We start from the raw sequence: 72,089 nt of genomic DNA on the forward strand, positions 1-72,089 counted from the left end.
TTGCCAATCCACGCGGGGAGGTCACTGGAAAACTTCCCGCCGAAGAATCTATTCCGGCGATTCTGAACTGATCGTAGCATATGTTGACACACAAAGATGTCTACCTCGTGCAATTGATTCGTTTCTTTGACATTTCCATTGCAAACGTGGTCGCGATATTCTGATCAATTCGAAATCAAGTGCCGAAACACTTCGTTCGAGTCGGTGAAAGAGCGCCGTCGCTCTATATCTATGGCTGGCATCTGCGGTACTGAGATACGGGTACGCGGACACAGGTCAGTTAGTTATACAGCAGCGGCGCCTTTCTGAAGAGATTCGTATGAGGAAAGTCAACTTGTTCCAAATGCCAGGTTGGATATTCGAGTTGGCTTCGCTCCGTCCTTTTCAAAGACTTAGAATTTCGGCATGTGTTTGAGCACGATTCGGTGATCAATCGGTGCTTTATACGGTCAGGGATCGAGCGTTCGGGATTTATTTCGCGGAAGGATTTTTCTAGTGACCTTGGATTGGAGCAACATGCTTCAACACCCTGAGGACATAATGGATCTTTAGTTTCATATCGTCCGAAAGTAACATGCTCCTACGGTCCTCGATTAGGTTCGATCACGCCTAAATTCGATAGCGATAAGCCTGTGTGAAAAGCTACTTGAGGCGTTTTTATATGTTAATGAGGCAAACCACTGGCAAGGTTGGCAGCTTGGAACCGTTTATCTAACGATGGGGTCTCACTGAATGGGATCGTATTGGGCGAATCAAAGTTTATCGGCGATTTGTCCTCCCACAGCTGAGTTTAGAGATTAGCATGCTCGCGAGAAAGAAAAAAATTGAACCCAATCTTCTAACAAATCATATTTTTATGCTTCATGATTCTTGTTGATACCTTTACGTTTTTCATTTCACATTGAAATTTCTGGAAAGTGCTATTGGTTGTGAATTATCATTCTAACTAATGGCGAACGTCATTGGTTCATCGATTATGAACTGCATCATTTTTCATTTCAATTCGCGAAAAAATATATTGATGAAGATGGTTTATTCTTCATTATCTTCATTGTTAATGCACATACCATATTTCAACATATCAATTTGTCTGACTAGCCGGTGTGCGTTGCGCTATACAAATCAACGTGAACAACAATGATAAGCTTGTCTAAAGCTCTGTTCCAGTCATGAGGAAACGTCTGGACTAGTCGTGTCTAATCTGCGTGAGCCCAGCTCCGCTAACCTGAGAAGGATTAGATCAATTGTGCCAAATACCGCTGCAGCTATGGAGAGATCGGTAACAAGCTACATTACGCAACCTCATGCCAGGAAGCTGGCATCTTTCCTCTTTGTGGAGACAATGTCTTAGAACACCTGCCGTCAAATTTTGATCGTAATGCACAGGCCCAGATGGAAGTGCTGTTTCAGATTCTTTCACAAAATATATTGAAATGACGAGGAACCAATCAGTAGGACAAAACACATCCGTAACAAGAAGAAAGAAGGAGTTTGATGTTGAGCCAGGTAAAAGTAATTTAAGCAGCAGATATTGCAAAACTTTGCCGTCTACTTCTCAAGTTGCAATTTCCTCAAATAAAAAACGAAAATTCCTCGCAAGGCGAAGCCTTGAGAAAGTTCTAGCGAAGGAGATGAAGATTAGAATCCAATTCCTTGCCTTCACATACTTCATTGAACTTGTCGAACACTGATGGGCCTTTGAGGACCCAAGAAACCATGAGATGGTGAGGGATGGTTGTATACCTGCAAATGATGAATTCGTATAATTGTAAATTCTGAAATAATACTGACCTGGTCAAGTTGTGACAGTGGATGCATTAGAACATGCATTTCTTGAACTGCCATCCCGAACTGAAACTGCCGAGGGGAACAATGTGGCAACAAAGAGGCGCGAACTCATGCAAATCGGTAATGCTGACGTAATATTCACATCGTGTATATAAACACGTAACGAATATTGTAACTCGCGCTATTTTTCCCTTTTCAGCTACCGTGTTCTCATGGTTATTTTTGTTCTTTTGTTGTTGTTGCAATAAATATGAAATTGAGTTTCTCTTGAGAGTCTTCATTGCTGGGAGGGCCGCCTCAAATCACTAATTCCAAAATGACTTTTCGCTTGCAAACATATTAATCTGACTTCTTTTTTTTTCAATTTTGAAAAATTTCTACACAATTTCGAAATCGGGTGATTCTTTCTAAGCCGCCATGTCCGAGTATTACCTTGATATATTGATTATAAGTAGAATTGGATGAAGTGTTACATTATATGATACATGGTAAGTACCGTAAAACCCTTCAACGGATACGCCTCAGATTCGGTCATCCCTCTTTTACGACCAAATAAAAATTTCCCCTTGTATAATAAGAGTATACATTTCAAATCCCTGATTAACTGTCGCCCCTCTTTTACGGACGAATTTTTTGTCCCTTTGGTGTACGCAAACGGGAGGTTTATTAATGTAGTTCAGTTGAGTAAAGGTATTTTTGGTTTTGACACTTTCTTTTTCCGTTGCAAAAAATTAAAACAAATTTCTTATTTGGACTTTCTTCATTTCGGATAATCTCTCGCGACATTCCCCTCAAGTTCATTCCCGCTGTCCCCCGTGGGCTCGAGACCCACAATTTGGGATCTACTGGTCTGAAGCAGCGTTTCTGTACCTATGGTTCACGGCGATGGCATAGGTGGTCTGCAGGCACGCTTGATAAAATTGTTCACCCGTTGTAACTAATATTAGTGATATGCATATGGGTTCAAATAAAATTTCACCTTCATACTAGGTTCACCATCATCGAAGAACATGCAGTATATTGCTATCTTAAATATGGATATCACTCAATTTTACCACAAATTATGTTATTGTTATCAATGCAATTCGCTAATTACTGCTAAAATTGCTGAAGGGTGTGGGAATAAAGGGGTGCTACAAATCGCAGTTAACAAAAATGTACAGCATTTCACGGAAAAAAAAAATCAAAACATCGAATTACCATATTTTCATTGACGAAAGTACTATAAACTAGGATCTTAAATGATAATCCATAAAATACGGGCATTGCTAATTGTCATCGAGAAACATTGCCAAAAGTAGGCACCGAGCGTAATTAAAATTGTTGAAATATTGCAAAAAAAAAACAAAAGAAAAAACGTTGAACCCCTGATGAAATATGAGATGAATATTTATAATTTTTGCCATAATTATCATAATATAATTGATACTATTATGAAAACGTTGTGTATTACGTATTCATCAAATGTTTCAGACATTCTACTGGTCTCTGTTTTCAGAAAGGGTTGAGAAACTCTGGTTTGAAGCAACCAGAGCAGAAGAGGCGAACTTGAAAGATAGTCCCCATTACGTCTGTCCTAAATTTAGCTGTTCCTGCTCAGATAATTTTATCTGCGTTTGTTGCCAGCAATGACGTTCTTACGCTTCATTGTCTATAGTTCGTTTCAGGTTAACTTTGCAGTGAAGAGAAAGGTAGAGAGTGTATTCCTCCGCCGCAAAATATAGTTCTCATACATCGGAGGTTTACGGTGATCCTTCATGCAGAATATTTCAATTTTTTCTATGGTTTCGAAAAAAATACTGAAAAAAATATCGTTTTGAACCGATGTTTAATCGTTTAAAATTTTTAAATTAGAAAAAATATTGGTTACCATTATCGAAAATCCATAGCAACGGCAACAACATTCTGGCGCGATATCCTAGAAGTTTTCTCCGCCAATATCATCACTGTCGTGCTTTTTTCGTTACACCAAATTACAATTTTACACTCATTACACACACGTTACACGTAAAAAAAAAGATTTTTCTCAGTGAGATTGGCGAGAATCGGCCATACCTTACCAAGGCCGCGCATCGATACATTGGTTAAGAGGCTTTCGTTCCCATAGCAACGAGTGATGCGGTTCCCTAGTAGCTTCCCCTTCACTGCAAAGTTAACCTGAAACGGACTACAGTGATGCAAACTACAAATTATACGATAATAATACAATGTCATTTGCGATTTGAGTTTAATGTCGGTATTCAAATATTTTATCATAACCTTATTGACCAAAGATATCAACATTTTAGAGAATTGAAATATACAATTGAATTGAATTATTATTATACAGGGCGGGCTCCGTAGAAATTTTAAAAATGAATAAAAACCGGAAAAATTATCCAAATAAAAAACGGTTTGCAGGGTTAGCATCACTAGGTCACGGAAATTATTTTAAGACAGGAAAAAAATAGAATAGGTGGCGCTGATACGAGCGACTTCGGTGGAAACATGCAAATGAGATAGTTAAAAGAATTTGCGCTCCTAATCCACAGCCAGTTCACCGTTGCAAACCGTGTACGTGGACCTGCTGCACTTCGCCGTTGCTGGATTTGTGACTCACCTGCAATGTGTTATCCACCTTTGGTGGTGGTCATGTGGAACACACAGTGCTGTAATAAACGGTTTGGAGGCATTCTGTTCGTTATTTAAGTATATTTTGTTTGACTTGTGTACGTCAGCGCCACCTATCGGCTGTTTGTGAGGGGTTTTTTTTTACTGTCTTAAAAAAATTCCCGTGACCTAGGGATGCTAACCCTGCAAACCGTTTTTTTATTTTTGTTATTTTTCCGGTTTTCATGAATTTTTGAAGTCCTACAGACGTTTTGCCCACCCTGTGCAATTAAATTTCACTCTTTACTAGCTTTTAGCTACTTCTCCCTTCCCTGTCCCAGCTTTCTTCATCACATTATGAATTAACTATTCTACAGCGTCCACTCAAATGTAATTTTTTCTTTCTCTTTGTATTTTCTTTCAAATATTGTAAAGTATGTCATTTAATTGTAAACTCTAGTTTGTACAGTTTTATCGTAATTGACTGGGGACAAATAAATTATGTTATGTTATGAATTCAGAGACCCGTTTGATTCTATGTTCAAGATTATTGAATATGATGGCGACTCGGGGCCATCTTGAGAGCATCCTGGGCCCTCGGGCCAAGTGGATTTTTGAACGTTTCAAAAATCCACTTCTCGTGTATCTGAGGCCCTTCGTCTCTTGAGGCCCTCGAACCGTGCCTGGATGGGCCCATGCGTTAAGACGGCACTGTGACGACTGTTCGATATCTCGCGTGCCACAAGCCTATCATAGTTTTATGGATTGTTATTTTATTCTTTGAACGACTGTTATTTGTTACCTGTTATTAGTCGAAGTGCACGATCGATTTCTCTGCGACCGATGAGTGAAAGTGCATGCAAACGTGTTGTCAAAATAAATAAATTGAAGCTCATGTTTACCGATTATGTGTGAGATAGCCTATACATGTGAAAATCGCTATCTTTGTGTGTTTGTGTCTGTCTCGTGTCTGCCGCGTCCGTATCTACACAAATCTTCATTTTAGATCGATTGTCGCCAAATTGTGCATGTGTACCGAATAGAATCCGACTAAAACAATAGACTAGCTACTTAATTAAGAAACGCTGGTCTGAAACATTCGGAGCAAAAGAAAGGTCAACTTGAAAGATAAGCCCGATTGCGTCTTGCGTCCGTCATAAAAATACCGCCGAGTGTTATAGCTAGTAAGATATGATATATAGATAATGCAGATTTACTTCTTTTTGTTACCACAAAGGAAACAAATGGCCTAATTTTTAAGGTGTCGAAGTAATTGTCAAATATTGCGATCGCTATTTATTGTGATTAAAAAAATAAAATGGTTCAGTTTTCGTTCCTTTTACGCTCAGTCCATGAAATTTTCAACTTTTGAACCAATGTAAACGTGCCCCAATAGTAATAAGTTGCCAAAATAAAGTGATTTTATATATTTAATAACTCGATAAATATTACATTTGAAAATATGCCATTTTCTTTGCAATAAAAAGAAATTTCCCTCCTGTTCGGAGAGGAATCTGCATTTTCATAATTGGAAGCTATATCGCACGTACGTATCTTATGTATCTTATGTATTTTATGTACTTGTATGTATTATGTATTCTCCGTTTTCCCTACTTTTTTTAATTTATTTTTGCCTTCCTTTTCTTTCCTCTTCCTTCTTCTAACGTGTGGATAGGTCAGAAAAAGGTCATCAGATTTATCGCCGATTAGTCCAAAAAAGATCGTCTCAGTTTGTTGCCAAAAGGTTGCAAGCGAGGGGTTAAACTTGACGATTCATTTGTTCTGAAGGGCACAAATGATGTTTCACCCTTACAGTGACGGGTACGGGTAAATATTCTAAAAGTCGATAGATCGCAATATTTTCTTTACAAAGTCAAAGGAATGATCGAACTCTACATACAGAAATATTGTTTGTCACTATTCAATATAAGGACACAGCATCAATCGATATCGTGACATGATCATACATGGTAATCATTTCTGAGAAAAAACCGGATCATTTTCATCAAAATGCAAGTTGTTTCCAAGATATTCGTTCGATGGTTGTTCACAAAATATCGGCAGTTTAATAAAAAGTTGTGGAGGAATCGACATCCCAATTTTTTTCTTTGAAATAAGGAAGAAATAATTTTTAAATAATAAATGTGAAGTGAAAAATAATATTTTTCACTTCTAAATTGGAGAGTATAGAAACAGACATGAATAGAATGTACTCATTTTTAGGGATATTTTCCTGGAATAAAAATAACTGAATACAGAGTATAGTGATGAATATGGTTTTAGTCTAAAAACTTGGTATTCGCCAGTATTCAAAATTAATAGCCTATTCGAGACTTCTACCAATTGGTTGGTATATTTGAAGCAGGCATATTTAAACTTCGAAACATTTTTGAGCTACGTTGTAAATTTGCGGTAAAATTCACGTTACCATGAGAGCATCAAACGAGAACAGGGACTTGCGTCCCAAAATAGCATTCTTCGCGATTAGTCTTATAGACTTCGGGAGTGGCAACATGCGTAAAAGTCATCGTCTCTGTCGTGTGATGCTGATGATTTTCAGTTTCACCACCTATAACATATCGTATATTCTAATGTTGGCAATCGCAACATGTACCAAGTCAAAATTCGTTACTCTAGCTGTATCTGTACAGACAATCATTCACTTCTCGTTTTGGTTTAGCCTTTTCTACAATACCAAGAAGATGCGACCTGTATTGGAGAATATTACTCGTGCTCGAAGACTCATCGACACTTCAACGACACCGACCAAGAGAAACAGATTGATCCTGTCGGTGCAGTTATTTCTACTTATAGTGCCCAGTGCTCACCCATTATCTAAAGTTGTTTATGCGTACATTAACGATGAACTAGACGTATTTTTGAATGCTTACGGTATTTACAAATTTGAAAAATCCGACGGAGTGTGGTTGCTTGTATGCGTATCGATTCTGAGAGCGTTCCTCAGTTACGTGACACACATTATGCTGCTGACTGCATTCAGTATATATTTCATCCAAACATGTCACGAATCCGCAAAGCTGCTGCGCGTTTTTCATTTAAAGCTGTGTATTCGAGACATTTCTGACACTCGGCAGCTTTTCCGTGAATTCTATACCATGTGCAACGCCCTCGATGTGGCTGAGAAAGCATTGAACGTACCAGCAATGTTACTTACGATGAAATTGTTCGATGGAATATTCTTCGGTTTATGGCTCATTGATAGCAGTACCGATTTGTGCTCTGTTTATTTCATGTGCGCCATGTATTACGGCTATCTTTTATTTGTAGTCTTATCCTATTTGTTAACGATGGTCGCCGCGGCGGAATTTCACGAAGAAGGATTGCGCTTGAAATCCGTGATCCGTGCGCAATTCACCCAGAATGGCTTGAGAAATGTCAACTCCACCGAAAACTTCTTCGTAGAGACGTTGGAAAGAAAGGATTTTTTTTACAGTGGCTGTAATGTGTTTAGCTTCACAAGAAGGTTCATGCTAGCCTTCATCGGGACCATGTTGACTTATTCTTTGCTACTATTACAACTGAGGCCGGTACCGACTAATCTGAGCAATGGGACCTACTATTCGTAATTGAATGTGATTTTGCCGGGTGAGGACAATAAAATATTTGTAAACAGAAAAAAAAAGAGAACAATTGAAGGGTTGACAATGCAAATCACTTACTTTTCAGGACAAAGGAATTGGCATTTGAGTTTTCTAGTGATTCTTGTGTCAGGAAAATTATATTATTTTGCTTTGTTTCACGTTTTACTTTTATGTAAGCGTCCTAAATATTAGTTTGAAACGCCTCATGTTATAAGCGAAAAACATGCGATGAAAATTGAAATTTTTATATATTAGAAGCATTTATTTCTTGTTTAAATATACATGTTATTTCACGAAAATGTGTGGACACAAGGATTGCGCAAAGCAAAACCCCTCTTACTGGACACCTCCTCATATTCGGTCACCCCTCTTTTACGACCAAATAATTTCCCCTTGTATAATAAGAATATGCATTTATATCCCTGATTAATTGTCACCCCTCTTTTACGGACGAATTTTTTTCCCTTCGGTGTCCACAAAACGGAGGTTTTTAGTGTAGTTCAGTTGAGTAAAGGTACTTTTTGTTTTGGCTCTTTCTCCGTTGCGAAAAATGAAAACAAATTTCTTATTTAGGCTTTTTATGTTGGATAATCTCTCGCGACATCCCCCCCCCAACAACTTCATTCCCGCTATCCCCCGTGGGCTTACAGTTTGGGAACTACTGGTCTGAAGCAGCGTTTGGTATGATTGCATAGGTGGTCCGCAGGCACACTTGGTAAAGTTATTCACCCGTTGTAACTGATATTATCGATATGCATATATTTGGGTTCAAATAAAATTTCACCTTCATACTAGGTTCACCATCATCGAGGAGCATGCAGGAAATTGCTATCTTAAATATGGATATCACTAAATTTTGCCAGAAAAATTGTATGTTATTATTTTAAATACAATTCGCTAATAACCGCGAAAATTGCTGAAGATTGCGGAAATAAAGGGCTGCTACAAATCCAAGTTAACAAAAACGTACAGGTTTTCAATTAAAAAAATATTCAAAAGATCATATTACCACATATTGCATTGACGACAATACGATAAACAAGGATCTTATATAATAATCCATGAAATTCACGTCATCGCTAACATTGCCAAAAGTATGCACCGATCGTAATTAAAAATTATTGAAAAATTGCAAATATGAGATGAATATTTATATTTTTTGCCGTAATTATATCATAATTTATACTATTATGAAAACGCTGTGTATTACGACTTTATTAATTATTACTAATTTTAATAAGTATCGCTGAATGTCCCGTTCTTTTCCCGATACTTTATTGGACAAATGTATAAAAATAGTCGGAACGGTAATTACAGTTATGACTGTAATACGGGCACAAGCCGTCCGTCAGATGTTTCTGGCATTTTACTGGTCCCTGTTTTCAGAAAGGTTGAGAAACACTTGTCTGAAGCAACCAGAGCAAAAGAGTCAAACATTTTCTCTGCGTTTGTTGCCAGAAATGTCATTTATACGCTTCATTGTCTAGTGATGCAAACTGAAAATTATACGATAATAATAGAATGTCATTTGTGATTTGACTAAGTATTCAAGTATTTATTTCCATAACCTTATTGACCCCACAGATCATATCATTTTTTGAGAATTGAATTATTGTGCAATGTGGGCAAAAAGTCCGTATGTGTGGAAGCTTTAAAAATTCATAAAAGCCGGAACAATAACCGAAATGAAAAACCGGTTTGCTGAGTTAGCATCACTAAGTCACGGAAATTATTTTAAGACAGGAAACAAAAATAACTAAAAAACAGCCGATAGGTAGCAGCGCTAGTACGAGCGACTTCGGTGGAAATATGCAAATTAGATGGTCATTAGAACTTGATCTCCTAATCCACAACTGGTTCACCGTTGTAAACCGTGTACGGGGACCTGCTGCTCTGCCGTTGCTGAATTTGTGGCTCGCCTGCAATGTGTTATCCCCTTTGGTGGTGGTCATGTGGGACACATAATGCTGTAATAAACGATTTGGAGGCATTTTGTTCGTTATTTGTGTATCTTTTCTTTGACATCAGCGCCACCTATCGATTGTTTTTTTTTCAAAAAATTCCCGTGACCTAGCGATGACCCTGCAAACCATTTTTTACTTCGGTTATTTTTCCGATTTTTATGAATTTTTAAAACTTCTACAGATTTTTTGCCCACCCTGTACAATGACATTTTCACTCTTTACTAGCTTTTAGCTACTGCTCTCTTCCCTGTCCCGGCTTTCTTCATCACATTATGAATTAACTTTTCTATATAGTGTCCATTCAAATATAATTTTTTCTTTCTCTGCATTTTCTTTCAAATATTGTAAAATATGTAATTTAATTGTAAACTCTAATTTGTATAGTTTGATCGTAATCGACTGCAAATAATAAATTATGTTATGAATTCAGAGACCCGCTTGATTGCATGTTCAGGTTATTGAATGTGATGACGACTCAGGACCATCTTAAGACTATCATGGGCTCCCGGGCCAAGTGGATTTTTGAAGACCCACCTGGAAAATTCTCAAAAAAATTCAACTACTTCTCGTTTATCTGAGGCCCTCGGGCCGTGCCTGGGTGGGTCCATGCGTTTAGACGGCATTGTGACGACTATTCGATATATCGTGTGCCACAAACCTATCAGAGTGTTTTATAGATTTTTCTTTTATTCCTTCAACGACTGTTATTCGCTACCTGTTACTAGTCGAAGTGCGTGATCGATTTCTCTGCGTTCAATGGTGAACCGATTAGGTGTGAGATAATCTATACATGTAAAAATGATTCTCTTTGTGTGGTTTGTGTCTGTCTCGTGCCTGCCGTCTGTATGTTCTCTATACAAATCTACAATGTAGATCGATTGTCGTCAAATTGTGCATGTGTACCGAATAGAATCCGATTGAAACGATAGGCTGACTACTTAAGAAACACTGGTCTGAATCATTCAGAGCAAAAGAGCGGTGAACTTGAAAGATAATCATGATTGTGTCTCGCGTCCGTCATAAAAACACCTCCGATTGTTATGAGAAATGATTTTGAATAATGGGATTAAATCTTTCTTCTCATCAGGCTTTATTGTTACACTATGAACGGAATTTGTTTTTCCCCCTACGTTTTTTCTATTGTCCAGTTAGTGATTTTTCCCCCACATATAGAGGATAATATGCTTTTTATGTATACCCTGCGTACTGAAATTTCATAAGTAAAATGTAAATGCGGCTTTTAGAAGTCGTTTACAAAAGAATTTCATACTTTTTAATGCAATGTCAACGGAGATATATTCGACTTTGAGGAATTTTCAGCATTTATGAGGGAAGGTGTGGCTCGCAAATTGCGAAACGTAAATTAAATCCGAAGTTATAAAAATTCTATAAGGTGTCAAAGCAATTGTCAAATAATGCAATTGCTATTTCTTGTGATTAAAAAAATAAAACGGAGTTTTCGTTCCTTTTACGCTCAGTCCATGAAATATACAACTTTTGAGACAATGGAAACTTGCCCCAACACAGCGATAAGTTCCCAAAATATAGTGATTTTATATATTTAATATCTCGATAAATATTGCATTTAAAAATATGGCATTTTCTTTGCAATAAAAAAAAAATTTTTGCTGTTCAAAGAGGAATCTGCATTTTAATAATTGGAAGTTTTAGCACACGTATAAGAATTACACGGAAATCTTGCACGTGTAAGAGTAGAAGGGAACAAATAGGGTGAGGATGAAAATAGAAATCTACTGTATACTTCTCTTATGATATATTTCTGTGTTTTCCTTTTATTTTTCTTTCATTTTTCTTTCTCCTTTTCTTTCTTTTTCTAACGTACGGTTAACTTAGGAAAAAGTTATCAGATTTATCGCCGATTCGTCAAAAAAAGATCAGCTGAATTTGTTGCCAAAAGCTTGCAATAGAAGGGTTAAACTGGACGATTCACTTGTTCTGAAGGGTACAAATGATGTTTCACCCTTAAGGCCCCTTTACACGTACAATCTTCCCCGCACGCCCGGAGCGGGACGTTCTTGCGCGAAGGATTGGAGGGCGGTTAGGAACGCGGCGTTCAAGAGCGTGTTGTTAAAAAGAGACACATTCTTGCGCGCGCTCTCTCCTGCACGAAAGAAGGCCCCCGTTCAGAATTGTGTGTGTAAAGGGAAGCGTGTGGCGAAATTCATACGATTTTGCGTGGCGCGTGGACTTTCAGGGAAGCACAAAACTCCACGTTCCTAACAAAGTTTTTTTCCCCCTGTTGGCAGATCGAAATCGGCTGACGTTTACGCAGAAAAAATATAGATTTCAAAAGGTGGATTCAAGATTCAATTCAATAGATTTCATAAAGCCAAAAAAAGCCAAAAAAACTGGTACAGGCATGCGTATGCAAATAAAGAGATATGGAACCAATCAGAGTACGGCGCTGCGGTCGGCAACGCCTATATGACACAACAAGTGTCTGGCATAGTTGTTAGATCGGTTACTGCTGCTACAATAGCAGGTTATCGAGATTTAAGTGAGTTTGAACGTGGTGTTATAGTCGACGCACGAGAGATGGGACATAGCATCTCCGAGGTAGCGATGAAATTTGGATTTTCACGTACGACCATTTCACGAGTGTACCGTTAATATCGGAAATCCGGTAAAAAATTAAATCTACGACATCGCTGCGGCCGGAAAAAGATCATGCAAGAACGTGACCAACGGCGACTGACGAGAATCATTAAACGTGACAGACGTGCAACCCTTCCGCAAATTGCTGCAGATTTCAATGCTGGGCCATCAACAAGTGTCAGCGTGCGAACCATTCAACGGAAACATCATCGATATGGGCTTTCGGAGCCGAAGGCCCACTCGTGTACCCTTGATGACTGCACGACACAAAGCTTTACGCCTCGCCTGGGCCCTACAACACCGACATTGGACTGTTGAGGACTGGAAACACGTTGCCTGGTCTGACGAGTCTCGGTTCCAATTGCTTCGAGCTGATGGACGCGTACGGGTATGGAGACAACCTCATGAATCCATGGACCCTACATGTCAACAGGAGACTGTTCAAGCTGGTGGAGGCTCTGTGATGGTATGGGGCGTGTGCAGTTGGCGTGATATGGGACCCCTGATACGTCTAGATACGACTCTGACAGGTGACAGGTACGTTAGCATCCTGTCTGATCACCTGCACCCATTCATGTCCATTGTGCATTCCGACGGACTTGGACAATTTCAGCAGGACAATGCTACACCCCACACGTCCAGAATTGCTACAAAGTGGCTCCAGGAACACTCTTCTGACTCTAGACACTTCCGCTGGCCACCAAAATCCCCAGACATGAACATTATTGAACATATCCGGGATGCCTTGCAACGTGCTGTTCAGAAGAGATCTCCACCCCCTCCTACTCCTACGGATTTATGGACAGCCCTGCAGGATTCATGGTGTCAATTACATGGAGCACTACTTCAGACATTAGTCGAGTCCATGACACGTCGTGTTGCGTCACTTCTGCGTGCTCGCGGGGGGCCCTACACGATATTAGGCAGGTGCACCAGTTTTTTTGGCTCTTCTTCTATGGCGGAGCTCGGTAGAGGCCAATTTTTTAATTATTCATCAAAGTTGCTAATTTATTTTTACTACTTAAAAATATTTATAATTATTTTTTTTAATTTTACTGTTTTTTTATTTTCCTCGAGGGGCCGTGGAGCCCCTGGAGAGTGCATAAGGATCCCCAAGGGCTCCGCGGAGCACCGGTTGAGAACCGCTGTTCTAGATTATAAAATGGGGTTTTTTTTTCGAAATTTTCTGTAGCAAGTGGTAGGCGTCTTAACGAGTGAGTGAACGGAAATGGAACGAGTGCCAAATCAAAAGGGAGTCCCCAAATTATTGAAAGGCTTACATCTATTCTGAAATCATTTCTTTTTTCACTTCTAAATTTTTATTAATTTTGGAATAATTTCTTTCATCAATTCCCGCATTATTTTGCATTAATTATGGATTTATGTACATACTTCTATCGTTAACTTCAAATTTTGAAACTGATCTTTCTTAAAATATTTATTTTCTATTAAAAAAAGCAATTATTTTCTTAAAAAAGAAAAAATAGGACTTATGAGTTAAAAGAGCCCCTAATGAAACTATTTTAAATTTTTCCCACACCCTGAGGGTAAACGAAAGCTTGTGAAGTTATAAAAATAATAAAAGTAATTTAACATATCTATAAATCTGATATAATAATGTTTGTAGATAAAGGAACCAAATCAAAGTACGAAAATTATTGCAATTACCTAATGAATGTAATTACGGCACTTGTGAAACTAATTTATCATTAACAACAATTCGTTGGAAAAAGGAAGAAAAATCGTCGAAAAGACTGAAAAAAAGTTGCAATTAATATTACAGCTGAAAAAAATTATTTATATTGTATACATCGAGGGTGTGCGTTTAGACGTACGATTTATAGTTCGCGATTGAACGCTGGAATGACCAGTTCCTGCGCGCACTCCTAACTGCACACTTTTTTCGCCTTTACACGCGCACTCTTGAAGGCGGTTCTGAAGTTGTTTACAGCTATCGCACGTGCGCGCAAAAGCGTACGTATAAAGGGGCCTTTACAGTGACTTGTACGGGTGAATATTCTAAAAGTGGATAGGCACAAGTTTTCTTTACAAAGTCAAATGATTGATGAATGATAGAACTCTACATACAGAAATATCGTTTGTCACGTCAATATAAGGACCCAGCAATCATCGATATCGTGGCATGATCATACATGGTAATCATTTCGAAAAAAAAAACCAGATCTTTTTGTCAAAATTCTAGTTTCCAAGATATTCGTTCGATAGATGGTCACAAAATATCGGCAATTCAATATATAGTTGCGGGAGGGAGGGGGGGGGGGAAGAATCGTCATGGAAATTTTTGTTCTTTGAAGTAAGGAAGAAATAAAAGGAATATTTCACTTCTAAATTGGAGAGTATAGAAACAGACATGAATAGAAAGTACTCATTTTTTAGGGATATTTTCTTGGCATAAATAACTGAATACAGAGTATAGTGAAGAATATGGTTTAGTCGAGAAACTCGCGGTATTCGCCAGTATTCAAAACTAGAAGCCTTTTCGAGACTTCTACGAATTGGTAGGTATATTTTCAGCAGGCATATTCAACCTTCGAAACACTTTTGGGGTACATTGTGAGTTTGAGGTAAAATTAGCGTTACCATGAGAGCATCAAACGAGAACAGGGACTTGCGTCCCAAAATAGCATTCTTCGCGATTAGTCTTATAGACTTCGGGAGTGGCAACATGCGTAAAAGCCATCGTCTCTGTCGTGTGATGCTGATGATTTTCAGTTTCACCATCTATAACTTATCGTATATTCTACGGTTGGCAATCGCAACTTGTACCAAGTCAAAAAACATTACGCTAACTGTATTTGTAGAGGCAATCATTCACTTCTCGTTTTGGTTAAGCATTTTCTGCAATACAAAGAAGATGCGACCTGTATTGGAGAATATTACTCGTGCTCAAAGACTCATCGGCACTTCAACGACACCGACCAAGAGAAACAGATTGATCCTGTCGGTGCAGTTATTTCTACTTATAGTGCCCAGTGCTCACCCATTATTTAAAGTCCTTTATGCGTACATTAACGATAAAATAGACGTATTCTTGAATGCTTACGATATTTACAAATTTGAAAAATCCGACGGAGTGTGGTTGCTTGTATGCGTATCGATTCTGAGAGCGTTCCTCAGTTACGTGACACACATTATGCTGCTGACTGCATTCAGTATATATTTCATCCAAACATGTCACGAATCCGCGAAGCTGCTGCGCGTTTTTCATTTAAAGCTGTGTATTCGAGACATTGCTGACACTCGGCAGCTTTTCCGTGAATTCTATACCATGTGCAACGCCCTCGATGTGGCTGAGAAAGCACTGAACGTACCAGCAATGTTACTTACGGTGAAATTGTTCAATGGCATATTCTTCGGTTTATGGCTCATTGATAGCAGTGCCGATTTGTGCTCTGTTTATTTCAAGTGCGCCATGCATTACGGCTATCTTTTATTTGTAGTCTTATCCTATTTCTTAACGATGGTCGTCGCGGCAGAGTTTCACGAAGAAGGATTGCGCTTGAAATCCGTGATCCGTGCGCGATTCGCCCAGAATGGCTTGAGAAATGTCAACTCCACAGAAAACTTCTTCGTAGAGACGTTGGAAAAAAGGGACTTTTCTTACGGTGGCTGCAATGTGTTTAGCTTCACAAGGAGATTCATGCTAGCCTTCATCGGGACAATGTTGACTTATTCTTTGCTGCTATTACAACTGAGGCCGGTACCGTCTAATCTGTGAAATGGGACCCACCATTCGTAATTGAATGTGATTTTGCCGGGTAAGGACACTAAAATATTTGTAAACAGAAAAAAAAAGAGAACAATTTTAAAGGGTTGAGAATGCAAGTCACTTTCTTTTCAGGACAAAGGAATTGGCATTTGAGTTTTCTAGTGATTCTTGTGTCAGGAAAATTATATTATTTTGCTTTGTTTCACGTTTTATTTTTCTGCAAGCGTCATGAATATTGGTTTGAAACGCCTCCTGTTATAAGCGAAAAACATGCGATGAAAATTGAAATTTTTATAAAAAGCATCTATTTCTTCTCTAAATATACATATTATTTCACGAAAATGGACACAAGCATTGCGTAAAGCAAGTACGATATTGTGCGAAAGTTACAAATCATTTGCAGCTTTAATTTCATTATTTTCGTTGCCTAAAAGCATTCGGGATCGAATCTGCACTGGAAAGTGTGAGTTCAGGTAATATGTTTACATGGCCGAGAGCTTAAAGAGCAGTATGACGTCAAAACGCATTTGCTTTAAACTGCCAGGGGATCGTAATAAAATATTTATTCAATATTGGTTGGCCGATGCCTATACAAGGGAATGCGGTGGTGAAGTTTCACAGAGACGATTGATGTTGCAAAGGAAATCAGAAACTGTTGTAAAATCAATATTGTTTGACGGGAGGTTGTTGCAGTCGGTTATTGTTCGAGAAAAGAAAATAAATTTGAAACAATCTGTGGAGTCAAAGATGGGTTTCAATATCTGAGAATGATTAATTCTTTTTGAAAAGTATGAAGCTGGAGCTAGAAAATTCGATACGTCGATATGAAAATGGCCGTGAACAATTTTGAAAAAGAAAGATAATCGAGAGATATATATGCGGGTAAAAAGTGGTTGCATATTGAGTTGGCGCTTGAGTTCAGTGACGGAGGCAGAGGATGACCTACAGTTAAGAATGAAGCGGGCGGATTTATTTTGAATACATTCTAATTTGTCTATAATGCGAGTAATTTTTATATAAACTGTTTTTGAAGAATTCAGGGGTAATTGCCAGGACGAAAGCGCCATTCCGATGCAATGGTGAAATTATTTTGGAGAGATGCTTGGTCGGATTCGTTGAGCACTGTTTGGTAGATGACGCAATCATCTGCGACGAGTCTAATATGATAATTGATGGAATTTGGGAGATCGTAATATAAATCAAAAACAATAATGGAGAGAGGACCAAATCTTGGGGCGTGCCAGACTCAACTTAGAGAAATGGGGAGTTCTGGCCTTTGAAGGAGACAAACTAGTAAAGGAGGCTTCCACTCATTTAAGCAGTTGAATACATGGGCAAAGGTTTTGGAGCTTATGTAGAAGTTTATTGTGGGGCACTCTGTCAAAAGCTTTAGAGAAATCCAAGAATGTTACGTCAGTTTGGACGTTTTTGTCGATACTGCTCGATAAATCATGTGTGAAAAGAGCTAATTGGGTAATTACAGATAAAGATGGTTGAAAGCCGTGTTGATTTGAGAAAAAGAAGTTTATTGAATCAAGGAGTTTGAGTGGATTTCCTTTGCAATAGAAATTAGTAGAAAAATAGCCACTCAGTGTACCGTAAAATGGAGGGGGGGGGGGACTTGGGTGCATATTTTGGGCATTTTTCTGTATAATCTCCCTTATGATTTAACAATATTTTTCTAAAAGTTGCACCACTAGAGAGAGAGAAAAAAATGACTTTTTCCCTATGTTTTTATGCAAGGATAATTGTTTTCCAACTTATCAAGGAGAATAACAAGAAAAACAATTTGCAAAATATCTTTATGCTTTTTTGCTCCAAGGTTATGCAATAAGTTTAATGGTTATCGAAAGACAACAGCTTTCATTTAATGTTTAGAAAAACTATAATAAATTTTTTAATGTATTTGAAATAACGGATATAGAACAGTTCATTTTATTTGATAATCAACTAATCGCTGTACTTTGAGAGACAGGGGGTAACATTTAAACATTTAAGTAATATTCTTCCGAAAAAAGAAGTCAATTTGGATATTAAGTATTGTTGTTTAATTTGTTCTTATTATCGAGCATTGTTGTGTTTTTTTTGTACACTTTCAAGGTTGTCGGGAAAAATATGTTACTGTTTATGGCCCATGGAAGGATTATATCCATTTGGGTCAAATTGTGTTTGTTTTGTAGTTTTCCTTCTGTCTCTTGTAGTTTTATCTTTTCTTAGTTTTCAGTAGTTTATATCTTTTGTATTTTTCTTTTTGTCTTTCTGCCTTGTATGTTTTTGTGATGTTTTGTCTCTAAAATAAATAAAATAAAAATAAATAATGGAGAAAAATGAATTCAAAGTCACACCCAAAAGTCACCTTTTTCAGTTGGGGGGACTTGGGAACACTACCCTATTATTTTGATGATATTTTTCACCATGTTTTCTCCTGATCCCACTGGAAATAATCAGGAACAAATAAAAAAGGATAGATGTATGTTTCGTTTTTTTTTCAGAATTAATCTTTTAATTCAAAATTTAAATTTGGGAATTATACTTTTATGCCCTCAATGTAAACCTGCCTAGTCGAAGACGTCCGTTTTGGGGGTGAATTTATAATTGTGGTGTTAATGTCCTAACCTTTAAGTGGCGTGTTGCTGTCTCCTGGACCCCATACATTGTCGGTATCTCATAAACGGTCCATCGTAAAGGTATAGTTTCAATTTAAAAAATGCTCAAAAAGCAATCAGAAATTACCCTGTATTCGTTTCGAGTGTGAAAATACAGTGTGTAACAAAATAAGAAATCTTAACTTTTATACAGTTCCCCCGTCGTTGACTTCCTCATATTTCGAATCAAATCCGCAAGTTCTAACATGCTCACCAAACTGTCTGCCCCCTTGGTAAGGTTCGAGGAACTGTTCTTGTGATTTAACCCAATATAGTCCCATTTCCAATATAGTCGCAAACCAAATTAATGTAGAATCAATATTTTCAGGTTGGGGAGGGGTCGCAATCCTAAACCAGGATTTGTTCGTCTATGACTACCATCAAGAATCTATGCTGGTCAGCAATAGTCCAATGTTTGATAGAATATCAATAACAGTCCAAAACCCAGCTAGAGCAAAATAAAATACTATGTAGAAGATTGTGATATTCAGCCAGCTGGCACAATTCCTCCCACAAAACTCTCTGGTACTCGGATTCTACAAGAATCGTAGAAACCCTCCATCTTCTTCATTACTTTTCGAATAGGAATATCATCCATCATTCTCAGCCATCTTTCCGACAATCTATCCTCCACCTTCGATTATTCCAGTTAGAAAGTTGTTGCTCTGTCTTCCAAGTTTCCAAGTGCATTATTCGTTGAGATATTCAAATTCAAAAAAAAAAACGAAACAAAGAGAAGTTGGGAAAAGGGAGCATAAGAGAAGGGAAGGAATATTGTCCGTTAGTTTTTGCTGTTCTTTCACATTTTCAGTTTGTTTCTAAATGCAACGAATATTGCATTTAGAAACGGAATTTTTTCTCTTAGCTCAAGAGGTCTTTTGAGTCTCGGCTCAGGAGATGCAAGGCGATAACTTTTTAATTGGAAGTTAGAGTACAAGGAGACCGTATAAAAAAATTTAATTTTTTTTATATTTTGTTACACACTGTATTTTCACTCCGAAAACTGGTACAGGGTAATTTTTGAACGCCTTCTGAAAATTTTTTAAATTGAAACCATACCCTTACGATGGACGGTTGATGAAATAAAGGCCGCATTAGTACTTACAGAACACCCTGTATTTCTCTTATACGATATTTTTCCCCCCTTCAAAATTCGAATTATAAATCAACAATATAGTTAATTTCTATAGTTAACGTACTGTTAATTAGGGGAAATTAACAAATTAAATTCACACGATCAGATTTTGATAGAAAAATGAGGGAATTGCGGATTAAAAATGTTAAAAAAAAAATTTTCTACGTATAAGTTTTGTCTATCACCAAAAATCAATAAAAATTCTTATTGTTTTAATTTTCCTATAGAACAGCGATACTAAAAACAAAGTGCGAGTTAGCGGAAAAGAGTAAAGGTATTTCAATCAATATTGGTATTGCGTCCAGATATGCTATGAATATAATTTGCAGCCTTTCTTTTCCTTGAGTAACAATGTCTGCCAAGTACTTTCATGTTTTCGAGCAACAATGTGAAAAATGCAATCAGAAGTCCAATTAAGAGTAACATAAAGACGCCTTGTAGATCGCTTGCACCGAGTGGTCGAATATCCGAAACTTTATCCGCAATGCATTTGTCGTAATTTCTGCATTCTTGCTTGAGGCGATTCTCGAACCACCCGAAATCTCGCATTCGTGAAAGCCTGAAAATAATACAATGTGCTTACAATCAGAAAAAAAAAATTGCATTTAAAACACTTTTTTGTTTACCAGGGGATGCACAACCTCCACCCCGTGAACCCATGAAATGTGTTCCAGTAGTAAAGTCAATGGCATCAACGTGGGTATCAAAAGTAATCACATCGTGGATGCAAACACCACGATACAATTACACCCAGGCTGACCATATTCTTATTATGAACATACCAGGATCGATAAGGGGCATCATCGGAAAAACTGTCAAAGGAAAGTTAAGCTGTCATCTATCGCTACGATTCCAAAAATGTCTAATAGTGGAAAGGTCACAATAAATAGTTCTCTAATGGGAAATAGTGAGCTACTCAATGTAGAAAGGGATTGAAATGTTATTCCCAGAAATAGCACGTAGATGTAATCTCATGTATATGAAAATTAGTTTTAGTTATCATAATATAAATTACAAAATAAATCTCAATCTATGATTTCGGTACAGAATAAAAGTAAGTAAGCTTGGTTGAAAATACGGAAATAAATGGTACATTTCTCTCTGTGCTCGGATGGCAAAATGCCATGTCACTTTTCCTACAAAATTGAATTGTTCCCATTCGTCAAAATGTTGTCTTTCTCTCTTCAGTTTATGCATCAAGTCAAAAGGACACAGTGTCACATTTTGGAAAAATATTGTTTACGAATTTGCCATCGTGAAATTTTAGAAAGTGGCTAACATTTTGCCATCTGAGCACAGATTTTATAAAAAAAAGAGTCGCGACGGCCAAAATTACGGTAATGTCCCAGAATATGCGGGTCATATGGTCATTCTATGATAGCTGTCTCAAATTGTGTGTGTATAGCAGGTTCTCTTTAGAGAGAAAAATGTACTTGAAGGTACAAAAAGCTTTGAAATGACTTGCAGTAGCTCAAAATATGAGAATTCGTTTGAGGGACTTTATAGATAGAAAAATAAAGGAATTAACTTTTTCATATACAAGTCCTCGTGTGCTTCCAATTCTTAAAATGCAGATTCAGCTCTGAAGAGCAAGAAAACTTTTTTTATTGCAAAGAAAAATGATATATTTTTAAATGCAATATTTATCGAGCTATTAAGTATATAAAATCACTATGTTTTGGCAACTTACCACTGTGTTGGGGCAAGTTTACATTGGCTCAAACTAGCAATTGCATTATTTGATAATTGCTTTGACACATAATTTTTATAACTTCGAACTTAATTTACGTTTCGCAATTTGTGAGCCACACCCTCCTTCATAAATGCTGAAAATTTCAAAGTCAAATATCTCCGTTGACATTGCATCAAAAAGTATGAAACTCTTTGTAAACGACTTCTAAAAGCCGCATTTACATTTTACTAATTGGAAATTTAAGTACCCAGGGTATACATAAAAATTACATTTTGCTATTTTTTTAAGAAATATGCAACCGCACATCATGCCAAAACGTTTTTTCAATTGAAAGTATGTTTCTTAAGTCAACGTGGTTGCAGAGATATCTGATTTGCAAACAATTTGGGACAGCCTACAGCCTTGGTATATACTAGTTTTTGGCCAGCGAGCTGCAGAAATACCGCATATCTGACCAGCCATAGGTCTAAAAAGGCTGTACACACCCCTGTAAAGTACTGCGCACTGAAAAGTAAAGAATTGAAATAATTGTAATTTAAACTTGCATCTTGTTGATGGCTTTGAGCTGCTTTTCAGGAAAAGTCTGACTGAAAGCTATGACTTTCCATAGAGACCTTATCTGGAAACTGGCCAGAATGAATCCGCACTCCAGCCCGTCTGAGTACCTTCGAGCCAGAAGTCCCTTCAGGATAGAGTTGTCCTTTATCATGATGAAACGACCTGAAAGAGTCTTATCGATACCATATTCTTCCATTTCATCCAGGTTCATAAGGGATTCGTTTTCGTTGGCGATCGCTCTACGAAAGATCTCCTTGTAGCTGCCGATCGTCGTGTCCTGCAAGGATTGAGTTGTCCGTTTGAAATTCATGCATAAACAATACAAAAGGATTCAAGTATCCGCGAATTTTAAAACTAAACATATAGACTTGACACTCGTTATAACGACCGTGTGTTATTTTGAACGTTCCGTTATAATGACCGGAAGGATAGGTCCCAATTGTTTCCCTCATCCATGCCCTCCCCCCCTTCCGTCTAATATGACGTCCAACAGAGACAGTTTTATCCAATACAACGACAAAACTCAGATCTCATAACTTTTTTTTTGCAAACAAATGAACAGAATTTGTCTTTAAGCGTGATTGAAATTAACATTGATGAATTCAGTATAATATGCGTGTAATGCGAGTGAAAAATGACATGTCTGATGTGTGACGGATCTCCTCAATTTCTTGAGTTCAGAGTTTTTCTGAATCCGGATTGAGAAGAATGAAAAAGTGAATGAAAAGTTTTCACACAATAAGAATATGTCGCCTAACAGTGTCATTCCCAAAGAACCACTTTCATTCAGGTGAGGGAACAACTTGCAAAGACAAGCAGACTTATGTATTATGCTATCAAAATGACTTTTTTCACATTGATTCAACAGGGCTATCTCGAACGAGCGCAACGGTATGTATGCCCTTAAACCAGTGTTTCTCAAAGTGTTCGTCGCAGCTCTTGGGGAGAGCGGCAACCTTCGTCGTGTGCTTAGTGATTAATTGGAAACATTTATTTGTGAACCTATTTATGCTTTGATGTGATTCTAGGTCGAAATATCTGCTAAACACTGCCTTAGACCTTGAAAATTGTATGTACAGTGTATATAAGTACGTATCTCCTATAAAACTTCCGTTTTTCGTAGTATAGTGGGGGTCGTTATAACGAGCGTCCACTGTATAAAGACTTCACCCTGAAGAAAGTGAATGTCGACGAGCCTTTCTCGATGATAGGTAAGAGAGAAGCATCGTGGACTACATCGTCGATGGTCTGTATCGAGTCCACTTGGCGAACGCAGATCATGGACAAGAAAGACGAAGCGAAGACCTGCGTCAGAATAAATATCGGTAGAGACCAGAATATCTTCAGAACTGACTGGGCTGGATATTTTGCCCACTTCAGTCTCCCTGCAAGAGACAAGTGTAATGAAGCTCATTCATATTCAGTTCATATCGTATTATTCAGGGTGCATTGGGAAGTTCCTTTATCCTAGAATAACTCGCGGACCGTTGATCCGAGAAGCAAACTTCGAATTTGGAAAAAGTATCCAACTAACGCGCAAATATCAGATACGTCAGTCATATTGCAAAGGATATATGCAATATGATATTATTATTAAAATAAACATAGTTAATGATAATCACAACAGTACTGACGGGGAATTACCCACCTCTGACTTGGATGGCTTCTCGATTGACAACAAACCACCGGGCAAATTAAAATGTGTGTTAATAAATGCCAGGAGCTTGGGTAACAAGAAAGATTTTTTAGAAACTATGATAGTTGTGGAGGACTTGGATCTTATAGCCATTACAGAATCTTGGGCAAACGATGGGGATGAATCTTTCTTACACATCTCCGGATACGATACTTTTTTGAGAAATAGATCTGATAGGAAAGGGGGTGGAGTGTTGATATACGTGAAATCATGTTTGAAGGCTAGAGAGTGTAACGTGCAGAGAAGTGATATTGAAACCATATGGGTTGAACTTGAGAACAAAAGACGTCATAAGCTTATTGTTGGGGTTTGTTACAACCCACCGAATAGGGATCAAAATTATATCGCCAAAATGCATGATGAAATTTCCTACATGTGTAAGCGAAAGAGGGTTCTCATACTAGGGGATTTCAATTACCCGGGTATTGATTGGGAGAACCTTTCATCTGGAAATCAGTATGAAAGAGACTTTCTTAAGTTGGTGCTCGAAAATTTTTTGTATCAGCATGTATCAGAAGCCACTAGGGGTACTGCTATTTTGGATTTAGTTCTTACTAGTTCTGAGGATCTAGTTGAACATGTTTCGGGGGGGGAAGAGTTTTCTTCCAGTGATCATCGTATCGTCAGATTTCTCTGTAACTTTTCCTCGGGTAAGGTTGATAACAAAAGACTGGTTCCTTGTTTTCGGAGAACTAACTTTGATGTTTTGCGAAGAAGGTTAGCGGAAGTTTTCAAAGACCGGTTGGAATCAGTAGGGGTGGTAAGTCAATGGGAAGAATTTAGTACGAAGCTGTCCTCTGTTTTGCACGACGTCATACCCTTTGTTCGAAAAAAGCGTGTTTGTACATCACACCCTCTATGGTTCACGGATAGCGTGCGGAACCTTTATCTTGAAAAGAAAAGAGCATTCAGAGAGTATAAAAGTGGACGAGGTGACCTATCATTGTTTACTGATAAAAGAAGACTGTTGAAGAAAGCGATAAGGGATAGTAAAAAGCAAGTTGAATCTAGGTTGGCAGATAACATTGGCTCTGACCCAAAATCATTTTTTCGATACGTCAATAATGGATGTAAGGGGACAGTTGGCCCCCTCTCGATAGGAGGCTCAAAAGTAGAGAGCAATGTAGGCATGTGTAGTGCTTTCAATGACTTTTTCGCGTCGGTTTTTAATGGAGATAATGATATTCGATATACGGGTGTTGCATGGGGTAATAAAACGCTCAACGATATTCAAGTGGAAGACGTGGAGGTCCTAAATCTTCTAAGAAATGTATGTGCAAGCAAAGCACCAGGACCAGATGATATCTATCCCAGGGTTCTCAGGGAAGGTGCTAATGAATTGTTGGGGCCAGTCGCACAGATATACAGGAGTAGTGTTGCTGAGGGTATCGTCCCGAGAGATTGGAAACTGGCTAACGTTGTTCCGATATTTAAGAAGGGTAGTAGAGAAGTGGTGTCTAATTATCGTCCAGTGAGTTTGGCGAGCTCCCTCTCGAAAATTTTGGAAATTATCATCAAAAGGCAGTTTGTGAAGTGGATAGACGAGAATAATGTATTGTCGGATAATCAGCATGGGTTCAGGAAGGGGAAGTCATGTGTAACTAACCTCCTTTGCTTCTATGATTACGTGACTAAGGCTTTGGGTAAGAGCAAAAATGTCGACGTGGTTTACCTTGATTTCCAGAAGGCATTCGATCGGGTCCAACATGGCAAACTCTTGAAGCGTTTACACGAGATTGGAATAGGGGGCAACTTGCTGAATTGGATAGAATCGTGGTTAAGAGATAGATCGCAACGAGTTATGTTGAACGGGGAATTCTCTGGTTGGACAGACGTCACAAGTGGAGTTCCTCAGGGAAGTGTCCTTGGCCCCATACTTTTTTCACTTTTTATCGATAAACTCGATCAGGGTATCGATGGAATTACTAGCAAATTCGCAGATGCTGTGAAGCTGATGGGGGTAATCGGGAATGAAAGCGATAGGGAGTTGCTCCAGACCAACTTAAACAAGATTGCAGCATGGGCAAATGAATGGAGCATGACGTTTAGCGTAGATAAGTGCATGGTCGCTCATTTTGGTTCGAACAACCCACGGTTCTCTTACGAGTTGAATGGTGTCACTATCCCGGATGCAACTAGAGTCACCGATTTGGGAATTCTCATTGACGAGCGACTTAAGTTTTCTGAACATTGTTCAGCGGTTGTCAAAAAATCGAATAGAATGCTTGGTCTCATTTTCAAAAAGGTCTCTTCGCGTTCTCCTAAAGTCATTCTTCCGCTTTTTCGAGGCTTAGTTCGTCCTGGACTGGAGTATGCTGTAAGGTTTTGGAGACCATACCTACAGAGGGACATAGACTTGGTTGAAGGGGTGCAGAGAAGAGCTACGCGTGTCCTTATTGGCACACAGGGCTTGAGTTATGAAGAAAGACTTCATTTTTTGAATATGTTTACATTGGATGAACGCAGGTGTCGAGGAGATATGATCGAAGTGTTCAAAATTTTCAATGGGATGGATAGGATGGACCATGAACTTTTAGTACACCGCCAATCGACTGCTTTTACAAGGGGACACCAGTATCGATTGGTGAGGGACAATGCAAGGTTATGGTGTCGCAGGGAATTTTTCTCCAATAGGGTTGTTAATAAATGGAATAGCTTACCCCCGGAGGTAGTAAATTGTAACACAATTTACACGTTTAAAAAGAAATACGATAAACATGTTGGGGTAAATCGAGAAGCTATCCATTCTTAGAATAAGACAACCATAAGTATTCTTTATGGGCATTGTATAATATTTTATCATGTGTATATATTGTTTGTAATTTGTGTTAATTGCATTTTTAATTGGGTTGCTGTATTTTTGAAACATATGACAACCATATTTTTATGGGCATCTTTTTATCAGCCACCTCGTTGGGCATTTTGCCTGTTGTGGTGTTGTATTTGTATTTGTAAACAAAGTGACTTCTTATTTGTTGTCATTGTGAAATGAAAATTTCCATTTCTTATGCATTTTATGGGGCGATTTTTTTTTTTTGAGTCCTGTTTTTTGGATTCCATTCTTTTTTTTTGTCTTTTGTACCGTTTTGTTCGTCATATTTTCGTCCAACTAAAAAAATGTTTAGAGTTCAATATTTGCTTAGGGGTCATTCAAGTATTACGTAATCATCGATGAAGGGGGTTTCCGATTTGCTACTGCTACTACTACTAAACCACATACGCACCTCGTCCTCTTCGGAACCTCTAACGAATTGGTACGTGCGGGAATGTGTGTGTACGTGTAGTGAAACCTGACGTGAAGTTTGTTTCTGTGTAATGCTTGTTATGTGTAGTGCTGCCATCTGCCACCAGTTTTTCTAATTATGAGTGAAATGTAATGATTGAATAATTAATCGTTGTAGGCCTGTTGCTCTCTGTGGCGACACTTTTTAATGGGGAGATCGGCTCGTATTTGCGCCTCGAAGTTGGGAACCACGGGAAACCAACTTCAGCCGACCACCACTATGGCGACGGTGGGGTTTGCTGTCATTTGATGACAAGGGGGGGGGGGAACGGAAATTTGGATGATGCTTACGTCATCAACAACCCTTTATGAAAATATGAAATATTCTTAATGGCATCTTACTCGGTGCGCCAAAAACGAGAAAAATCTTTCGCTAGTTTGTGGGCTCCTGAACTAACATTCTCCGTAATGATGAATCCCTTACAGAGCCGATCCCTTACTTCAGCGATCTCTAAATGTTTCACGGATCCTGCAAGTGCTCAGGAAATTGGTTCGGGCTGCTTAAGTGCTATAGAAATGTTTCCGGGCCGTTTAAGTTCTCTGCAAAAGCGTAACGCATCACTCAAGTGATCCGTAATTATGCCACGGATCACACGTAAGTAATCTGGGAATGTTCCGCGGGTAACTTAAGTGATGTATAACCGCACTGGGGGCCGCTTAAATGCTCTAAAATTGTGCCACATGTCACTCAAGGCATCTCTAAATGTGCCACGGATCGTTTAAGTGTTCTGGGCTTGTGCCACGGGTCATTTAAGCGATCTGTGCCGCTTAGTTCATTTTTACAAAATTGGATGTGAGGGGGCAAGCCACATCAGATAGCTTTCAGGACCACATTTGGTCCGTGGGGCAAGGGTATACATATATGGCTTAAAGGGCGGGTCGCAATGAATTCCTTCAGAAGAATTTGAATTTGAAGAGAAATTATGAGTTATCCTTCAAATAGCATTGAAATTAACAGAAATCGATTATAACATAACAAAATTTCGAAAGAATTCTCTACTAACGAATAAAACTTCTCTACAGAGAGTAATCGGCCTTAATATATTCAAAATTCACATTAATACGATCAGGCAAAAAATCCCACACACATTTTTAGGAAAAATCGGTCAACCGATCTTTTTAAGAAAACTTTTCCGTAATTTTCGTAATTTTTTAAGTAAAAACCTAAAATCGTTTACCTTTTCCATGACTATTCCTGAAACTGCAACCCATTTTGTCATTTTCAATATTTCTTTCTTCTTGTACCAAATATTACTTGTAAGTAACAATGAATTGAAAAAAAAGACAAGTAAAACCCCAAAGGTGTCTGTTGTTAAAGCCATAACAATAATGTGCAGCTATATTTTATCCTTGCAACAATGAAAAAAATTCCATCTCTTGTAAAACAATTGTTACTATAAAAGGAGCAACTCCATGATAAACTGGTCAAAAGAAGAATCCAATAATAGCTACATGATGTTAAGCATTGTTTTCTAAGAGTTGAACTCTCTTCCACAGCTCAAGCTGAGGAAGATATCGGCACCGTATCCGAAAATCATTTGTGGTACGGTGAACTAAATTAATTTAATGCTAATTACAAATATAAATTACAAATATAAATTACAAATATAAATTACAAATATAAATTACAAATATAAATTACAAATATAAATTACAAATATAAATTACAAATATAAATTACAAATATAAATTACAAATATAAATTACAAATATAAATTAAATACTTAAAGGTCTGAAAGATAATGGGTGCAAAGAACTCTTTTCTGTTGAGAATATAATTGACAGGACGAAGTAATGTACAGTAAAACCTCGTTAATGAGTCACTCTTGGGAGAGCAAAAATATGACTTGGTAAGCGGAGTGACTCGTTAAACGGAGTAATCCATTGCTGTGTCAATTCCTGCCTGAGGATACTTGGGACTCCCAAAAAGTGACCCGGTAAACGGAGTGACGTGTTAATCGGGTGACGCACTAACGAGGTTTGACTGTATATACTTACCCAAAACGTTTAAGAGTTTCGGGGCTACATGCCCCCTTGGGCCTAATCTCTGATCAGGCTTCCCCCCACCCAGTAAGCGATTAAAACCATAAGAAAACAAGACCAAACGATCGAGAAATTAAAAAGTTTTGTAAAAAATTATTTTAAAATGAAATAGACACACGTTTAACATAATTTCTGGGTGTGCAAGCAGCTCTTCTCTGTAGAGGGACGACTAGATGTACAGGGTAGAGTTGTGAGGCATCGCGTCTGAGTTGTAGAATATCCGAGGAAGCCTCCACACTCAATTAACTAGTTTCTAGTGGGGAGGGGGGAAACAAAGACCAACTCGAACAATGATTAGGAAAATTAAAACTAAGAAATGCAAACGTGTTTAGCATTATTTTTCGGTGCAAAAGCTGTTCTGTGTAGAGTCTACAGAGAAGAGCTGTGTAGGCAATTTTGGGTTAGATTTTAGTGCTTCATCGACACCCAAATATTTAAGGCATCGATCAAGCATAAAATATTAAACTTATCTTATCTGCATCTTCACTCTGAATTCGATAACTATCCCATATTACCAAGTGTCTATCGAGAAATTGATTTTCTGTATGGGCGGATTATTCCGTTGTCGGTGATTAGGGGGTTCAGTCAGAATTAATTAATTTCTCATTAAGGAGATGCGGGGAACATGCCACTTCCGAATGCAAATGGATTATGCATTGAACAATTTTAAGTGATATGGTGAGCCAAAAACCAGTGCTTGCGAGTAACTAGTTAAAGATGTTTTCAAAGGGTCATATCTGAAAATCTTCAACAGTTTGAGAAAAGTTTGTTCTTTTAATGTTTTTTCAAAGTTATTCCTCATAATAATTCTAGAAATGGTTAAATCAATATAAAGGTAATCTCTTATCCAACCATACCTTGGTAGACGAACGATCTCGAAAGTTCCCACACATAATGTAGCCAAGGGAATGAGAAATTTTGTCTGTCGTAACATCTCTGATAATCGCTCAGGGCTGCGCACCAGGAACACACCAAGCATGAGAACAGATACGTCAACCATACCTAAAGAAATTAATTTGTCACGTGATTTCTATGTTCAAAGATACGATTGATGCTGATAAACATAAAACAAACATGATGGAGAGCATATCTTACATATCTGACAACTGAACCACACATGCACCTCGTCAATATTCCTCTGCGGAACTTCTAACGAATTGTACGCGTTAGAATGTGCGTGTATTTGTAGCGAACGTGACGCGAGGTTTGTTCAAGTGTAATGCTTGTTATGTGTAGTGCTGCCATAATTTTTTCTAACTACGAGTGAAGTAAAATGATTGAATTATTGTATTGTTGTAGGCATGTCTCTCTCTAGGTCAAGACTTTTTAACGGGAAGATCGGCTCACATTCGCGGCTCGAAGTTAGGAACTACAGAAAACCAACTTCAGCCGACCACCACCATGGCGACGGCGGGATTCGAATTTCAAACTTTTCGTCTTGGTGCTATTGCCTCTGGCTTTGTAGGTAAAAATATAGTCCCTTTACTAAAGCAGACTTTTTAAATGTTTCATATCAAAATGCGTGAGAGGATGAGCACTCGGAATGTGACAAAAGGAAAGCTTAAATTGGTGATCTCACCTTCCATGTGAAAACTCTCCATAATTGAAATACAGACATTTCCCAGTCCGGTAGGTTCTTATGTATAAAAGTCACGTGATCAGCGGTGAAAGGAATCGACGTCTTGACAGCTTCATAACGGTCAACATTTAAGGTAAATGGTCCCAGAGCCATATCCGCTTCCTGTAAGATACAAACAAAAATCTGAACATCAAATAAAATAAAACATGATTTAAAGTTTATGAGGAACAAATGATAATGAAACTAGTCATATACAGTCAAACTGGGTTAATTCGTTGTCTAAAGTCATTGGAAGTCTTAATCTCGCTCTGAAAAAAGTTATCGAATTCCCTGGCTGTAATTTTCTTATTTGCAGTGATTCTCTCTCTCTCTCCTCTTCTTGCTCTTCAAGACATAACCAATAGTGAAAAATTAACTGTCGATGTTCAGTGCCTTTTAAAAAGCTGTCTCAATAACAAAATAGTTATAGATTTTTCATTTGTGAGAAGTCACTGCGGCACAGTCGGAAACGATAGAGCAGATGAACTCGCCAAATCCTCCACTGCTCTCCGAAGAGTTAATAAAGTATGCAAGCATCGGTATTCGTTCTGGAAACGCCTCTATCGAGAAGAAGTTGACAGAAGTTGGAACACCGAGTTTTTAAAATCCAGTACGGCAAAATGGACAAAACGCTTTTTTCCATTTTTCCAACAGTGCATCATCGGTTAAAGCAACCTTACTTTTTTCCGGATTTCCTTCTCACCCAGTTTTTAACTGGACACGGAAATTTCAAATCTTATCTCAAAAGATTTAACTTAGCAGAGAGTGGCATATGCAGTTGCGGAAAGGGAAAGGAGGATCCCGAACAACTGATCTTTGAGTGTTCAAAGGTGACAATTCAGAGAACTGTATTTGAACGTGATCTATACGGAAGCTATCAATCCAATGGCCACCAATACCATCGAAATTGGTGCACTCAGAAGAGAGTGTGCCCTTCGAAGATTTGTACATGGCATTAAGAACTGAGGCTTCTGTTTTCTTTCTTTCGTGTTGTTTGTATTATATGTGTATATATTTTTTTTTATTCGTTTTCTTCTTTTACGTATTTTTATTATATTTGTAAGTATTTTCATAAAGCAACAAAAAGCAAATGAGATTCATCAAGTACCCCCAGAAAACTTCCCCCATGGGGGTCCCCAGATTCAATTCGCTGAATTTTAGTGGGGCTGCACACTGGATATATCTTGGGCTACCGATGTGTTGCGAATTTTACAATGTTAAAGAACAAAAATCAATGAGATAACATCCAGGGGCACGAATTAGAACCTGTCAACGTTTCCATGGAGCCCTGACCTGGAAGCTTGTCGGACACCCCCCTGTAAGGGGCCACGAAAATTTTTCATTTTTATCAATTTTACAACGAATAAAATCCAGGGCCCCATATCCAGTAGCGGGGACACAATACGCAGATTTTTAGTAGGGCCCCAGACTGGCTTTATCTCGGGCTTCCGCTGTTGCAAATTCTACAACAGAAAAGAATGAGATTCATCCAGGACCCCCGAAATGAAACCTGTAAACATGGGGCCCCGATATATATATTATATATCGGGATTAATCACATTTCTATTATTTTTATTTCTATTCTTTTATTTATATATATTTTTTTTTTGTTTTCCACGGTAAATATGCTGATTGTACCATTTTATATGGCCCTATGTTATACTGTGTAGTGCATAGGGGGATGTCTTTGTGACACAAAATTAAAAAAAAAAATTTGGAGTTATCCAAAATTTGAAAATTACCCAATTATTCCATCTTTTATAAGGAAAATAGCAACAAATTGCGACTTCATCGTCATATTCACATAGGATAATAATTATCAAAAAAATTGTTATATCATCAGTTACGAAACTGTTTTCCAAATTTTGATAATTTATAACTATAATACAATTTATCATAGCTGTTCTGAAATCCGCATCACTGCAGAATTTCTTGACCAAAGCCTGATTTACTGAAACAGCTCATGATCATCCGTTGTTAAACTGTTTCCCATATTTTGCTTATCTTTCAATGCTATATATACTTTCATTGACGTAATACACAATCTGAAATTTCCGGTACTTTCGCTACTCTTAATGACGACAAACAGATTCAGATTTTGAATGTTACACCTTGATCTTATATGTTGAAATGCACAATCGGTATTGAGTGTTCCACAGTCTCGATGCACTTCAGCGGAACAATGTTAAAATGGGCATTGAATTATCAAAGAAAAAGAGTAGAGAAAAACAAAACTAGCAAATTCGCAGATGATGTGAAGCTAATGGGCGTAATCGGGAATCAAAGCGATAGGGAGTTGCTCCAGACCAACTTAAACAGGATTGCAGCATGGGCAAATGAATGGAGCATGACGTTTAGCTTTGGTAAGTGCATGGTCGCTCATTTTGGTTCGAACAACCCACGGTTCTCTTACGAGTTGAATGGTGTCATTATCCCGGATGCAACTAGGGTCATTTGGGAATTCTCATTGACGAGCGGCTTAGGTTTTCTGAACATTGTTCAGCGGTTGTCAAAAAAGCGAATAGAATGCTTGGTCTCATTTTCAAAAAGGTCTCTTCGCGTTCTCCTAAAGCCATTCTTCCGCTTTTCCGAGGCTTAGTTCCTCCTGGACTGGAGTATGCTGTAAGGTTTTGGAGACCATACCTACAGAGGGACATAGACTTGGTTGAAGGGTTGCAGAGAAGAGCTACGCGTGTCCTTATTGGCACACGGGACTTGAGTTATGAAGAGAGACGTCATTTTTTTGAATATGTTCACATTGGATGAACGCAAGTGTCGAGGAGATAGAGGAGATATGATTGAAGTGTTCAAAATTTTCAATGAGATGGATAGGATGGATCATGAACTTTTAGTACACCGCTAATCGACTGCTTTTACAAGGGGACACCAGTATCGATTGGTGAGGGACAATGCAAGGCTATGGTGTCGCAGAGAATTTTTCTCTAATAGGGTTGTTAATAAATGGAATAGCTTACCCCCGGAGGTAGTAAATTGTAACACAATTGACACATTTAAAAAGAATTACGATAAACATGCTGGGGTAGATCGAGAAGCTGTCCATTCTTAGAATAAGACAACCATAAGTATTCTTTATGGGCGTTGTATAATATTTTATCATGTGTATATGTTGTTTATAATTTGTGTTAATTGCATTTTTAATTGGGTTGCTGTATTTTTGAAATATATGACATCCATATTTGTTATGGGCATCTTTTTCTCAGCCACCTCGTTGGGCATTTTGCCTGTTGTGGCGTTGTATTTGTATTTGTATAAAAAAATATTAGTCTTTAGAAATTTGTTGTTGAACAACGTGATCGAAAAAAAGCAAAGTCTTGTTTCTTGTAGAATTTTCCCGAATCGAATTTGCTCATACAAAAACCATGATGTTTTTCCTCCAAGTTCGAATTATCTAAATAATTTGAAAATAATTCGAATTACACAAAAAAATTTGACATTAAATTAGGTGAGCTTACGAACAGGCGAGTTCGTGAAAGTCCAAATTATCCAAAGTTCAAATTATCCAAAATTCGTTTTAACCAAGTTCTATTGCAATACATAAATTTGGATAAAAATTGCAAAATAGAAAAGAACCATTTGAAGAAAACTCGTAAAAATGCATAATTAAGGTTTCAAAGTAATCAGAATTGCGGGCATTGGTTCATACAAAGTTTCCAAAAAAACACATATTCGATTTTTTCAATTTTCAAATACTATGAAACTTTCTGCGTCTAAGCGTGTTCAGGTTTTTGTTCTACCTGTATCAAAAATATTTGAATATAAACTGCAGGCACTTGCTAATGTTTTCCACTAAAATGCTCTTATCTCGAAACTTGAGTTTTTTTTGTTCGATAAGGAACTTTTTTTCAAACACCACTCGTTAAAATGTCTTGAAACTTTGTGCGTGTCTGTCAACACTATGGTGTTACATACTTTAACACGAGGATTTCTTGTTAAAAGCATTCAAAAAATTTTCCTGGCACAAAATATGGGTAAATTTTGGTGAATTTTGAAAAAAACTGCATATTGTTGAAGTTAAAATTCAACAAAAAACAAACCAACAATTAAAATCCTAAATGCTCGTGTTAAATTGTATAAAAATATTCATAATATTTGAAAAAAAAATTGAGTGCTTAAAGTGAATAGAAATGTTTTGTAAATGTTCCGTAAATGAAGGGGATTTTTTCCCATAGGAAAGCATGGGAAACCGAGATCGTACACCAACACACTTAAGAGAAGAGAAGAGCGTACAGATAAGTTTCTTAAATAAAAGTTGCCAATTTAGACAATTTCTAATGCTTATAAAAATTTACAAAATAAATTTCCAGACTAATTAAAGTTAAGATATCAGACTACGTTAAAAATGTTATTTTGGAAGCAAATGGCGATTTTTATTTCTTATGAAAGCCCAAAAGGAGAAATAGCGAGGTTGATAATTCCGGGATTCGAACCCGGGTCATCGGGATGAGAGTCAGATATCTTCACCAGTCTGGACTACGCAGCACGTCTTCAAACTGAGTTTAGGAAGAAATTATTGATATTTGGTATATTTGGAACTTTGATCGGAATCTTGTCTGATTTCCGTAATACTGAAGTTGAGAAGTAGCGAGGTTGCTTGTGATCCCAAAACAGGCATTGTTTTATTTATATTATGCTCAGAACCGAGGTTACGTCTACGCTAGGGTTGTCTTTTTACATACAATTAATACGTAAATAAAAATTTTTAAACGTGTTTTACGAAGAATGATATTTTTGACATTTTACTTGAGATTTCCAAAAATCTATTTATTGTATCATTACGAAATTTCAGTATGATATTTTGCTATATAATACTTTAAATTTTGGTTCATAACCTGCAACATCACTAGCGGAAATCACAATCCATTTCATTGACAAAATGTTTTTTGCAATCGTGTTTTGAATATTTCGTGGATTTCGGCTGAAATTTCACATAATAAAAATTACTTTTTCATATAAATTAACGTAAGTAGAGCAAAATTTGTTACTGTTTTCATCATTTAGAGGAAAAAGAAATAGATCACTAACATGTCTCGTGAGCATGCCGATCATGCCCAGCCAGGTCTGGTTTTTCAAACGATGTCCCCAAAGACCATCCTCTGGTTGCATCAACGTGTATCTGCAAAACCAATGCAACGAAGTATAAATAAAAATACATTAAACACAAGAGTACCAAGTAGACGTTTCGATGTAAGTGCCAACCTGCCATTCACAAATCCAGTAAAACCCCCTTTTAACGTACACGCCTCAAATGCGGTCAATCCTCCCCCCTCTTCTACGGACAAATAATAATTTCCCCGTGTATAATGAAAATACCCAAGCGTCGTTGGTAAACATGATAAATCGTACTAAATTCATCATATTTACTGGTTATTATGCATAATCATCATCTCGTATTGATAAATTGGTCCCACTGTTGTGATTAGATTTATTAGTTAGATGACCGCAATTGTGGGCCAGAGGCTGAACCCGATATAATGAACTCTGATTTAATGAATTTTTCTGAATATTCCCGAAATAACTCCTATAATTAATTCCTGTTCGACGAATGACGATAACTGCGAATTATGCATAATCACAGGTAAAATTGATAATTTTTATTTATAAAATTTACAAACGACACATGGGTGCTATACATAATCGCCGGTAATGCTGATAAATTTATCAATCAGGAATTGTAAAATACAGTGAAAGGCAAGAAATTTGGTCTTATAGATGTAACACGTCAGTTCGGTGTATTTGAAAATACTTTTCTATTGTCTGTTTTTTTTTTATAATTTCGTTTAGACTGCCACGTAGCAGGGCTGGACGAGATCTTGACAACGGCATGTTTTCTGTGTCATTCTACGCCAAAACACCAACTTGCCGAGCCATATTGTCCAATGCAGAGGACCCCGATTCTCTAAATGTGTAATCAATGCAAATAAAGTGTTGCTGGAAGTTAGTTGAAGATGCCCTGTTGAATAAATAATACAATAGACGCCGCTCATTGGAATCACGATCGATTGGGGTTACCATTCGAGTACGTTATGACTTTTTCAAAGTATCAAACAGGCCGATATGATAACATGGAAAAAAATTATTTTATACATATCGGGATTTCGGTTTGTATTATCAATTTTTTTCCGTCAAAAGGTTTTTTATTTTGTGTATTTTGACGATGAGGTTGAACCAAACCTTCTTTCTCTATAAATTATCGTCTTCTTTCTCTATAAATTATCGTTATTAATCTACAATATTATGTCGGAGGTCAGAAGGTGTACCTTTTCCTTGTCGACAATCGCTTCCATACTCGGTCCACAATGCCCAATTTGGGCAGTAGTACACGTACGCATGAAGTTACTTTTGCAATGGCCTGCCAGTAGTGAAGAAGAATGTAATGTAAAAAAAAACCCCTTCCATCCGTTCTTGGTCAGTTTCTTTCAGTTTTGCAGTTACTCGGCCGAAAAACTTTCTCACGGGGTCTATGGAACGTACCGCACAATAAAAAAAAATTTATCATAATTCGTATAAAACACATTAAGATGATTCAACTCGAACTCCTCATAACGGCTGAATGAAAATAATAAAAGTAGGATTTTAGCTTAAAGCAAAAATATACTGTTTTAGATTAATACGGAGAAAGAAAACGGCAGGATTGAGCATTTCGCAACCAGTTGTGTATTGTCTCTTTCATTAATGCTGAAATTGTCTGTCATTAATGCTGAAATTGTCTGTCATTAATGCTGAAATTTTCTCTCATTAATGCTGAAATTGTCTCTTCCATTAATTTTGAAATTATGTCATATATGTGCTGAAAATATTTTTTTCCTTTATTGTTTTAAACTCCTCTTTATGACATAAGAAAATAACCGACGTGTTATCTTGTTTTAATACGTTCCGTTCGAATAAACTGGAGGTATGGTCTTCGTGATTGCTTTTGGATTACTTTCGAATATAGTTATCAATTGGTTATTGTTATCAGAAACTCCGAGTCCGGGTGTGTTCACATTCCAGTGGCTTACACCACCACTGTATAAACTTCTGCTCATAGATATGCAGTGACATGTTTTCCTCTTCTATGCTTTAAAACAAAATGGTCGCTAAATGGCCGCTAGATTAACTGGACGGGATGGATTATCGAGAGTCTATTGCAGTCAGTGGTTCCCAAACCTTTTCCTTCCCTCAACCCTTGGATAATACGTTTTTCATCTGTTATATTAAAAACAAATCTTTTTTTCTGTAATTTATTGCATTAATCATCCAATAATTAATTTCCATGAATTCTTTTACTTATTGTTTAATGTCATTTGGTCTATGGCTAATATCAAATTTTGGCTTCATTTTCTTTTTTCTTCTGAAAATTAATTCAAAAACGAAACTAAAAAAAAAAACTTACTGTTTTTTCAAATTTTTGGAGATTTGGAAAAAATAGATTCGTTGTGAATATAGTTCTTCACTTATTAACTCTAGCAGCAACCACTGTAAACTAATCTTTCTTCCACACTCGACTGAATTTTTTGACGTTTTTCCTGAGTCCTGTGTATGTTCATTACAGTATCAAATCTAAGCACAACGTGCTAATAACACGAGGTACCAATGCAAGCAAACCATGTTGTCCGCAACATCATTCGTCGGAAGATCACGTGATTCGGTGAAAACACACACAATCCCCCGTTATTTTCTTATGTCATAAAGAGGAGTTTAAAACAATAAAGGAAAAAAATAATTTCAGCACATAGATGAGATAATTTCAAAATTAATGAAAGAGGCAATTTCAGCATTAATGAAAGATAATTCCAGCATTAATGAAAGATAATTCCAGCATTAATGAAAGATAATTCCAGCATTTATGAAAGATAATTCCAGCATAATTTCAATTAAGGAAAGATATAATTTCAATCAAGGAAAAATATAATTTCAATTAAGGAAAGATATAATTTCAATTAAGGAAAGATATAATTTCAATTAAGGAAAGATATAATTTCAATTAAGGAAAGATATAATTTCAATTAAGGAAAGATATAATTCCAAGATTAATGAAAAGGATAATTCCAGCATTAATGAAAGAGATCATTTCAGCATTGATGAAAGTGATAATTCCAAAATTAATAAGAGTGATAATTTCAGCATTGATGAAAGTGATAATTCCAAAATTAATAAGAGTGATAATTTCAGCATTGATGAAAGTGATAATTCCAAAATTAATAAGAGTGATAATTTCAAAATTAATAAGAGTGATAATTTCAAAATTAATAAGAGTGATAATTTCAGCATTGATGAAAGTGATAATTTCAAAATTAATAAGAGTGATAATTTCAAAATTAATAAGAGTGATAATTTCAAAATTAATAAGAGTGATAATTTCAAAATTAATAAGAGTGATAATTTCAGCATTGATGAAAGTGATAATTCCAAAATTAATAAAAGTGATAATTCCAAAATTAATAAAAGTGATAATTCCAAAATTAATAAAAGTGATAATTCCAAAATTAATAAAAGTGATAATTCCAAAATTAATAAAAGTGATAATTCCAAAATTAATAAAAGTGGATATAATCTCGATGGTAACACTTGCACGACGCAAAATTTCTGTGAGCAGCAGTCAGAAGAATGAGACTTCAAAATATTGGAATGATTCATATTTTCTTAGGAACTGAAAAATTCATTTTTTATCATCATTTTAATTTTCCTGAAGAATCAGCCGACTTGCAGTAATTTTTGTTTCCATTTCGCACCCCCAAAAATGCACGCACCCCTAGGGCATACCCGGTTGGGAACCACTGGTCTGTAATGTAAATAATGTAATTTAATAACCAAAGGGTGCTTAGGCTGAAACAAATTGAAAAACATCAGTCTCTCATGGTTACTCGAAAGAATTGAAAAAGACAAACGTACGTGAAGTTGAGTGCAGAAGAGAAACGATCCAGAAGCTCTGCCATTGGACCACGGATCTTCAAGCTTCCATCTTGGCTGCATACCAGCTCGATGTATGGTATATACTTCAATTGAGAGGAAAAGAAAAAGAACAGTGAGAACAAACTAATCTCAATTCAAAAGAATCGTATCTAATGAATTGCATTTCAAATGATGAGGTTCTCTCTCTCTCTCTCTCTCTGAGCATGTAAAATATGATGTGAAACCCCTCTTAACAGTCGCTAACCCCCTCCCCAGATGTGGTCATCCGCGGCCAAATAAAATTTTCCCGGCAAGAAAGCCTATTTAAATTAAATATTTCAAGCCCCTGTTTAACGGTCACCCTCAGATATGAACACAGACACCATTTTCATCATTGCTTCCATGTACTAAAACCCCAGTACTGACTCCAACAATTGCAACTTTGGTTCGAATTATGCTCACTAGATGGTAGCAAAAGTTTTATTGTTCGATCAATTTTTTTTTACTCTATTTGGCTGCTTTTAAATGAAGTTTTGGCTTGAAGTTTGCTGTCTATTTGCAGAAATTTTGTCTGTCTATCTGTTGCTGAAAATATCAGTTTGTAATGCTAGTCAAAATTGACGCTTATTAAATTAATTGTCACCAAAACTTATTGAGCACATTTTTTGAAAAAATTCTCGGAATTTTTTTTTAATACAGTCAGATCCCGTTTTAACTTCATGGCCCATGGAAAATGATCCCACTTTTTCTAATCCCCAGATAAGTTTACTTGGGAACAATGCTCATACACGAAATTCCTTTATAACGAAATTTCGTTATAACGAAGTGATTTCTCGGTCTCTTGGAGTTGGTTATAACAGGATTCGATTGTATCTGAACATATTGCTAGCTTGACGTAAAAAAAAATTTAGTAATAGTAAATTTTATCCGAAAAAAAGTTAAACTTCTTCAATACAGTCAAATTCGGTTGCAACGACAAAATGATTATAAGTTCAATAATTGGTGGTGCTTCCTGGTACCCATAGAGAACAATGTAATGAACTTTGCTTATAAAGTCGATGAAAATGCCAAGAACTCCGGATATAAACATGTAAATTCTTCACTTGGATCTTATCATTTTTAAAAACAAATCGATTATTTAATCACTGATTTCGAAACTGTATCCGATCTTACTGTTACTTGTTTTTCTTAGGCCGGGATTATACTATAAAAGTTTGATAAAATCCCTTTTATAAAAATAATAAATCCAACCAATAATGCTCATAGGTTACATTTGTGCAAATGCAACCAATCTTAATGGCTGAATTTTTCAAATTTTATAAAAGAAGTTTTAGAAAACTTTTATAGTGTAAAAAAAAATCCTGGCCTTAAAATTCCTCCCAAATGGTACTTGTGAGGAGAGGAGCTGATGCTTCCATGAATACGAAACACTACTTTTCATAGTGCAGACAAATAATTTTGGTCCTTTATCTTTCGAAACTCCCATCAAAAACTCAATATGGGACTGAAATCATCAGGTTTCGTTGAATCGATAGTGACTCAAATAGTTTCAAACATGGTCATTATCCAAAATTTATGTAAAGGAACGTACAGTAATTTGTGAGACATCTAATCGGGGTTTTTTTAAACAAATCATGTTACTTCACAAATTTCAATCGAATTTTAATCGGATTGATCGAGTCGATTAACTCAAGCAAAATTTTCAACTGTGACTAACAATTGATCGATTAATCGGACCAGCTCTACTAATGATGATAAAACAAGAGAAGTTTGACGTTCCGACGTTCTCATGATTAGCATGACCCGTATGTAAGAAATTACATGTCGCTATTTTTCAAATTATCGTAATTTTTCATGTCCCGTTTCCACTGTCTGTTGTTTTTTTTTTTTTTTTGGACGAAATATCTTTATTAACCATCCCTAAAATCAGAGATAAAAGTATTTTACACAGTTTTTGAATTGTGTAAAAATGATCATGACTATAAATATTCATCTCACTTTTTGGCCATGTTAACCCCCCCCCCCCCTTCCCTGAAAAATACATTTTGAATCAGTACATGTTTCTTATTAGCACCCGACAAAGGTTATTTGTTGGCAATATTTTACGATTTCTCAGATGATTGGCAATATTTTTTGGCGAGAATCAGTGTTGTCTCTCGTATTTGTGACTCCAACTTTCCGTCTTCTCTCGAATAAATATGGTCTCACTATTCATAATGAAATAACTGCTTCTTACGCGACATTTTATTGTATCTCATAGCATTTTCCGTTCGTTCGAGAAAAAAGTTCTCGAAACGACGACCTCGGTTGCAACCACACCTTGGTTATAACGAAAAAAATTCACGGAATCATCAGTGTCGTTATTACCGAGTTTCACTGCCTCAAACAATCTTGTTTTTCTTCCGAATACGAAAATCCAAAATTTTTTATAATAAACGCAAAAAAATTTATTATGTGAAATTCCGGAATTCTGAAAGGAAAATAAGCTGTTATGTTTCCTTCTTTTGAATACAAAAATTATAAATAAACACACACACAACAATTTATATTAAATTTCTTTCAAAATTCCCGGAGCATGAAAATTAAATGTTAGATTCAGAAATTGAACATGGCAAATGCTTACTTTTTCGACAAGTATCCTGTAGTGCATCTTCACGTGAACCTCGCTTCGAAGTACGAATCAAAAGACACATAACGTAATTCAACTGTTGCTTTTCCGTAATAATCGATCCGAAAAATATATTATGCAGTATACATATTTTCCAAAAGCTATTCCATGTACTTTACTTAATGACACCATCAACAACTTTCTTCCTGAGTGAAGATGTTTTGACTGACACGAATTTCGCATTATCAATTAATTCAGCACACAAACCTTGCTGTGAAAACTACCCATCCATTATTATGAAATCGGGCAAAAGGAAATCTATAAAAAAAAACATGGAATTTCCATACTTGACGTGTTGTTCTTATAGCGATGATCATAGTTTTCACATTTGTTCGAGTATTACAGTAGACTCCACTTATTAGAATCAATTATCACTTTCGAACAAATATCATACCACGGGAAAAAAATGGTTTTTTAGATAAGATTTCGGTTTATACTGTCAATTTTAGTTGAATACGTGAGTGGAAGAGAACCACAGAAATCCACTTTTTAATGATTTTCCATTTTTAATTTATTCCTATAAAGGAGAAAAAACCCTCTATTAATTGGTGCAAGAACCATACAGCTCCAAGCATTAGCTATGGAGATATAATGGGAAAGCAGATCTGCTGGTGTCTGATACGGCGCAAGACAGGGGATGTACCACCTTCTGATTCTTAATAACCAATCATCCATACGTAAGAATCGGTTCGTAAGAATCACGTTAAGAATCGAGCTCCGAATGCAACCACGGCGTGATTGTTAAAAGTTATTCTTAAGGTCACGTGACGATGGATAATCCGATAAATTTCTCTTTTTGGGGAATTTCGCCATTGGCCAATCAGCGCCCAGCTAAAAATTAACAGCAACTTGTTGTTAACAAGATGGAGAGGAAAAGAAATATTAGAAACGCTAGCCTGAAAAAATGGCGGAGATAATTTCAGCAAATGTGAATATGGTTTTGAAGAAATGATAAATACATAATATTTTTTTAACATGTTGCAGTAAAAAACAAACATATCCATACTTAATCATCCGATATGATTCGAATCAAAGATTCATCCCACGTTCACTGGGATGGATCCCTGCCACCCTCAATGAACAGGGGCTATGCTATATATGTTATGGTGAAAGTGATAAAGAGCTATTATTATATGAATAATCACCGGCCATTTCGGTAAGTTTGATAAATTTCGATCATATACCGTGAATCTATCACATTCGTAGGTCATTATGCATAATTGTCAAACCATGGTTAATGCGATAAATGAGTCGTCGTTGTGTTTACATTATGTAAGTGAAGCTAACATTACAAGACTGACAATAATTTTTATAATATGCTTCATGTTTCTTTAAATTAATTGTCATGGTGAATTGAACGTGGTGATGTACATGTATTTCATAGCTGCTTCTTGGCCAAATAACAATAATAGTGATCAGATAATACATCAATAATAAAAATGGTCATCGCTTCTGTAATGTTGGCTTTTCACGTACACCAAAGCATGTGAAAAAAACAAACGCAGCAGCAGGTTAATAATGATTTTTAATTTATGTACAATTATATTTCGGCCGATTAGAGCTTTATCTCACATATTTTGCGGGAGAAATTCAATTTTCTCTCAAGTTTTAAACTAATAAAAAATTTCAAATCTACAAGTTCCCCTAATATGATAACAATTGTATTTACGACTCATCGATCATGATACAAATACAAATACAAATACAAATACAACGCCACAACAGGCAAAATGCCCAACGAGGTGGCTGATAAAAAGATGCCCATAAAAATATGGATGTCATATGTTTAAAAAATACAGCAACCCAATTAAAAATGCAATTAACACAAATTATAAACAATATATACACATGATAAAATATCATACAATGCCCATAAAGAATACTTATGGTTGTCTTATTCTAAGAATGGATAGCTTCTCGATTTACCCCAACATGTTTATCGTATTTCTTTTTAAACGTGTCAATTGTGTTACAATTTACTACCTCCGGGGGTAAGCTATTCCATTTATTAACAACCCTATTAGAGAAAAATTCCCTGCGACACCATAACCTTGCATTGTCCCTCACCAATCGATACTGGTGTCCCCTTGTAAAAGCAGTTGATTGGCGGTGTACTAAAAGTTCATGGTCTATCCTATCCATCCCATTGAAAATTTTGAACACTTCGATCATATCTCCTCGACACCTGCGTTCATCCAATGTAAACATATTCAAAAAATGAAGTCTCTCTTCATAACTCAAGCCCTGTGTGCCAATAAGGACACGCGTAGCTCTTCTCTGCACCCCTTCAATCAAGTCTGATATTCATGGATTGAAAATTTAAGAATTATGCATAATCACTGGTAAATGTGATAAATGTAGCAAAGTTTATCAAACTTTATTGAAATAATCCGATATTTTATCACTATTATCAACATATATGTGCTGTATATAGACTAACCCTGTTTTCAACTCTCCCACACAACCTTCAGATAACTTTTCGATAACTTAAAAAGTCTGAAATTCCTTATCTATTCTATAATATAAAATCACAAACAAACTCGAAAAGGGCCTGTTGCTAAGCAACCGAGTGACGGAAGTGGGTGAAATTTTTGAGTGACGGAAACTCTGTTACGGAAGTGGGTTCGATTGATATATCGATATTCACATTCATATATCGATATCATATCATATATCATATATCGATATTGGGTCGATATTCACATATCGGGGACCCATTTGACCCATCGGGACCATGTTATGTGCATGTACCAAGAGGCTCCTACATCCTACAGCAGAGCCCTTAGGCTGGAATTTAGATTTCGAGCCCCCAAACCAGCTTTACAGGGGCCCCCCTGTGATTAATTTATATTGTGAAAAATCAAAAAGTGAAAAGAATCGTTGTGGCCCCTGTCAGCCCTTCCTTTGTGGGGGGGGGGGGGAGGTCCATGCCGAGAGGTATATATATGTGTAATATACACACACAACAGCAGTGCTACCAACACAGGGTCGGGGTACCCGGGGAAGATTTCACGTATAAGTAAAAAGTTTTCATTTCCAGGGGCCCTTGATGGATCTCATTGTTTTCTTGCTGCTTTAACGTTGAAAAATTTCGATAGCGGAAGCAAAAGATATATCCAGTCTGGGGCCCCACCAAAAGTATGCGAATCGGTGTCCCGGGTAATTGGTTGGGGGTCCTGGATTTTATTCGTTGGTAAAACGAATACAAATGAAAATTTTTCATGGTACTCGCTCCGTGGGATGGCCGACAAGCTTCCAAGTCGGGGCCCATATTTACAGGTTTCATTTTGGGTGCCCTGGATTTTATTTGTTGGTAAAACGAATACAAATGAAAATTTTTCATAGCACTCGCACCGGGGGATGACCGACAAGCTTCCAAGTCGGGGGCCCCATGTTTACAGGTTTCATTTTGGGGCCCTGGACGAATCTCATTCTTTTCTGTTGTAGAATTCGCAACAGCGGAAGCCCGAGATAAAGCCAGTCTGGGGCCCCACCAAAAGTATGCGAATTGGTGTCCCGGGTAATTGGTTGGGGGCCCTGGATTTTATTCGTTGGTAAAACGAATACAAATGAAAATTTTTCATGGCACTCGCTCCGGGGGATGACCGACAAGCTTCCAAGTCGGGGGCCCCATGTTTACAGGTTTCATTTTGGGGGCCCTGGATTTTATTCGTTGGTAAAACGAATACAAATGAAAATTTTTCATGGCACTCGCACCGGGGGATGACCGACAAGCTTCCAAGTCGGGGGCCCCATGTTTACAGGTTTCATTTTGGGGCCCTGGACGAATCTCATTCTTTTCTGTTGTAGAATTCGCAACAGCGGAAGCCCGAGATAAAGCCAGTCTGGGGCCCCACCAAAAGTATGCGAATTGGTGTCCCGGGTAATTGGTTGGGGGCCCTGGATTTTATTCGTTGGTAAAACGAATACAAATGGAAATTTTTCATGGCACTCGCTCCGGGGGATGACCGACAAGCTTCCAAGTCGGGGGCCCCATGTTTACAGGTTTCATTTTGGGGGCCCTGGATTTTATTCGTTGGTAAAACGAATACAAATGAAAATTTTTCATGGCACTCGCTCCGGGGGATGACCGACAAGCTTCCAAGTCGGGGGCCCCATGTTTACAGGTTTCATTTTGGGGGCCCTGGATTTTATTCGTTGGTAAAACGAATACAAATGAAAATTTTCCATGGCACTCGCTCCGGGGGATGACCGACAAGCTTCCAAGTCGGGGGCCCTATGTTTACAGGTTTCATTTTGGGGGCCCTGGATTTTATTCGTTGGTAAAACGAATACAAATGAAAATTTTTCATGGCACTCGCTCCGGGGGATGACCGACAAGCTTCCAAGTCGGGGGCCCTATGTTTACAGGTTTCGTATTGGGGGCCCTGGATGAATCTCATTCTTTTCTGTTGTAGAATTTGCAACAGCCGAAGCCCGAGATAAAGCCAGTCTGGGGCCCCACCAAAAGTATGCGAATTGGTGTCCCGGGTAATTGGTTGGGGGCCCTGGATTTTATTCGTTGGTAAAACGAATACAAATGAAAATTTTTCATGGCACTCGCTCCGGGGGATGACCGACAAGCTTCCAAGTCGGGGGCCCTATGTTTACAGGTTTCATTTTGGGGCCCTGGACGAATCTCATTCTTTTCTGTAGTAGAATTCGCAACAGCGGAAGACCGAGATAAATGCCAGTCTGGGGCCCCACCAAAAGTATGCGAATTGGTGTCCCGGGTAATTGGTTGGGGGCCCTGGATTTTATTCGTTGGTAAAACGAATACAAATGGAAATTTTTCATGGCACTCGCTCCGGGGGATGACCGACAAGCTTCCAAGTCGGGGGCCCCATGTTTACAGGTTTCATTTTGGGGGCCCTGGATTTTATTCGTTGGTAAAACGAATACAAATGAAAATTTTTCATGGCACTCGCTCCGGGGGATGACCGACAAGCTTCCAAGTCGGGGGCCCTATGTTTACAGGTTTCGTTTTGGGGGCCCTGGATGAATCTCATTCTTTTCTGTTGTAGAATTTGCAACAGCTGAAGCCCGAGATAAAGCCCGTCTGGGGCGCCACCAAAAGTATGCGAATTGGTGTCCCGGGTAATTGGTTGGGGGCCCTGGATTTTATTCGTTGGTAAAACGAATACAAATGGAATTTTTCATGGCACTCGCTCCGGGGGATGACCGACAAGCTTCCAAGCCGGGGGCCTTATGTTTACAGGTTTCATTTTGGGAGCCCTGGATGAATCTCATTCTTTTCTGTTGTAGAATTTGCAACAGCCGAAGCCCGAGATAAAGCCAGTCTGGGGCCCCACCAAAAGTATGCGAATTGGTGTCCCGGGTAATTGGTTGGGGGCCCTGGATTTTATTCGTTGGTAAAACGAATACAAATGGAATTTTTCATGGCACTCGCTCCGGGGGAATGACCGACAAGCTTCCATGTCGGGGGCCCTATGTTTACAGGTTTCATTTTGGGGGCCCTGGATGAATCTCATTTTTTTCTGTTGTAGAATTTGCAACAGCCGAAGCCCGAGATAAAGCCAGTCTGGGGCCCCACCAAAAGTATGCGAATTGGTGTCCCGGGTAATTGGTTGGGGGCCCTGGATTTTATTCGTTGGTAAAACGAATACAAATGGAATTTTTCATGGCACTCGCTCCGGGGGATGACCGACAAGCTTCCAAGTCGGGGCCCTATGTTTACAGGTTTCATTTTGGGGGCCCTGGATGAATCTCATTCTTTTCTGTTGTAGAATTTGCAACAGCCGAAGCCCGAGATAAAGCCAGTCTGGGGCCCCACCAAAAGTATACGAATTGGTGTCCCGGGTAATTTGTTGGGGGCCCTGGATTTTATTCGTTGGTAAAACGAATACAAATGAAAATTTTTCATGGCACTCGCTCCGGGGGATGACCGACAAGCTTCCAAGTCGGGGGCCCTATGTTTACAGGTTTCGTTTTGGGGGCCCTGGATGAATCTCATTCTTTTCTGTTGTAGAATTTGCAACAGCTGAAGCCCGAGATAAAGCCCGTCTGGGGCGCCACCAAAAGTATGCGAATTGGTGTCCCGGGTAATTGGTTGGGGGCCCTGGATTTTATTCGTTGGTAAAACTAATACAAATGGAATTTTTCATGGCACTCGCTCCGGGGGATGACCGACAAGCTTCCAAGCCGGGGGCCTTATGTTTACAGGTTTCATTTTGGGAGCCCTGGATGAATCTCATTCTTTTCTGTTGTAGAATTTGCAACAGCCGAAGCCCGAGATAAAGCCAGTCTGGGGCCCCACCAAAAGTATGCGAATTGGTGTCCCGGGTAATTGGTTGGGGGCCCTGGATTTTATTCGTTGGTAAAACGAATACAAATGGAATTTTTCATGGCACTCGCTCCGGGGGAATGACCGACAAGCTTCCATGTCGGGGGCCCTATGTTTACAGGTTTCATTTTGGGGGCCCTGGATGAATCTCATTTTTTTCTGTTGTAGAATTTGCAACAGCCGAAGCCCGAGATAAAGCCAGTCTGGGGCCCCACCAAAAGTATGCGAATTGGTGTCCCGGGTAATTGGTTGGGGGCCCTGGATTTTATTCGTTGGTAAAACGAATACAAATGGAATTTTTCATGGCACTCGCTCCGGGGGATGACCGACAAGCTTCCAAGTCGGGGCCCTATGTTTACAGGTTTCATTTTGGGGGCCCTGGATGAATCTCATTCTTTTCTGTTGTAGAATTTGCAACAGCCGAAGCCCGAGATAAAGCCAGTCTGGGGCCCCACCAAAAGTATACGAATTGGTGTCCCGGGTAATTTGTTGGGGGCCCTGGATTTTATTCGTTGGTAAAACGAATACAAATGAAAATTTTTCATGGCACTCGCTCCGGGGGATGACCGACAAGCTTCCAAGTCGGGGGCCCTATGTTTACAGGTTTCGTATTGGGGGCCCTGGATGAATCTCATTCTTTTCTGTTGTGGAATTTGCAACAGCGGAAGCCCGAGATAAAGCCAGTCTGGGGCCCCACCAAAAGTATGCGAATTGGTGTCCCGGGTAATTGGTTGGGGGCCCTGGATTTTATTCGTTGGTAAAACGAATACAAATGGAATTTTTCATGGCACTCGCTCCGGGGGAATGACCGACAAGCTTCCATGTCGGGGGCCCTATGTTTACAGGTTTAATTTTGGGGGCCCTGGATGAATCTCATTCTTTTCTGTTGTAGAATTTGCAACAGCGGAAGCCCGAGATAAAGCCAGTCTGGGGCCCCACCAAAAGTATGCGAATTGGTGTCCCGGGTAATTGGTTGGGGGCCCTGGATTTTATTCGTTGGTAAAACGAATACAAATGGAATTTTTCATGGCACTCGCTCCGGGGGAATGACCGACAAGCTTCCATGTCGGGGGCCCTATGTTTACAGGTTTCATTTTGGGGGCCCTGGATGAATCTCATTCTTTTCTGTTGTAGAATTTGCAACAGCGGAAGCCCGAGATAAAGCCAGTCTGGGGCCCCACCAAAAGTATGCGAATTGGTGTCCCGGGTAATTGGTTGGGGGCCCTGGATTTTATTCGTTGGTAAAACGAATACAAATGGAATTTTTCATGGCACTCGCTCCGGGGGATGACCGACAAGCTTCCAAGTCGGGGCCCTATGTTTACAGGTTTCATTTTGGGGGCCCTGGATGAATCTCATTCTTATCAGTTGTAGAATTTGCAACAGCCGAAGCCCGAGATAAAGCCAGTCTGGGGCCCCACCAAAAGTATGCGAATTGGTGTCCCGGGTAATTTGTTGGGGGCCCTGGATTTTATTCGTTGGTAAAACGAATACAAATGAAAATTTTTCATGGCACTCGCTCCGGGGGATGACCGACAAGCTTCCAAGTCGGGGGCCCCATGTTTACAGGTTTCATTTTGGGGGCCCTGGATTTTATTCGTTGGTAAAACGAATACAAATGAAAATTTTTCATGGCATTCGCTCCGGGGGATGACCGACAAGCTTCCAAGTCGGGGGCCCTATGTTTACAGGTTTCATTTTGGGGGCCCTGGATTTTATTCGTTGGTAAAACGAATACAAATGAAAATTTTTCATGGCACTCGCTCCGGGGGATGACCGACAAGCTTCCAAGTCGGGGGCCCTATGTTTACAGGTTTCATTTTGGGGCCCTGGACGAATCTCATTCTTTTCTGTAGTAGAATTCGCAACAGCGGAAGACCGAGATAAATGCCAGTCTGGGGCCCCACCAAAAGTATGCGAATTGGTGTCCCGGGTAATTGGTTGGGGGCCCTGGATTTTATTCGTTGGTAAAACGAATACAAATGGAAATTTTTCATGGCACTCGCTCCGGGGGATGACCGACAAGCTTCCAAGTCGGGGGCCCCATGTTTACAGGTTTCATTTTGGGGGCCCTGGATTTTATTCGTTGGTAAAACGAATACAAATGAAAATTTTTCATGGCACTCGCTCCGGGGGATGACCGACAAGCTTCCAAGTCGGGGGCCCTATGTTTACAGGTTTCGTTTTGGGGGCCCTGGATGAATCTCATTCTTTTCTGTTGTAGAATTTGCAACAGCTGAAGCCCGAGATAAAGCCCGTCTGGGGCGCCACCAAAAGTATGCGAATTGGTGTCCCGGGTAATTGGTTGGGGGCCCTGGATTTTATTCGTTGGTAAAACGAATACAAATGGAATTTTTCATGGCACTCGCTCCGGGGGATGACCGACAAGCTTCCAAGCCGGGGGCCTTATGTTTACAGGTTTCCTTTTTGGGAGCCCTGGATGAATCTCATTCTTTTCTGTTGTAGAATTTGCAACAGCCGAAGCCCGAGATAAAGCCAGTCTGGGGCCCCACCAAAAGTATGCGAATTGGTGTCCCGTGTAATTGGTTGGGGGCCCTGGATTTTATTCGTTGGTAAAACGAATACAAATGGAATTTTTCATGGCACTCGCTCCGGGGGAATGACCGACAAGCTTCCATGTCGGGGGCCCTATGTTTACAGGTTTCATTTTGGGGGCCCTGGATGAATCTCATTTTTTTCTGTTGTAGAATTTGCAACAGCCGAAGCCCGAGATAAAGCCAGTCTGGGGCCCCACCAAAAGTATGCGAATTGGTGTCCCGGGTAATTGGTTGGGGGCCCTGGATTTTATTCGTTGGTAAAACGAATACAAATGGAATTTTTCATGGCACTCGCTCCGGGGGATGACCAACAAGCTTCCAAGTCGGGGCCCTATGTTTACAGGTTTCATTTTGGGGGCCCTGGATGAATCTCATTCTTTTCTGTTGTAGAATTTGCAACAGCCGAAGCCCGAGATAAAGCCAGTCTGGGGCCCCACCAAAAGTATGCGAATTGGTGTCCCGGGTAATTTGTTGGGGGCCCTGGATTTTATTCGTTGGTAAAACGAATACAAATGAAAATTTTTCATGGCACTCGCTCCGGGGGATGACCGACAAGCTTCCAAGTCGGGGGCCCTATGTTTACAGGTTTCGTATTGGGGGCCCTAGATGAATCTCATTCTTTTCTGTTGTAGAATTTGCAACAGCGGAAGCCCGAGATAAAGCCAGTCTGGGGCCCCACCAAAAGTATGCGAATTGGTGTCCCGGGTAATTGGTTGGGGGCCCTGGATTTTATTCGTTGGTAAAACGAATACAAATGGAATTTTTCATGGCACTCGCTCCGGGGGAATGACCGACAAGCTTCCATGTCGGGGGCCCTATGTTTACAGGTTTCATTTTGGGGGCCCTGGATGAATCTCATTCTTTTCTGTTGTAGAATTTGCAACAGCGGAAGCCCGAGATAAAGCCAGTCTGGGGCCCCACCAAAAGTATGCGAATTGGTGTCCCGGGTAATTGGTTGGGGGCCCTGGATTTTATTCGTTGGTAAAACGAATACAAATAGAATTTTTCATGGCACTCGCTCCGGGGGATGACCGACAAGCTTCCAAGTCGGGGCCCTATGTTTACAGGTTTCATTTTGGGGGCCCTGGATGAATCTCATTCTTATCAGTTGTAGAATTTGCAACAGCCGAAGCCCGAGATAAAGCCAGTCTGGGGCCCCACCAAAAGTATGCGAATTGGTGTCCCGGGTAATTTGTTGGGGGCCCTGGATTTTATTCGTTGGTAAAACGAATACAAATGAAAATTTTTCATGGCACTCGCTCCGGGGGATGACCGACAAGCTTCCAAGTCGGGGGCCCTATGTTTACAGGTTTCGTATTGGGGGCCCTGGATGAATCTCATTCTTTTCTGTTGTGGAATTTGCAACAGCGGAAGCCCGAGATAAAGCCAGTCTGGGGCCCCACCAAAAGTATGCGAATTGGTGTCCCGGGTAATTGGTTGGGGGCCCTGGATTTTATTCGTTGGTAAAACGAATACAAATGGAATTTTTCATGGCACTCGCTCCGGGGGAATGACCGACAAGCTTCCATGTCGGGGGCCCTATGTTTACAGGTTTCATTTTGGGGGCCCTGGATGAATCTCATTCTTTTCTGTTGTAGAATTTGCAACAGCGGAAGCCCGAGATAAAGCCAGTCTGGGGCCCCACCAAAAGTATGCGAATTGGTGTCCCGGGTAATTGGTTTGGGGGCCCTGGATTTTATTCGTTGGTAAAACGAATACAAATGGAATTTTTCATGGCACTCGCTCCGGGGGATGACCGACAAGCTTCCAAGTCGGGGCCCTATGTTTACAGGTTTCCTTTTGGGGGCCCTGGATGAATCTCATTCTTTTCTGTTGTAGAATTTGCAACAGCCGAAGCCCGAGATAAAGCCAGTCTGGGGCCCCACCAAAAGTATGCGAATTGGTGTCCCGGGTAATTTGTTGGGGGCCCTGGATTTTATTCGTTGGTAAAACGAATACAAATGAAAATTTTTCATGGCACTCGCTCCGGGGGATGACCGACAAGCTTCCAAGTCGGGGGCCCTATGTTTACAGGTTTCGTATTGGGGGCCCTGGATGAATCTCATTCTTTTCTGTTGTAGAATTTGCAACAGCGGAAGCCCGAGATAAAGCCAGTCTGGGGCCCCACCAAAAGTATGCGAATTGGTGTCCCGGGTAATTGGTTGGGGGCCCTGGATTTTATTCGTTGGTAAAAGGAATACAAATGGAATTTTTCATGGCACTCGCTCCGGGGGATGACCGACAAGCTTCCAAGTCGGGGGCCCTATGTTTACAGGTTTCATTTTGGGGGCCCTGGATGAATCTCATTCTTTTCTGTTGTAGAATTTTGCCACAGCCGAAACCCGAGATATAGCCAGTCTGGGGCCCCACTAAAAATTTGCGTATTGTGTCCCCGCTACTGTATGTGGGGCCCTGGATTTTATTCGTTGTAAAATTGATAAAAATGAAAAATTCTCACAGGGGGGTGTCCGACAAGCTTGCAGGTCAGGGCTTCATGGAAATGTTGGCAGGTTGTAATTCGGTGCCCCTGAATGTATCTCATTGATTTTTGTGGTTTAACATTGTAAAATTTGCAACACATCGGTAGCCCAAGATATATCCAGTGTGGGGCCCCACTGAAATTCAGCGAATTGAATCTGGGGACCCCCATGGGGAAGTTTTCTGGGGATACTTGATGAATCTCATTTGTTTTTTGTTGCTTTATTATTATTTTCATTAAAATTCGCTTCTTCATTAGGCTGGTGCTTTCACACGTCCCTTTCCCCTTTTCCATAGCACGCTGATGAAGTGGGACGAAATAAACAAGATATGTCCGGGAGAGAAGTGGGGGGGGGGTTGGCCGCCAAAGGCGGCAGGGGGGCAGAGCCCCCCTAGTTTGGAAATAAAAATGCATTGTCAATTTTTTTTATTCATTTTTTAAAATATGAATCATAAAAAAAAACTTCTATTAAAGAAAGAACTCAAGTTATCTCGCATAGAAGAAAAAAATTGTATACTAAGTATCAGGCTAAGAAGTGGGTAGCCTTTGTTCTTAACTATGGAACAAAAACGATTCTTAGTTAAGACTGTGGTAGCAAAATTCCCTCTTAATTCTTAACTAAAGATCAAATCCATAGTTAAGAAGCGTATTCTTATTAAGAATCAGAAGGTGGTGCATCCCAGGTCTTGGAGCTGTCTTGTTTCTGCACCAAATTGTCCTAACGTTTGGTCTCATGATGGCAGAGCTTTACGCGTTGCATCAGCCAGTCGTTGGTGTCCAGTAGTGGTGATATTAATCAAGGGCGTAGCCAGGGGGGGGGACTTGGGGGTCTGGTCCCCCCCCGAAATGTGAGAAAATGACCGAAAAAAGGGAAAAAGATGGCCAAATCCATTGTTCTGTCACTTTGGTCCCCCCCCCCCCCGAAATGAAAGTGGTCCCCCCCGAACGAAATTTCTGGCTACGCCCCTGATATTAATGATGATTTCTCAGCACATTTTAAGTGAGTCAAGGAACAGTGTAATAATTTGGTTTTTTTTCAGTGATTTCGGTAAAATACTTTTGAAAAAAATGGACAAAATTTCATGATCATTTTACAAGCTTTCTCTCTCTAGATTTTTTTTACTTACTGTAAGTTACATCTAGTAATAATACAGTTTTAATGTGTAAATTTTTTTTTTTTTTTTTTTGTTATCTACTAGGATTTTATTGGTAAGCCTGGACACTGAATTCTAGCGTTTTTTGGGTGGAAAAAAACCAGAAAGCTCTTCTTTCTTTCTCAATAAGGAAAGAACCAGGCAAAAGTGTGGAAAAGTAAAACTTGTCTGTAATAGATGCAGAAAGGGCCGCTATGGTGGTCGAATGGTCATAGTGACGGACTCGCATCGCGAGAACCTGTGTTCGAACCCCAAAATACTAATTAATAAAACGGGGATTTTTCTAAAAATTGGAATGTTTGAAATTACGGAAATGTCACGTAAAATACAGGTCATATATGGTTACAATATACATAAAAAATTTTCGCCCGCGGACTGGAAAACTGGAGAAACCACGAGACATCCAGGCTCTGTCGCAAGAAATAACGTAAGCACTTCGCCCCCCCCCGGGAGGGGGAACAGGGCATCTCCGGTAAAACTAAAATTTATTGATACGTCAAAGATTACATATAGTGCGAGGAAATCAAAAATTATGTAAATCGAAGAATCAAATTAATCAAGTTAAAATCAAAGTGCAACGGGCACGGATAATAAATAATCATAGAAAGTTGTATGAAATCGTATCGCAAAAGGCGCAATCAGAAATTTAATTGATCAAGGATTGTATGACAGAAGGGCAGAGCACCCCATTGCGCTCGAGCAGTTCAATACAGTCAGTCTAATTCCTCCGAGACTTCATTAATTAGGTTTGGGATTCATCCTGCTCCCCGCCTTCAAACAGTGCCACCAGCGCACTGTCAGGGTGAAGACGCGGCGATGTCCTTAACGGCGCTGGTACCGGAGTTGCAGGAGCTGGAGGAGACGGATCCCTTATCTTCTCGGGATGTTCCTCAAGGAATTTCACCATTTTTCTTATCTTTTCCTTTGATTCTTCTCGACGTAGTATGCCAAGCATCCATGGTCTGTGTGAATGGGCAGCCGGTGAACAGAAGTGAAAGGGCGTCGTTTCTGGACAGCATGTGGCGTAGTGCAGGAGCGTGCCAGGCTCAAGACAACAGCATTTATCGCTGGCAATCGCTTTAAAGTGATGTAAGGTTGCCAGGAACGGCCAATGACCGGTGACAAATAAGAAGAGCTCTCGTGATCAGCCCTTGCTCCTAGTAACTACTTTCTTTATAACTTCATGAGTTAATCTTCCTGACGCCTCCGGGATATCCCAATGCAATTGCCAATTCGCTATCATGTCTCTCCAGAGGAGTGATTTTGTGTGAGAAGCTGGATATAAGAGTTCGTCGTAAAAGACTGCGGTATTGGTCGCTTCTTTGGCCGCCGCATCCGCAAGCTCGTTTCCCCACTGGCCGTTGTGGGCTTTTACCCAGGAGATGCGTAGTGGGTGCGTGAAGGGTGAGATACAAGTATACCCCTGATCCTTCTGGCCATTGCGTTTTCAGAGATCGGGTATAGTATGGCCTGGAGACTTGAACGGCTATCCGATCTTATTACAGTCTGCCTCCTGTTTGTAGCTGCATCCAGAGCTGCTGTAAATATAGCGAGCATCTCAGCTTGATATACTGAATTATTTTCTTTTAGTTTAGCAGCCCATTTATGCACGATCTCCGTTCCCACGGTTTTTATACAGGCAGCTCCTGTACCTGATTCCAGTTTAGAGCCATCCGTGTAATATACGATGGATTTCTCCTCAGGTGTATCGTCCTCCGAAGAGTCTAGGAGTACTTGATTGCCTTGCAGAGATTCTGCAGGATGCGAGGTCCAGCCTACAGTTTTTTGCTCAAAGGCGTCCGGGACTAATCTTTCCTCTAACAATGGACATGGCTTGTGAAGCTTTAGAAGACGTTTGACTCTTGCCAGGAATTCTATCTTGAGAGATAATGGCGGAAGCCCCAAGATGACCTGAAGAGCATTCATGGGTGTAGTTCTATACGCACCACAGATATATAGACGGAAGGGTCTTTGTATAGAATCGAGCCGTCTGAACATCTGGACCTTGGGAGAATGCCATATTGAAGCTCCATTAGTTATCATAGGCTCAAACACTGTCAAGTAGAGGGATCTCCTCAGCGCCCGTGTCAGTCCCCACTGTGGTCCGGCCATCAGGCGCATCTTCTGAAGTAGACCTGATGCCTTTCTCTTCTGTTCTTTGATGTGATCTTCCCAGCTAAGTTGCTTATCGATAAAGATGCCTAAATAACATAGCACGTCCGTTTTCTTGATGGTTTTCCCTTAGAACCAGATGGTGGGAGGTATTTTCTTTGATATCAACAAGAATTTTGTCTTAGCCATAGAGAGAGTGAGCTTATGCATGTGCAGCCAATTTGACAATGTTCTAAGGGCTTCCTCTGCTAAATCACCTGATCCCTTGACAGTAGGGGCAGACGCAATTACCAAAAGGTCATCAGCATAAGCCTGAACTTTGACGTTTGAGGGCCAATTAATTTTCAACAGCTCACCCAGAAAAAGATTCCATAACAAGGGGCCGGAACATAAGCCCTGAGGAGCACCCTTTTGAAGCTCTTTCACAGCTTTTCCCGCATCCGTGACCAACACGGCTCGGCGGTGGTTCAAAAGATCCGATAAGATGACCTTGAGCTGTTGTGGTATGGGCGCTATTGCTATATTGCTAGATGACGGCGTATAGACGAGTGTCTGAGGTTATCGAACGCCCCTTCTATATCCAGGGATATGTCTTCCCTTCTATATGATGGATACGTCATTACCCCGATTTCTTTGCGTCGTGACCTTTTCCATCATGTCTGCAAGCGCCATTTCTGCTGAACGACCTTGCCGGAATCCATACTGGTTGGCATACCAGAATCCTTGCCTCTCTGTGTAAAATTTGGCTCGTTGTACCAAAATGTTTTCCAGTACCTTCCAGAAGTCAGAGAGTAAAGAAATAGGGCGGTAAGCTTTCGGGTCTCCTGCACGTCTTCCTTTCTTCAATAAAAGGAGTAGCTTACCTTCTTTGAAATGATTTGGAAAACATCCCAGTTGCAAGCACTTATTGTATAGGGAGTGTAAAAGATCTGGAAATGCTTTATTTATCTCCTTGACCATCCTGTTGATCACCCGGTCTAGACCCGGGGCTTTCCGCATACTGAGATATGGTCAACGATTCTTTTTATCTCTTGCTTAGATATTGCTCTCATATTCAAATCCGGGTCGAAGTGCAGACTAGAGCTCATACAAGGAGGACCATAGTCCTCGGGGTCAACATCGGGGTGAATGCCATTAAGGTGTCTTTCCCCCGCCTGCAAAATTGTTTCGTCACCAAATTGGCTCATAGTCAGCTGTGGCATCGTTTTGCGGGACGTAGAAGAATGATATACGGTACCAAATTCAGAGGCCGTTTTTTCACATACTGTACGCCAGGCAGTTAATTTTGTTTTACGAATCTCTTTACGGTACTGAGCCTGATATTTATTAAATGCCATGCGCAGGTGAATTTTGTCCTCCTTATCTTTAGCTCGTATATATCGTCTTTTCAGAGCTCTGAGCTTCTTGCGTGACACTTCCTGTTCAGTTGTCCACCATGTGCTTTTGGATTTAACTGGCATCTGCGATCCGTTGCTCCCAGGAAGCAACGACCTATTACCTGCCTCTTCTATTACTTGATGCACAGTGTTTGTAATATCCTGAAGTTGATCATACGTTCGGCACTCACGAATCTGCCTTATCAGGACTGGTGTCGTACTTCTGAGGATACGAATAAAATTGAAGAGCTTATGCTGCGTTGTTTTAAAACCAGGGGTTTCAAAGGGGCATGCTGTGGACCAGACCCAGGGCTCTTGGGCCAGAACTATGTCCACGTTCATTTTGATGGCAGTTTTTTCTAATTGGAAAGTAACCGCTTTAGAGCGATCTAAGTTAATCTGAAGTAATCTAATTCCCTGCTCTTTACTCGGCAAATTATTATTGGCCATTACACAATCTATTTCAGGATATTTCGTCTACCCTTGATGAGAAGAAAACTAGTGCACATACGATCATTGGCACGGTGGTAGACATCCAAATTTGTGCCATGTGCTAGGTTTTGGAAACAGTAGTGCACACATCGGTCCTTTCCTTCTGTCCTGAAATTGAGGATCGACGGGAAGTTATATTAATAGAGTTGAGCACCGAATCGGAAACGATCAGCTTCTTGGCAAGATCTGATATCATAATCTGCCTGCCGTCCATAGTTTTTGCCACTACGATAGCTACTTCCATTGAGATGCTTCGTATTCCCCGTGCGTCGCTGACGATCTGAGTCAAAGCGATGTCACCATCTACCACATTCTTGCTGCTCCATAAATAAGCCGTCGGTGCTACCGGATTTGTGATTTGTCAATAGAAATGTTGGGTGAAGCGGGTTGGCCGACATAAATTTCGAGCATCGGGATTCACTTTTTATCTTTCTCAATCGTTGAGGCCTCTGGGAGTCAGTGAGCTTATGGTGCGAGTTTCCTCTTGACGCACACGTATCATTCGAATGTGACCAAGCGTCAAGCACTGTGTATCTCGAGATAGTGTTTTCATTAGGTATCTCTTCGATACCTTTCAGCGGTTCAGGATTAGCTTGCCACTGGCGTTCTTCCAAAGGCGTTCTCCACTGCACTTTTTAAATTTTTCGAGGGCAGCTCTTATATGTTGTGTTTGCACTTGGCTCACCGTTGTTGTCCCTTCCAATGTCCTGAAGATGAATGGACCATTCAGAATTACGTTGCAGCAGAATTTTATTTCCACTTCTCTGGACTCTAATCGGCTTTTGTGGTACCTCTAGCTCCCACTCGTTGATTGATCTTTCATACCAGTTCGATATGGGTGTACTGTGCTTCGAGACTTCAGTTACATGGTCGAACTTACCATATGGACTATTCAAGAGTTGATCACTATGTTGGTCTTTGGTAAAGTTCGTGTTGCTCTTCCTTGTCCAGGTGTCAATTATAAGAAAGGATCACAACTTATCTCTGAGTTGGCTCGTTGCTGTCCTGTTTTCAACTGTTTGCTGTAACGATTTCAGACCATAGTGCTATGCAGGGGACTTTCACCCAAAAGGGAGGAAAGAAGAGCTGTTCGCTCGATTTTTCTTCATGTCGTACGTAATTGGCGAAAAACGTCACGTGTCCACGTGTCATGTGTCGGCAGTAATGTTTATTCGCGTGAATGACATATTTTACCACTTCACTTACGAGGATTATGGCAAGAAATTCGGATTATCTGTATTTAATAGATTGGCGATAAATATGGCAACTTCGTCCTAACCTTACCGTAATTTGGAAAAAGGAAGAAGGGGGAAAGAAAAATATATAAAAGGAAAAATTATGGTAGATATTACAGATAAGAGTTTTTTGTTTTTCAGAGTCCTCTTTTCACCCTCATCCTACACGTTTTCCTTCTCTCTTGCATGTATATAGTGGCAATATACGTTATAAAGAAATTAAATAAAGAAAAAGAAACTTACGTATATAATATAGGGTTGCTATAGCGCTTCGCGATGGTGAAGAGAGGAAAGAAAACCCAGAAAACTTGTCTGAATTTATTCCACTGATGTATGGACGCAATATTGCGCCGTGATCGTAACGAGGCGTGAAATTCCGGCAGTAGTGGTTGGACCTGAAACTTCCTTCAATGTCCGGAATGTTCGTATAGCTTCAGCTGGGATTCTTGTCTCAGTAAAAGCCGCTTCACCATGAGTGCTTTATCCATTCATGCCAAATAATGAAAATCTTACGTCAGTGCCAGTAACAAGAAAACTCAGAAATGAGCTGTCAATTTTACTTTCTGTATTTTAGAACACTCTGATTTGCATATTTCCAGTGGTTATATTTCGTGCTGTACCCCTTTCGACAAATTTTTTAACTAATTTTTTTTGCACTAATAAAGATCCCCCTTCGTGAAAAGCACCTTTTCGCAAACTGCCTCCAAATTTACCAGTTCCTTCAATTTTTATCAATTTTAAAACTATATCAAAACACTGCAATCATTCGACGATTTCTCACTTCTAAAAATGTTGAATATAGATGGTAGTATCCGTTAAAAAATAGAGTCGTCAATGTGTATATGAAATTATTGCGGTTTCAAAACTGAAACTGAAAAGAAATATATTGTAAGATGTATCGATACAAGTTTACAAGAAATTCTATCGAACTAAGAATCATTCGTCGAATTGTACGATGGCACAGAATTCGGCCTGAGCTGCAGAATCAACAACGAATACGTCAGTATAGTCCCAAGAAAAGCTAATATGAAACTTCTAGTGAAATGGAAAATATTGCAGCCGTTGCAGAAGTTTCTCTCCTTGACGGTATCCATGAAGAAGTTGTCACCTCGGCTTATGTTCTCCAAACCATTTCGAGAGAAATATTCTCGCATCTGTGATTTCAAACGCAATCCTTCTTCGTGGAACTCCGACGCGATAAGCATTGTCGAGAAATACATCAGTAATATTACGAAAAAGTTACAGAACAAAGCCGAATACTCAAAGTTTGTGGAACACAAATCTCCATTGTTAGTGATAAGCCATATACTGACACACATTCCGTCGAATAATTTTCCAGTGAAAAATATCGCGGGTTTGTTCAACGTTTCCTCAGCTTCATCGAGTACATCGCACATGGTTTTGTATCGATCGAAAAGCATGGCCGAGTTTCAGGCGTCGGTATTTTGTTGGTCCCATAGCCTGAGACGGAAGTTACGTAGCAATTTAATAGATTCATGACATACTTCAATAAAATATACACTGAAAGCATTATTCATTCCAATATGCGCAAAATATATCAAAGTAGATCTCAAAATGGATATTGAGAGCAGCAGTGCCAAATTATCGTTTATGTCAAATCGGTAGAGTCCTTCGTAAACGCTCAAATAACTTACAAGTTCGTTGTTTGCATATATACTTGCGGTAATCACTACGGTAAGAGTACACGGTAGAATTAGCAGCATTAATTGGACGGAAATGATCAAGAAATCAATTTTAGTCATTGCCTTTGTAGATTCGAAACTCTGTCGAACTCGGTGCATTTCTCGAAGTAGTATCCGCATCTTCTCGCCTCGGTTTGCAATAGTGAACCAAAGAAAAACATGGCTTATTGTCTGCGCAGCGATAAATAGAGCCGCTGCGCCTTCTCTCCTTCGAGCCGAGTTGAAAAGATACGTGATGAAACTCGTATTGCACACAACAAAACTCAAAACTGTAAGCAGCGCTCGACGGACACTGTTACTCGTCTTGCCGATTCCGAAGTCGATGAGAGTTAATGCCGTCAGTGCTAATTTGAGCGACAAATCCTTCGATTTTCCGAGGAACGGTTTCCGATTCGTTTGTCGACTTTGCCGATCAGTACCAACACGCGCATTGCCGAAGCAAGATGATTGTTTGGTTTCCATTACGGGTTCGTAAAATTCCCATACGTTCCTGTTTCTTCCTGACGAGTAGAATTTTTGTAATTTTGAATTTATTTTGATTAGATTTTCATAAAAAATTTATCTCAATTGGATATTGTATGTAATATTCAACAATATTATTGTAGCTTGGCAAGCGTATATTCACTTGATATTCATATATTTTTTGCCCACAAATTTCAAGTAGTGTAAGTAACCACATTCTCCATCCATTGTGGGTTTTCTGGTGTGTATCCTCTTGTCAGTTCGACTTTCTGTCTTTGTTTGAGCTTCATTTGCCGTTGAATACGATAGAAACAACTTAGATGAACTGTGTGATCAATGATACAAGTTTGAATACAGATGATACAATGATAGCTGTCGCCACGCCTTCGTGCCTCATTAAAATGAAGAAGAGAAAGTGTGTGTGCGCACTGTTAGATTATTATCAATCAATTTTTATTTAGTTTTATCTTTGTGAGAAGTGACGGACTCGGTTGGTGGGGAAGGATAAACATGGACGATGCTCTCACTTGTTTCTATAGTTTAATTTTCATCCGGCAGTGACGTGTCATCAGATTAGTGTCACATTTTGATTGCTATGGGTGATATTTGTAATTGATTTTGTCTGTGTTCTTGTGTGTGGGTGTGCAAATTAAGATGGATTATTTCAATGAGGTTCATTGAAAAATACTGTCAGTGTGTTTTGTGAACATCGTGGCTCCATGTCATTCAATGGGAAGGGATTGGTAATGTACAATATTTTTTAATCTAGTATAGCGGAAAAGTTTCTGTGGTAACCTATATTATTTCTGTGTATGATTTGTCGGCCACATTGCGAACTTTGCAATAGTAAACTTTTCTAAGAGGATTGAGTAATATTTTCCTCAGGATGGCATTTTCAAAACTTACAAACGTTTTCCCGGAAACACCACTACGGCGCCGTGTTATATCTATGAAACTCTTAATTTTTTTTTTTTTTTTTTTTTTTTTAATGGTTATTAGCCATCTATTACGGACACTAGTACCATGTAAACATATATATATATATATATATATAATTAGCAACATTTTGATAGTCAAATTGTGTATTTGAACCCGTTGATTGCCATGTTGTGAATATTTTTAAAAGTATTGGATACCATTACTTTGTGCATCGTGGTTCTTCCACTTCCGAATTTATATCGATAATGAGAATTTCCACATTTTTAGGCCATATTGTGAGGTATTGTGCGGGACAATTTATGTTTTCCGGGACAGAATATATGTATATATATATTTTTTTTTTTTTTTTTTTTTTCCCGACCGGGACGATATGACCCGTGTTGAACAAGTGTTACTACTCATATAGACTTGATACCAAATCGTCTCAACGAAAAACTGTTCTGACGCCCCTCAGGATAGTAAACTACGGTCTTTTAATTACGTGAAGTGATCGTGTATGTGTGTTGTGACAGATACCGAATTAATGCTGTGAGAGTGCGCTATTGCATTGAATATTTTGAACAAACGACTTTGCTTCATAATTACAGGCGCTACCAAAGAATCGTGACCTTTCTATCACTGTGGTCTATTGCATATCATAATGAATCCCCAACTTCCTCAAAATTCTTCTAACTCTGCAGATGACAGTGTTGAAGTTTCCATTGCCTAGTGGAGACGCAAGTCTAGATACTACCTTAGATCGCATGCAAATCAGCGTAACATCCAGGACTCTTTGGACCAGTATCGCAAAGATTATCTTGGCATTTTGGACTTGGCGAATAACACTGATAGTATGAGTGATTTCAATGAAATTACCATCTCCTCACCTTCGGACTCGTCCAACTAGGTCTTTCGCACTGCAGCATTAGAGAGAAACAACATGAAGAGAATCTTCAGACTGCAACCCCAGATCAAAGTCTTGTTGAAATGGCTCAAAAAGAAACCTCAGAACAAAAGGAGGACAATCTTTTAAAAAATGAAGAATCTGGATTTTTAGGAAAAGTTATTTCAAACACTATTCATGAAATGCTCAATCAAATCTCACAAATCCTGAAAGAACCTAATGAAGATAAGGAAGAGAGAAATGAAGAGGAAGATAAAGTGGGTAATACAACTTTCGGAAATTTAAACATGGACCTTACTGACATGGTGCCTCATTTAAATCAATCTTCCAGGAGTGAGGATACTGACTCAACTGAATCAAAAAATATTCAAAGAAAATCAAAATTTTTCATTACATCACCATACTCGCAATTATCAAAAGAGGCTGGAAATTCTGATACAAATATTTACTCTCAAGTAATGGAAGAAGCTGAAGATTTTCTTGATGAACTTGACTTGAATCCAGATCAGGTGGAAAAGATGGGAAAAACTGGGAAACAAGTAAAAAAGATTAAAAAATGTAAGAAAAAGAAAAAAATCATAAATAAAAATGATTCTGATAATTCTTCTTCTACTATGGAGACGGAAAATGGGGATTGTTCTAACGAACAAACAGGAAATATTGTTTTCAAAAATAATCAACAAAATAGAGATTTAAATACCATCTTTCCTCAAAAAGCATGCTTGGAAAAAATCTTTTTTGTTGGAATCAACTGATAAGAAACAACCCTTGGATATAAATAAAGATAAATTTGAAGAACGAAAGAAAGGGGAAAAATCCTAACATTAAGGAGAATACTGAACAAAATAAAAACTCTAAACAATAGACCTGATGATTCATTTGATTTTTTAACATTTTCTGAGAGAATTTTATCCACAGAAGAAATCATCAAAAAAATTAGAACAGTCCTCAATTTCAAAACTGGAGAAGGGAGGAATTTGAAATTTGGTTTACCCTCTACACAACGTAAAACAGCACAAAAGAAATTAAATTCCTTGGCAAATTTAATCAAACATCAAACTAACACAGTTAAAAATTTGGTGGAGAGAAACAGAATTCCAAATCTGGATTCTTTGAGGGTTATAGAAATTCAAGAAAAAGATACTGAACTTTCAAGGAATGTAATAAACGATAAGGAAATGGAAAAAGAAAGTGAAGGAGAAAGAAAGAAGAAAAATAAAAATCAAGTTGAACATTTTTCTATAGGTCTTAGAGATCAAAGTACTCCAAGAAAAATAATTGTAAATAAAAACAAAAGTAATAATTTCTCTAAAGCATATAAGCCAACTTTCTAGTTCTTCAGAAAGTGAAGAAGAAAAAGAAAATCAACAAGGTTCTCTTGAGGATTTCCAAACTTGTGAAAAGAAAGGACAAAAATGTTTGGAATGTAAGAAACCCCTCTATGAACTTTTGAATTCGGAAGAATATGCACAGAAAATTAAAGATCTACATGCAGGAACACCAATGGATAACATCGAAGAATTTTATCATAATAGAATTGAAGTTGAAGCTTACGAAATTTAGTTTCTGAGCGAAGTATATTTCATTGTGTATTTAATTTTCAATAAATGTTTGCTTAGTTTAATAACTTTTTTTTAAAATCAAAAAGTTGTCATGAAAATACCTGTTAATATGTTGGGCGTACGTACATTAAGGACTTCGTTTGCCACACTTTCTTCACCTTTTCGGAATATTGCCAAGATGTAAACTGTTAAAACAAGTTCACATTTTTTCCGCTGACATTTGTCTCGTCCATATTCCTTTATGGAGCCCTCTAGGGCAGTGGTTCTCAACAAGGGCTCCGTGCGCACTCCCCAGGGGCTCAGCAACCGCCCGAGTAAAATTAAAAGAAAGAACCAATAAATTTGAAGAAAAATAAATATTTTTAAATGATGAAAATAAATCAGTAACTCTGATAAAAAAATGTGATCAACGATGCTCAATGATTCGTGAGTCAGAAAAGATTGAGAACCTCTGCTCTATCGAATGGGTACGTGTCGGAAGTGCGTGCATGTGTTGTGAACCGAACGTGAAGTTCGTTTATGTGGAATACATGTTGTGAATTGCTTGTCAAGTGCTGCCATCTGTCAGACCAGGCAAGGCCCTGGCTCTGTTCCGTTAAGAATGTAAGCCCATAGCCCAGTTGGGTTGAGCCATTCTTCAGAGGGAATCCAACAAATTGACTGGTGAATCGAACGACGACCCAGTCCATATTCCAAGGAATTTCCAACTGATAGGCCGCAGCCGGAAAGGTAACAACACATGCCAGATGCCCCACAAGCGCAAAAAAAAAAACAACAAACCATCGTAGATTTTGAAAAGGGGCTACAATAATATGTCTGTGGGTGGGGGAGTATTTACACACAGTTAAGAATTTCAGTGGTTGCCTGAATTATCAGTCGACGAAACATGCACATCTCAGTTCTCAATATAGGTTACAACAGGATGCAGAGTATTACGTATACGCCGGGGGGGGGGGTGGGGGTGAAATCTTTGAATTTACATGATGTTCCCTTCTTTACCGCATTTCACATTAAGTTTGATGTTCTAAGTTTAAGCGTTCTAAGAGGAAAGGACCATGTTCTGAGATGAAAAAAAAACATTGATTCTCTAGGTTACTGAAGGTTCTTTAGTTGGACTCCTGGGTTTACCTGGTATAGATATTTCGATCTGTCTTTGTCGAAGTATCCCAGTAGTATTGCCATTTGTTTATCATCTCTTTCGTAATTTTAGCCTTGATATTGCGATCTGGGATATATCAAGATGTGTTCGTTATCGTCTCTTCTTGTTGTTTCTTCGGTCAATGCGTCTGCCTGTTTGTTTCTCCAACCATCCCTCGTGGACCTTAATCTATGAGAGGCGTGTATTTGGGTTACTGATGATAGTTAATCTAATGTTTTTTCCGGCAATCTGTCGAGTTGAGAGTGGGTCTATGATGGCGTATAGTGATGACAGCGAATCAGGAAGTATTGTTTTTTCTTCTGTCGTTAGTCCATTTAAGCATTATTGATTTTTCCGTCTTGTTCTGTTGTCATAATGTAAGCCGCTGCGGTTCCATCGATAGTTTTGGGTCCATCAATGTAAAACTTTTTCACGGTCATTTGCTGTAGTGTTAGTGAAACTTGTTCCAATACAGAGGCTGTAAATTGGTGTGACCATCCTATTAGCTTAGTCTCTATGGTCATTGGAGAAACAATTTCGTCATTATTTTAAAATTGATGGCATTCAGTATAGTCACTGGTGGTCATAGTGACGGACTCGCATCCCGAGGACCCGGGTTCGAACCTCACCGTCGACACAGTGGTTGTCGGCTGAAGTTGGTTTTCTGTGATTCCCAATTTCGAGGTGAGAATGCGAGCCGATATCTCCTTTAAAAAGTCTCGCACAGAGAGCAACAGGCCTACAACGGGAAAATCTCCTTCAATCAGTATACTTCCCTCATAGTTAGAAAATTTGATGACAGATGGCAGTACACTACACATAACAAGCATTGCACAGAAACAATTGCATGTTAGGTTCACAGCACGGACACGCACATTCCAAAATTTACCAATTCGTTAGAAGTTCCGCAGAGGAATATGGACGAGGTGCATGTATGGTTTAGTGGTAGTCTATTCACTAAGCCATATTTCACATCGAACTTTGTGGGGGGCGGGGGTGCGCGCGTAATTACTTTTAACGTATTCGTTGGCTTTGTGGAGTAGGCTCTTGTTATAAACAACAGGAATCCTCTTTGCATTGAATTTAGACGGCTATAATGAGTTCCCTGCCCCAGATAGGCACAGCGTAAACAATGATTCGTTGAATAACTTGTCTATAAAGTGGGCATTTAGACTCCATGTTTTTCCAACCGTACACATTAACTTAGGCAGCAGCAGCATGTTAACTCTTTTACCTAGTTTCGCTATGTGTTCTTTCCACGAAAGGGCCTTCAGAGATAAATACACCTAAATATTTGAATATTTTTACGTTCTTAGATGTTGGTGGACGGGGGCTCTTGCCAGAGATCCATAGAAGTGATGCCATATTTTATCGATTGCCAGTGTTAGTGAATGTTTGGTGACTCATCATGATTTTCATTGTTTCTGAAGACCGGGCACGGAGTAGATTTACTCATTCAATGTACTTCGCACAACATTCGTACTGATGTTTCACGTTTTAGAGACAAATTAGCTGGTTGTTTTTACTTGTGTCAGGCATGAAATTTTCAAGTGTTGTAGGCCAGCGATTGCTCTCTGTGGAGGGAAATTTTTAAATGGAATCAGCTCGCATTCGCGAATAGAAGTTGGAAAACCACAGATAACTAACTTCAGCTGACCACAACTATGCCGTCAGTGGGGTCGTTGAGATATACCGTGGATCAATGTATTTTTTCCTTTTAACGTTCAAAGCCTTTTATTTTTTTTCCTTTTAACAACGCTCAAAGTATTATTTAGCATTGCCTGTTGTTGTTGTTTATTTTATTTTATTTATTTTTTATTACGTTAATACGTCCTTTCCAAATCGCCTGACGATACTAGTAGCATTCGCAAAAAGTTGCGTGATGAAATTTTTTCAACGCTCATATCTCAGTAAATACCCCACGAAAGTCGGAAGCGGTAGCATCGTCAGATGCACATTGCAAAGGTGCATTCAATGATATCACTCCGTTTTCAATATCTCTTCCTGTCTGGGTACCAGACCCGCTGCCCTGATTCATACCAAAATATTTACCGCTATATATCTAGCAATTAACAACCAAAATAGACGACATTTGTATCGTTTGTTAGTTGTTACAAAGAGAAAGCCGGTGATAATAGCGTAATTTAATTATGTCAGTAGTCAGCACCTACCATGGCCGCTGTGGTGGTCGAGTGGTCATAATGACGGACTCGCATCGCGGGGATCCGGGTTCGAACCCCACCGCAGTGGTGGTCGGCTGAAGTTGGTTTCCTGTGGTTCCCAACTTCGAGGCGCAAATGCGAGCCGATCTCCCCATTAAAAAGTCTCGCCGCAGAGAGCAACTCGCCTACAACGATAAATTATTCAATCATTACACTTCACTCACAGTTAGAAAAACTGGTGGCAGATGGCAGCACGACACATAACAAGCATTACACCGAAACAAACTTCACGTCAGGTTTCACTACACGTACACACACATTCCCGCATGTACCAATTCGTTAGAGGTTCCGCAGAGGAATATGGACGAGGTGCATGTGTGGTTTAGTAGTAGCAGTAGCACCTACCATGCGATTCAAGGCCCAAACACGTATTCACATCAAAACTTGAGACCGTGTCTATGACACAGTCTACCCCAATTTTTTCCCCCTAGATATTATCATACAAGACTCAACAAAAATCACTGATGCTTTTAGCATGGCCATATTACCCAAACCTTACCTTATTTTATTTTCTTGTCGTTTCAATACACGTTGCGTATCTTGAATCATTATGTTGTTTAATTCCACGAACGACTTGCTAAATGTTACTTGGAACGGTTGCTGGGACACAAAAACAGAACAATACGGCAGTCTTTATTTTTACGTTTCGCCTAATGACAAATTTTACCTAACGCGTGTGAAATATTCCTCTATTCATTCGCAGTGACACTCATTGTGACTGTTTGTCAGTAAAACTAATACTCCACATTAACTGAAAGGTAATTTGAAATCTTCGGACAATATCAACCATCATTCAAGCTATAGTAGAAATCATTCGTGGTTTATTTGTAATCAAACAGGAGGCACTGAGCACGCGCTTTTTTTAACGTACGCAAATGTATTTTCAAAGAAAAAAAATACTAGCTCTCTTTTCCTTTTATTTATCTGTCAAGTTTTTTTAATTAAAAAAAAATGTCACGTTCCTATTGGTTGGTTATCCGATTCAAGAGCCAATAAAAATCAAGAAGAGACAAAGTATCATAACATGATTTTGTAAAAGGCGATAACAAGTGTTATAGCTACTCGCAGTTGTACAAAAAAATGACAAAATTCACCTGGAATACATTCTATGATTATTAAAATATTGCCTGTATTAATACGTCAGAACTACGGCGTGCATTTACAGTAGATCCCCGAAACAGCATGACCAGTGAAATTATGTTGCGTCCGAAAATCCGTGCTCGCCACATACGTCACGGGGATTTTCCCGTTTTTAGAAACAAAACATTTGGTAAAATACACGATGAGAGAACGAGGAAGGAATTGTCTTTAAAATTGGCTTCATTTGCTGTCGGAATATTGGACTTCGGAAGCGGTTTCAAAAAGGACTTCCTAAGGATACTTCTCATGTTATTAAGCGCAGTTGTTTACTTCTCGAATCTGATCGTGCAAGTCATTAGAGGAGCACTAGACCTTTCGCCGAATTTTACGTTTTACGTGCGAGTTATACTTTATCTAGCATTCTGGTACAGCGTCGTCAGTAGAGGCACCCAAATGCGTCAACTACTGCGACGTATATCCATCGCCGAGCGACGGATGCACTTTTCGAAACGATCCCAACGAGGAATACACGTCATTCAAGTTATTTTGATTCTTATCCCCATATTTCACCCCATATTGGAATGGTCAATCATGTACGGATTTAACAAATTCACATATGTAGAGCTATTCTATGATTTTCGAGGTGACAAATTGATATCCTTCATTGTTTTCTACCTGTTTTCGCTAACGATTAATTTGACTCATACGTTACCTTCCAACGCTTTCTGCAGTTATTACGTCGCCGTGTGCCACGAGAGCAAAAGAATGCTAAGTAATGTTCGTGAGCAACTTCGTGACCTGGAGTCGGATGCAAATGCGCTATTTGACAAATACCGAATCGTATGCGACGTTCTAGATGAAGCTGAGAGTCTGCTGAACTACCCCGTTGTGCTGTTTACCATTAGAGTATTCAGCTTCATACTCTTCATAATAAATTTGATTTTTGGCATTGGGAATGTTTGCAGCGATCAAATGTCATGTGCCTTGTTTTACACATTCTCTTTTCTCAACGTGTTCACGTACTTTACACTGACGTGGACGGCAGCGGAATTCCACGAAGAAAGCGTTAAGCTGAAATCCGACGTCCGGAGCCATTTTGCCAACAAAGGTCTTGAGAACTTGACCAGAAGCGAAACATTCTTCATTGAAATCATCGAGAAACGAGAATTTTGTTACACTGGTTTCAAAATTTTCCATTTCACTCGGAATTTTATTGTTGCTTCGATCGGGACGATGGTTACATATTCCCTACTGTTCTTACAACTCGAACAGAAATCATGCACGTCACCATGATTCAGCAGGACCTCTGTTATCCAACAGGTGCAGATGATTCTCGGTGCTTCTTTGGATGTGCCAGCATCTTCTCCTGCACGTGGTGTGTTTGGGGTTATTATTGAATTCTTGACTGAAGTTTTATTTTTGTGTGCTATGTGATATGTGCTATAGTATTTCATTTTGATGTTCAACCCTATAAATTAAGAGAAAGCTAAGCTGATGTATATCTATGCTTTGGCTTTAACGAGCTCCGCTTTCCATAGCCGGTAAGCACCGAACTCATTTTCCACCATATTTTATCATATCTACTGTATTTTGCTTTTGTTATGTAACTGTGCCTTACGTTTTTATTGTGTTCCACCCTCAAATTGACATTTTCTTATTGTGTTATACTGCAGTAATCTTTTTTTTTTTTTTCGGTTTCTCAAATTGACACGCACATTTTTTATTTTATTTATTTATTTTTTGGTTGTAATTCTGTTTAGGGGCCGTTCAAGTATTACGCAAGCAAATTTTTAGCCATTTTTGATTCCCCCTCCCCCACTTGTCAGCAAAATTTCGTCATCAGCTCTGCCACTCTGAATTCTAACGTATA

At 39.0% G+C, this 72,089-nt stretch overlaps 2 protein-coding genes across 2 annotated transcripts; both read right to left on the reverse strand.

Annotated features, from left to right (window-relative positions):
- Positions 1-22,297: 22,297 nt before the first annotated feature.
- On the reverse strand, positions 22,298-42,502 carry LOC149089347 (glutamate receptor U1-like). The gene is made up of 7 exons (XM_089240183.1): positions 42,476-42,502; positions 39,853-39,956; positions 36,004-36,094; positions 30,922-31,083; positions 30,200-30,344; positions 23,491-23,705; positions 22,298-22,597 (listed from the first exon to the last, which is right to left on the reverse strand). The coding sequence occupies exons 1-7, from the start codon at positions 42,500-42,502 to the stop codon at positions 22,298-22,300; spliced, it is 1,044 nt and encodes a 347-aa protein (XP_089096309.1).
- A 13,884-nt stretch (positions 42,503-56,386) lies between these two features.
- Positions 56,387-57,136, reverse strand: LOC149089348 (uncharacterized). The gene has a single exon (XM_089240194.1). The coding sequence runs from the start codon at positions 57,134-57,136 to the stop codon at positions 56,387-56,389; it is 750 nt and encodes a 249-aa protein (XP_089096320.1).
- Between the last annotated feature and the right edge of the window lie 14,953 nt (positions 57,137-72,089).

The sequence above is a fragment of the Pholcus phalangioides genome, unplaced genomic scaffold (assembly GCF_987345545.1).
Source record: "Pholcus phalangioides strain wild (caught in Gottingen) unplaced genomic scaffold, Ppha-v1.0 ptg000002l_1, whole genome shotgun sequence".
In the NCBI taxonomy this organism is placed as follows: domain Eukaryota; kingdom Metazoa; phylum Arthropoda; class Arachnida; order Araneae; family Pholcidae; genus Pholcus; species Pholcus phalangioides.

Coding starts and splice junctions, on each gene's coding strand:
- LOC149089347 (XM_089240183.1), bottom strand. CDS start 42,502: ATGCACTACAGGATACTTGTCGAAAAA. Junction 36,095..39,852: donor TCTTCTGCACTCAACTTCAC/GTACGTTTGTCT, acceptor TTGGTTTTGCAG/ATACACGTTGATGCAACCAG. Junction 31,084..36,003: donor TCGGCATGCTCACGAGACAT/GTTAGTGATCTA, acceptor TGTATCTTACAG/GAAGCGGATATGGCTCTGGG.
- LOC149089348 (XM_089240194.1), bottom strand. CDS start 57,136: ATGCGCCTGATGGCCGGACCACAGTGGGGACTGACACGGGCGCTGAGG.